This window comes from Giraffa tippelskirchi, chromosome 10, assembly GCF_054371585.1.
Source record: "Giraffa tippelskirchi isolate mGirTip1 chromosome 10, T2T-mGirTip1v1.2.pri, whole genome shotgun sequence".
Classification (NCBI taxonomy): Eukaryota; Metazoa; Chordata; class Mammalia; order Artiodactyla; family Giraffidae; genus Giraffa; species Giraffa tippelskirchi.
In genome coordinates this window covers 21,322,379-21,383,828 of record NC_137284.1, presented here as the reverse complement: position 1 = coordinate 21,383,828, position 61,450 = coordinate 21,322,379, and the positions used below count along the sequence as shown (strand labels likewise).

At 36.8% G+C, this 61,450-nt stretch overlaps 4 protein-coding genes and 3 pseudogenes across 4 annotated transcripts; all 7 read left to right on the top strand.

The window, feature by feature from the left end:
• Positions 1–9,770: 9,770 nt before the first annotated feature.
• Positions 9,771–10,704, top strand: LOC145523090 (olfactory receptor 8G3-like). The gene is given in 2 exon segments (XM_081532881.1): positions 9,771–10,267; positions 10,269–10,704. Coding segments are annotated over 2 exon segments (933 nt in total).
• Positions 10,705–21,653: 10,949 nt separating this feature from the next.
• On the top strand, positions 21,654–22,845 carry LOC145524306 (olfactory receptor 8G3-like; annotated as a pseudogene).
• Positions 22,846–28,069: 5,224 nt separating this feature from the next.
• LOC145523249 (olfactory receptor 8G3-like) lies at positions 28,070–29,032 on the top strand. Its single transcript, XM_081533210.1, has one exon. The coding sequence runs from the start codon at positions 28,097–28,099 to the stop codon at positions 29,030–29,032; it is 936 nt and encodes a 311-aa protein (XP_081389336.1). The 5' UTR covers positions 28,070–28,096.
• Positions 29,033–37,522: 8,490 nt separating this feature from the next.
• Positions 37,523–38,482, top strand: LOC145523087 (olfactory receptor 8G1-like). The gene has a single exon (XM_081532878.1). The coding sequence runs from the start codon at positions 37,541–37,543 to the stop codon at positions 38,480–38,482; it is 942 nt and encodes a 313-aa protein (XP_081389004.1). The 5' UTR covers positions 37,523–37,540.
• Positions 38,483–44,709: 6,227 nt separating this feature from the next.
• Positions 44,710–45,647, top strand: LOC145524857 (olfactory receptor 8G3-like; annotated as a pseudogene).
• A 6,547-nt stretch (positions 45,648–52,194) lies between these two features.
• On the top strand, positions 52,195–53,154 carry LOC145523100 (olfactory receptor 8G1-like). The gene has a single exon (XM_081532889.1). It carries the CDS (start codon positions 52,213–52,215, stop codon positions 53,152–53,154), a length of 942 nt encoding a protein of 313 aa, XP_081389015.1. The 5' UTR covers positions 52,195–52,212.
• A 5,372-nt stretch (positions 53,155–58,526) lies between these two features.
• Positions 58,527–59,497, top strand: LOC145522404 (olfactory receptor 8G1-like; annotated as a pseudogene).
• The last annotated feature ends 1,953 nt before the right edge of the window (positions 59,498–61,450 follow it).

The following is a 61,450-nucleotide window of genomic DNA, read 5'->3' as shown; positions in this document are numbered from 1 at the left end:
GGAGAATCCTAGGGACGGTGGAGCCTGGTGGGCTGCCGTCTATGGGGTCGCACAGAGTCGGACACGACTGAAGCGACTTAGCAGCAGCAGTGTTTGTATATAGTACCCACATATAGTACAAAGATATATAACTTTACTATCCTTTTATTCCATTATCCATTTATTCATTGTTGTCAGACATTCCTTTTCAAAGAGCCTTCTCATTTACTGTTTGACTTAATTTTCATTAGTCCCAGAAAAGAGTGGAAAATGGCTACAATTTTAAGTCTTGTCTTAGGCATGATTCCCAGTTTAGCACTTTGTCCAACAGACACATGTGGACTAACAGAGGATAAACATACAGAGTCCTGGTAGATAGACCCTTGAACTACTGGGATTTGAGTGCCTAAATAAAATATAGATTAAGTGATGAAAAAGTGGCCTTATTAGAGAACAAAAGCCTATGAGGATCCAGAAAAATCAGATCATGTTTCAAGTAATAATCATGCCACAAGGATAGAAAAGTGGAGAGAAGATGGTTCATGAATCATGTATGGATCACTGTAAGACATCACTCTTTTTTAGTGAAGGGAACTACTATATGGTGTTTTTTTTTTTTTTTGATTTCTTAAATTAGTTTATTTTCAATTTTTTAACTTTACAATATTGTATTTGTTTTGCCAAACATTAACATGAATCCACCATGGGTATGCATGTTTTTCCCTTCCAGAACCCCCCTCCCACCTACTTTTAAGCAAGGAAGTGACCCAGTGTTCCATGTTAGTAATATCACACTCAAGTTGTATACAAGATGGATGGAAAAAGGAATGAACCTGAATTCAAGATCACCAGTCAGCATCTACTTTGCTATTCAAGGCAAGATATTGCATGCCAGTGAGAGTAGAGATTTTTCAGACCTGTCTGAGTGAAGTGAGTTGAAGATTCAAGAAAGCTTGAAGATAAATGCAAGTGTCTAGCTTGAAATCCTAAATAAAGGATGGGTGACAGTGGAACTCGCAAGATGAAGTTCAATAACTCTAGGAAAGAAGCTACAGCAGTAAAATCGAGTCCCATCAGTCAGAGTACAGCTCAAATTTTATGTTTCTCTGTCTCATATATACATATATGAGAGACATATACATATACATATTTTTTCTCTCCTGTTAGTACGCATACACTAACAGAATTGAAACAATGGCTTTTGTGAATCTCTAGGAAGCCATTATTTTTATTTGAATACCATTATTTTTCTAAGAAGCCATTATCTTTATTTGAAAGCTGATGTTTTTATTTCAATTTTATTGAAGCAATGGCTTCTATGAGTCTCTAAGAAGCCATTATTTTACAATTTATTATTGTGTAATGATTTATAAAGGCCAGTTTATATTCTTCCCATTTCTGTCTTTAACCAAGTTCCAACACTCAAAATGTTAACTGGAGCCTATTATACAGAGTGAAGTAAGCCAGAAAGAAAAATACCAATACCGTATACTAACACATATATATGGTATTTAGTCAATCGGTAAAGATAATCCTGTATGCGAGACATCAAAAGAGACACAGATAAATAGAACAGTATTATGGACTCTATGGGAGAGGGCGAGGGCGGGATGTTATGGGAGAATGGTATGGAAGCATGTAAATTATCATATGTGAAACGAATCGCCAGGCCAGGTTCAATGCATGATACAGGGTGCTCGGGGCTGGTGCACTGGAATGACCCGGAGGGATAGGATGGGGAGGGAGGTGGGAGGGGGGTTCTGGAAGGGGAAAACATGTACACCCATGGCGGATTCATGTCAATGTATAGCAAAACAAATACAATATTGCAAAGTTAAAAAATATAAAATAAACTAATTTCAAAAATGTTATTTCCAAACAGATAAAATAATTTAATATTTATATAGAACCAAAATAACTTGTATAACACATACATCTCTATATTTTTCCTCCCCATTTCCCATTTAATAGTAGAGGAAAATAAAGTCATCAGTTTCATAGTTAGTCTTTTTAAAAACTTTTCATGGAGTGTCAATATCCAGCTGATGCAGCCCACACATTAAATATTTTGAATATTACTATTAATATGTGTCAAGTATTATGAATACATCCTAATGTCTAAATAGAATTAGCAGAGATCAATGAGAATAAAAAGTTCTAAATCTGACACACAAAGGTTTTCCCTTCTATTTTCCATTTAGTACTCATGGGCAATTACTTTAGAAAATTCCTTTAGTGTATATCTTTAAAATTTCCTGAAGTTTTGAATTTTAAATCAGCTCAACAGGGAAGTCCTTGGAACTCAAACAAAATCTATTGCATCCTTGTTTACAATACATAATCTGACAAAAGCAACGCACTATACCTATTAAACACTGGTGAGCCAATGGGGAAAATAGAAATTCTAATTGTTTCTAAAGAGTTGATACTTCTGGGATAAGATTCTAGTGGGAGATCATTATCATTATTTGTTCATCAGACTCTTAGCATCAATATCAGAGAATATAAAATTTTCATTCAAAAGAACCAAGGTTTACAGAAGGCTACTGACATATTCAGAAATCAGGACCAGTGATTCACATAAGAGACTATTAGACCCTGGGCCTCAACAATAAGGAGTCGTGCAAGGTGAGGACTCAGAACTATCCACCAGAATCATCAGAATAATTTTTTGCTTCAGAAAAATGGGGAAGAAAAATACAAGGTACTGACATTTTGGAGAGCAGCCAGGCTGTGTCTGAATCCCAACCTTTAACCATCAAAATTTAGAGTCCTTTAATTTGGCTCCCTCCCACAGCATTTAGAGATACTCATGGTTATCTATATATCTCTATCTGTCATCATTCTAATATTCACACTCCCTCATGAACAGAGATTTCCTCATTATCTGCTTGTTCCTGGTGATAAAATGATGGCAAAGACTTCCTTGTTTACTCACTTCAATTCAGGGAGGGTAAGCATTTCATTCACTTGTGTTTAGACTGTAACTTATCTATAACTTTCTTTCAATATTTTTATTAAAAACTCATGCTTATTGGTACTTGTTGTAAGTCCAGAACTGTGCCAAACGCTGTATTGAGCTTACAGTTTAGTACAAACAGAAAGCCAATTAAAAAATAAACTCATAGTAAGTGTATACTATTAATGTATAATGCTTAATGTAATCGTAAGAAACACATTCATGGGCACACAGAGTAAGATTTTTGTGACTGTTATACTATTAAAGCCCTAAACTAAGGGGCCTTAACTATGAAATAGATTTCAAAGGATAAGGGGGATAGGATGAGAGAAAAGTTAGAGAAATATGATGAATCATAGATGAAAATCTAATTTTTTTAAATAAAAATAACAAAATGTGATACTTGTTGAAACATAAAAATAAAATATTTTTTGTTGTTATTAGGGGATATACTTCTTCAAATGACAAAGAAAATCATTTAAATTTATTTGAGGACCATGTGAAATATCTATAATTTAGGAAGTTAACATTTAATTAAAATTTTCCAAATCTCTGTTTTACTGTTTCTAACTGTGTACAAAAGAGCAGCAAGAAAGTGTGCTAAAGAAAGGAAAAAATTAAGTGATGCCATAATTAATGAATGAGAACATTGACTAAGTAAAAGACAAAGCATAGAAAACTGAGAATATTGTTTCAGTAAGATAAAACAGAAAATGAAAGGAACAGACATTTTGGAGAGCAGGAGGGGTGTGTCTGAATCCTAACCCTTAGCTATTAAAATTTAGTAGTTAAATTATTTCTGGCTCCCTCCCATGGCACTCAGAGATGCACATATTTATTTATCTATCTCTGTCAGTGATCAGTCTAATATTTACATTCAATGGATACACCAATGTTCATTGTAGCACTATTTACACCTATTTATGCTCACTATTTATTTTCACCCTGCTCATTTAACTTATATGCAGAGTACATCATGAGAAACACTGGACTGGATGAAGCAAAAGCTGGAATCAAGATTGCTATGAGAAATATCAATAACCTCAGATATGCAGATGATACCACCCGTATGGCAGAAAGTGAAGAACTAAAGAGCCTCTTGATGAAAGTGAAACAGGAGAGTGAAAAAGTTGGCTTAAAACTCAACATTTAGAAAACTAAGATCAGGGCATCTGGTCCCATCACTTCATGGGAAATAGATGGGGAAACAGTGGGAACAGTGGCTGACTTTATTTTTCTGGGCTCCAAAAACCTGCAGATGGTGACTGCATCCATGAAATTAATAGACACTTGCTTCTTGGAAGAAAAGTTATGACCAACCCAGACAGCATATTAAAAAGCAGAGACGTTACTTTGCCGACAAAGGTCTGTCTAGTCAAAGCTATGGTTTTTCCAGTAGTCATGTATGGATGTCAGAGCTGGACCATAAAGAAAGCTGAGCACTGAATAATTGATGCTTTTGCACTGTGGTGCTGGAGAAGACTCTTGAGAGTCCTTTGGACTGCAACGAGATCCAACCAGTCCATCCTAAAGGAAATCAGTCTGGATATTCATTGGAAGGACTGATGTTGAAACTGAAACTCCAATACTTTGGCCACCTGATGCAAAAAAACTGACTCATTGAAAAAGACCCTGATGCTGGGAAAGATTGAAGGCAGGAGGAGAAGGGGTGACAGAGGATAAGATGGCTGGAAGGCATCACTGACTCAATGGACATGAGTTTGAGTAAACTCTGGGACAGGAAGGCCTGGCGTGCTGCAGTCCATGGGGTGAAAAATAGTCTGACTTGACTGAATGACTGAGCTGAGCTGAACTGATTTAAAATAGAAAGAACACGGAAGCAACCTAGACGTCCACCAACAGATGAATGGATAAAGAAGCTGTGGTACATTTATGTAATAGAAGACTACTAAGCCATAAAAAGAATATATTTGAGTCAGTTCATATGGGGTGAATGAACCTGGAGCCTATGATACACAGGGAAGTAAGTCAGAAAAAGAAAGACAAATGTATATTAATGCAAATATATGGAATCTAGAAAGATGGAACTGATGAACCTATTTGCAAGGCAGCAAGGAGATGCAGATGTATAGAACAGACTTGTGGACACAGTGGGATAAGGGGAGGGTGGGACAAATTGATAGAGTTGCATGGAAACATACATATTGCCAAATGGAAAATAGGTAGCTAGTGGGAATTTGCTGTTAGGATGCAGGGAGTTCAAATCTGGTGCTCTGTGACTACTTTAACAGGAGGGATAGGGTGGAAGGTGGGAGGGAGGGTTAAGAGGAAGGGGACATATGTATATATATGGCTGATTAATGTTGACGTATGGAAGAAATCAACACAATATTGTAAACCAATTATCCTCCAATTAAACATAAACAAGTTTTTTAAACGCAGGGGGAAAAAATGCCATTGTTTAGTTCTTACCAAGAACCAGGAATTGTGTGAAACAACCAGTTCACTTCAGTTCAATCGCTCAGTCAAGTCCGACTCTTTGTGACCCCATGGATTGCAGCACACCAGGCCTCTCTGTCCATCACCAACTCCTGGAGTTTACTCAAGCTCATGTCCATTGAGTCAGTGATGCCATCAAGCCATCTCATCCTCTGTCGTCCCCTTCTCCTGCCCTCAATCTTTCCCAGCATCAGGGTCTTTTCAAATGAGTTAATTCTTTGCATCAGGTGGCCAAAGTATTGGAGTTTCAGCTTCAGCATCAGTTCTTCCAATGAATATTCAGGACTGATTTCCTTTAGGATGTACTGGTTGGATCTCTTTGCAATCCAAGGTACTCTCAAGAGACTTCTCCAATACCACAGTTCAAAAACATCAATTCTTTAGCACTCAGCTTTCTTTATAGTCCAACTCTCACATACATACATGACTATTGGAAAAACCATAGCTTTGACTAGACAGACCTTTGTTGGCAAAGTAATGTCTCTGCTTTTTAATATGTTCTCTAGGTTGGTCATAGCTTTTCTTCCACGGAGCAAGTGTCTTTCAATTTCATGGCTGCAGTCACCATCTGCAGTGATTTTGGAGACCAAAAAGATAAAGTCAGTCACTGTTTCCCCATCTATTTGCCATGAAGTGATGGTGCCAGATGCCCTAATCTTAGTTTTCTGAATGTTGAGTTTTAAGCCAACTATTTCACTCTCCTGTTTCACTTTCATCAAGAGGCTCTTTAGTTCTTCATCGCTTTCTGCCATAAGGGTGGTATCATCTGCATATTTGAGGTTATTAATATTTCTCCTGGCAATCTTGATTCCAACTTTTGCTTCATCCAGTCTAGTATTTCGCATGATACTATGCATATAAGTTAAATAAGCAGGGTGATAATATACGGCCTTGACGTATGCCTTTCCCAATTTGGAACCAGTCTATTGTTCCATGTCCAGTTCTAACTTTGCTTCTAGACCTGCATACAGATTTCTCAGGAGGCAGGTGAGGTGGTCTGGTATTCCCATCTCTTTAAGAATTTTCCACAGTTTGTTGTGATCCACACAGTCAAAAGCTCTGGCATAGTCAATAAAGCAGGCAAATTTGGCCTTGGAGTACAGAATGAAGCAGGGCAAAGGCTTGTAGAGTTTTGCCAAGACAACGCACTGGTCATAGTAAACACCCTCTTCCAACAACACAAGAGAAGACTCTACATGTGGACATCACCAAGTGGAAAGTACCAAAACCAGATTGATTGTATTCTTTGCAGCCAAAGATAGAGAAGCACTATACAGTCAGAAAAAACAAGACCGGGAATGGACAGTGGCTCAGATTTTGAACTCCTTATTGCCAAATTCTGACTTAAATTAAAGAAAGTAGAGAAAACACTAGACAATTCAGGTATAACCTATATTAAATCCCTTACGATTATACAGTGGATGTGGCAGATAGATCCAAGGGATTAGATCTGACAGAGTGCCTGAAGAACTATGGACGGAGGTTTGTGACATTGTACAAGAGGGAGTGATCAAGACCATCCCCAAGAAAAATAAATGCAAAAAGGCAAAATGGTTGTCTGAGAAGGCCTTACAAATAGCTGAGAAAAGAAGAGAAGCGAAAGGCAAAGGAGAAAAGGAAAGACATACCCATTTGAGTGCAGAGTTCCAAAGAATAGCAAGGAGAGATAAGAAAGCCTTCCTCAGTGATCAGTACAAAGAAATAGAGGAAAACAATAGAATGGGAAAGACTAGAGAGTTCTTCAAGAAAATAAGAGATACCAAGGGAAAATTTCATGCAAAGATGGGCACAATAAAGGACAAAAATGGTATGGACCTAACAGAAGCAGAAGATATTAAGAAGAGGTGGCAAGAATACACAGAAGAACTGTACAAAAAAGATCTTCATGACTCAGATAACCACAATGGTGTGATCACTCACCTAGAGCCAGACAGCCTGTTATATGAAGTCAAGAGGGCCTTAGGAAGCATCACTACGAAGAAAGCTAGTGAAGGTGATGGAATTCCAGTTGAGCTATTTCAAATCCTAAAAGATAATGGTGTGAAAGTGCTGCACTCAATATGCCGGCAAATTTGGAAAACTCACTCTGGCCACCAGACTGGAAATGGTCAGTTTTCATTCCAATCCCAAAGAAACGCAATGCCAAAGAATGCTCAAACTACCACACAATTCCACTCATCTCATGCTAGCAAAGTAATGCTCAAAATTCTCCAAGCCAGGCTTCAACAGAACGTGAACCATGAACTTCCAGATGTTCAAGCTGCATTTAGAACAGGCAGAGGAACCAGAGATCAAATTGCCAACATCTACTGGATCATCAGAAAAAAAGCAACAAGTAAGCAACATTTAATTTAGTTTTCAAACAAAGCAGATATTTAAGTTTTTGTTTTTCAGAGAGTTGAAGAGTAGAAGGGATTATCCCCAGGTCAGATAGGAAGTATGATGTTGAATTAAAGTTTCAATCACTACTGTGTAACTTAGTATCATAACCAATAAGAATTATGAAATCATGAAATTTGGGAAATGGAATAAATGTTAAATGTAATTGAATTCAACCAAGTGCTTGTATCTTTAAACAATATTTGCTATGCAATTGACCATTCAGAATGATCACAAACATTACTATAAGATCATGGTCTGTCTGATGATTGGAATGTTAAACCTTTGTTGTGAAACCAAATATTTCTCCCTACAGTTTCAAGCAGTTAATGTTACTTTAATCTCTTAAGACATACAAAGACATACCTCTAAAATAAGTCAATACATTTAACAATGAGATGACTGTTATGTGCCATGTGCAATTTTGCTCTGCTAAAAAATGTCTTCAGCTATTTCAGTCATTCTAAAATGCATATTTCTATATCATTTTTATGAAGCTGTCTAGTTTTTCTCTATCACATAAAGTATTGTACCTCAAATTGAGCACACTAATCCAACTATTGCTTGAGCATTAAGTAGGAACATGAGTTTCCATTTTCTGTGATCCTACTAATCTTGGCATCACTAACTCAATGGACATGTGTTTGAGTAAGCTCCAGGAATTGGTGATGGGCAGGGAATCCTGGTGTGCTGCAGTCCATGGAATCACAAAGAGTCGGACATGACTGAGTAACTGAACTGAACTAAAACTTCTTCATAAATTTAAACTAAAAACACATTGGTCTTAAAAAAAATACACTAGTTAATATAACTGTTGCTACTTAATGTAACACATTGTCTTTAAAAAAAATACACTAACTAGTTAATGTAACTGTTGACTAATGTTTACTAAAATTTCTACTTGTCTTTTGCATATGTTCTACTAATTCATATCCCCACCGCCTTTGAATTCTATGGAGAACATATGCAAAACACATGATTTTTTTAAAAAGCACATCATAAATGACCCTTAGTGTTTGTCTTCAAAAACCATTATTATATTTTGGAAATACGAATAATTACCTGACTGCCAGTACTTCAGCCATGAAGCTCAAATTGCCTAAACCCTTCTTAGTGCACTGCTCCCGGAGTCAGAGTGGTGGAATATATGACTTAAATATATGCCATACCATTATGTTCCCTTAGAGTATCCAAATTAGAAATAGGACCAGGGTTCCTGGGACTTGGAAAAGCTGTTGAGATATAAATGCGATGCCTGCTAAGCAGCTGCGTTTCTAAGCTCCTGAATCATGGTCCAGGCTGGAAGAAGGTGAGCCCTAAAGCAGCAGATCTCAGGTGGAATGAAGCTGATAGTTGCCCAGTTCTTTTGAAATTATAGGGCTTCCCTGGTAGCTCAGCTGACAATCTGCCTGCAATAAGGAGACCCTGGTTCAATCCTTGGGTCAGGAAGATCCCCTAGAGAAGGGATAGGCTACACACTTCAGTATTCTAGGGCTTCTCTTGTGGTTCAGGTGGTAAAGAATCCCCCAGCAATGCAGGAGACCTGGGCTTGATCCCTGGGTTGAGAAGATTGCCTGGAAAAGGGAGATGCTACCATTCTGAGTGAAATGAAAATACTGGCCATTTGACATGCATTATATTAATATATAGACACATGGGGTATGAAAAGAAAAGAAGAACTCCTCAGAAGTAAGAGTAGTAACATTTGTTCTGACTGACTTTAAAAATCCAGAATTGATGTTTTCTTTTAAAATGTTATTCGATATCTTCATTATAATTTTCTTGAAGTTTATACTTTCTATTCTGGTACAACCAGAATCATTGATTTTCACGAGATCCTCACATTATGAACCTCCTCTGATGAGGGATAAAGTAATGATCTCTCCAGAATTACTCTCCCTCACACATACACATGTACATACATACACACACACAGAGGAACACAAAAGTAGACTCATCTTTTCTTTTTATACTTAGGACCACGGAGAGAATAATGGACCCTGGAAATCACTCCTCAGAGACTGAGTTCATCCTCGCTGGGCTCACAGAACAGCCACGACTCCAGCTGCCACTTTTCCTCCTCTTCCTAGGAATCTATGTGGTCACGGTGGTGGGGAACCTGGGCATGATCACACTGATTGGGCTCAGTTCTCACCTGCACACGCCCATGTACTATTTCCTCAGCAATTTGTCCTTTATTGACTTCTGTCAGTCCACTGTCATTACCCCCAAAATGCTGGTCAACTTTGTGACAAAGCAGAACATCATTTCTTACTCTGAATGCATGACTCAGCTTTACTTCTTCAGCACTTTTGCTATTGCAGAGTGTCACATGTTGGCTGCAATGGCATACGACCGCTATGTTGCCATCTGCAACCCTTTGCTTTACAGTGTCATCATGTCTTATCACATCTGCTTCTGCCTCACAGTAGGAGTTTATATTTTGGCCATCATTGGATCCACAATCCATACAGGATTTATGTTGAGACTCTTTCTGTAAGAACAAGGTGATTAACCATTATTTCTGTGATCTCTTTCCACTCTTGGAACTATCCTGTTCCAGCATCTTCATCAATGAATTATTGATTCTAGTCTTGAGTGCATTTAACATCCTGACTCCTGCCTTAACCATCCTTACATCCTACATCTTCATTCTCAGCAGCATCCTCCAAATCCACTCCACTGAGGGCAGGTCCAAAGCCTTCAGTACCTGCAGCTCTCACATCTCAGCTGTTGCTGTTTTCTTTGGATCTGCAGCATTCATGTACCTGCAGCCATCATCTGTGAGCTCCATGGATCAAGGAAAAGTGTCCTCTGTGTTTTATACCTGCATTGTTCCCATGCTAAATCCTCTAATTTACAGTCTGCGGAATAAGGATGTCAGATTTGTCCTGAAGAAAATTCTGGAGAGAGGAAAATATATATGATTAGAATCAATAGCATGATGTCATAGAACTCATTTGGTTTGCTGAGATATGCAGAGTGTTAGATTTATTGTTCAAATTTTTGGAAATTTATTGATACTTCTCTATATAATTCACCTCCAAAATTCTCCTCCTGGCAACTTCTTTGAACATACATTACAATGATTATATAAGGAGAAACACAATAATAGAATTTTTAAAATCTTGAATATTAAAGGAGCTTAGTTTTATTTTTAGTAATACTATATCTAGGAAGAACAACAATGCTTATGATGATTATGGTGAAAATCACAGCAATGCATGTTATCAAGATTTATGAAATGAAAAGCACTATGTCCAGTAGTTAAAATGGATAGCTTTATTTATTATATTCCTTCAGGACAAATTCTAGTATTATTTCCTTTTGAAAAGAAGAAATTGGAGGCTATTTCATTTGTTTATATGCCACAGTCCAGAATATAATAAATGATAGAGCAAAATAAGTGTACTTTTGCACAAGAAGATTGTGAGTAGGTCCAATGCCTCCCTGAGAATTCCCTTTTATATATCAAGCATCACCACTTTTCTATAAGACTGTGTTTCTTTCCTCTAGATATATTCTATGCTATTTTCACTTTTATTTCTTTTAATATAATGAAAATAATCAAAATCTTTCAAACTGTACTGGTCAAAGCAAAAAAAAAAAGAAAAAAATGGAGATTTATTGCGGAGATTCACAGTACAGAGTCATTAAAGAGATTCAAATTATAACTGATATGAACAAATTTATAAAAGCAGCACAAACAACATTATCTTATATTTATACAAATAATGCTATAGATATTTATGAAACAACTGTTCATGAAAGCCAAAAATCCTGCTGAGTTATACCACTTTCATATTGCTAATGCTCTTTTGTCCCATAATTTATACAGTTGCCATTTCATGTTCAGTTCAGTCACTCAGTCGTGTCTGACTCTTTGCGGCCCCATGGACTGCAGCACGCTGGCCTCCCTGTCCATTGCCAACTCCCAGAGTTTACTCAAACTCATGTCCATGGAATCAGTGATGCCATCTGACAATCTCATCCTCTGTCATCTCTTTCTCCTTCAAAATTCTGCCTTCAATCTTTCCCAGCATCAGGGTCTTTTCAAATGGGTCAGTTCTTTGGAACAGGTGGCCAAGGTATTGGAGTTTCAGCTTCAGCATCAGTCCTTCCAATGAATATTCAGGACTGATTTCCTTTAGGATTGACTGGTTAGATCTTCTTGCTGTCCAAGGGACTCTCAAGAGTCTTTTCCAACACCACAGTTCAAAAGCATCAATTCTTCAGCACCCAGCTTTTTTTTCTTTCTTATTTATTTATTTATTTATTTTAATTGTAGCCTAATTACTTTACAGTATTGTAGTGGTTTTTGCCATACATTGACATGAATCAGCTATGGGTGTACATGTATTCCCTATCCTGACCCCCCCTGCCTCCCCATCCTTATAATCCAACTCTCACATCCATACATGACTACTGGAAAAACCAAAGCTTTGACTAGATGGACCTTTGTCAGAGTAATGTCTCTGCTTTTTAATATGCTGTCTAGGTTGGCCATAGCACTGCTTCCAAGGAGCAAGGGTCTTTTAACTCCATGGTGGCTGTCACCATCTGCAGTGATTTTGTAGCCCAAGAAAATAAAGTCTGTCTGTTTCCATTGTTTCCCTATCTATTTGCCATGAAGGGATGGGACCTGATGCCACAGTCTTAGTTTCTTGAATGCTGAGTTTTAAGCCAGTTTTTTCACTCTCCTCTTTCACTTCCATCAAGAGGCTCTTTAGTTCCTCTTCACTTTCTGCCATAAGGGCGGTGTCATCTGAGTTTCTGAGGTTAGTGATATTTCTCCTGGCAATCTTGGTTTCTGCTTGTGCTTCATCCAGCCCTGCCTTTCACAGGTTGTAGTCTGCATATAAGTTAAATAAGCAAGCTGACGATATACAGCCTTGATGTATGTTAATGCTCTTTTGTCCCATCATTCATAGAGTTGCCATTTCATGTTATGTTCTCTTTAAAACATCTCTTCTTTTCCCTCATACTATTGCTTTTTTATTGTGGGTCTTTAACATCTTTTAGTTATAAATTCTCATGTTATTCTAAATACTCAGTTGTCTTCTGTCATTTCCTAATTCAAACCATCCTATTCACTATTGCCATATCAATGTCCTTCAGATAGTGTGCTGTCTATTCACCTGATAAAACAAGTTGCAGTGTTTGCTTATAGTATCCAAATATTGGACAAAATATATAATACAGCTTTGCTGGTGTTTAGCCACTAAGTTCTATCCAACTCTTTGCAACCCCATGGACGGTAGCCTGCAAGGCTTCTCTGCCCATGGGATTTCCCAGGCAGGAATACGGGAGTGGGTTACTATTTCCTTCTCCAGAGGATCTTCCCAATGTATTGGAAGACGCACGTCTTCTGCTTTGGCACGTGGATTCTTTACTGCTGAGCCAGCAGGGAAGCCCATAAATAAAACTTTACCTCCTTGTAGTTTATTAAACATTCATTCAATATCAGATAGTCATTTTCAAAGAACACTCATATTTATCATTTGACTTAATTTTCATCAGTCCTATGGCCTCTGTTGCTCAGTTGTGTCTGACTCTTTGCAGCCCTTTGGACTGTAACCCACCAGGCTCCTCTGCCGATGGAATTTTCCAGGCAAGAATAGTGCGGTGGGGTGCCATTTCCTACTTCAGGAGATCTTCCCAAACCTGCATCTCCATCTCCTGCATTGGCAGGGGGATGCTTTATCCCTAGAGCCACCTGGGAAACCAGTTGTATAAAATAGGGGAGATGGCGACAATCATAACTCCTGTCATAGGCATGATTCCTACTCCAGTGCTTTTCCCAACAAACACAAATGGATTAATGGAGGACAAATACTAAGAGTCCTGGTGGAAAGATCCTTGAACTACTGGGGCTTAGGCTCCTAGATAAAACATAGACCAAGTGACAGGAAATGGTCTCACTAGAGAAGAAAAGCCTATACAGTTTCAGAAAAAACAGGTCACATTTCACATGATATGACCATTCTACCAGGCTAGAAAAGTAGATAGCAGACCGTTCATGAATCACTTGTGGATCGCTGTAAGATGTCACCATTTTAATTAATTATTTATTTTTTGTGAAAGGAGCTGCTAAATGTTTCTTGTTTATTTGTTTGTTTGCTTGTTTTAAATAAGGAAGTGATGCAGTTTTGAATGTTAATAATATCATACCTAGGTTGTGTAGAGGACAATGGATGGAAATGATAGCTTATAGTGAACAATGTCAGATTCATGATCTCCAAAGATGAAGATTTAGCTTCAGGACCAAGGACCACACTTGATTACTCAAGAGCTTTTGTACAGCAGAGTTTTATTAAAGTAAGAAAAGGGACAGAGAAAGCTTCTGACATAGACATCAAAAGGGGAATGCCATGATGATCACAATGGTGTGATCACTCACCTAGAGCCAGATATCCTGGAATGTGAAGTCAAGTGGGCCTTAGGAAGTACCACTACGAACAAAGCTAGTGGAGGTGATGGAATTCCACTTGAGCTATTTCAAATCCTAAAAGATGATGCTGTGAAAGTGCTGCACTCAATATGCCAGCAAATTTGGAAAACTCAGCAGTGGCCACAGGACTAGAAAAGATCAGTTTTCATTTCAATCCCAAAGAAAGGCAATGCCAGAGAATGCTCAAACTACCACACAATTGCACTCATCTCACATGCTAGCCAAGTAATGCTCAAAATTCTCCAAGCCAGGCTTCAGCAATACGTGAACAGTGAACTTTCAGATGGTCCAGCTGGTTTTAGAAAAGGCAGAGAAACCAGAGATCAAATTGCCAACATTCAGTGGATCATTGAAAAAACAAGAGAGTTCCAGAAAAACATCTATTTCGCTTTATTGACTGTGCCAAAGCCTTTGACTGTGTGGATCACAATAAACTGTGGAAAATTCTGAAAGAGATGGGAATACCAGACCATCTGACCTGTCTCTTGAGAAACCTGTATGCAGGTCAGGAAGCAACAGTTAGAACTGGACATGGAACAACAGACTGGTCCAAAAGGAGTACGTCAAGGCTGTATATTGTCACCCTGCTTATTTAACTTATATGCAGAGTACATCATGAGAAATGCTGGGCTGGAGGAAGCACAAGCTGGAAACAAGATTGCCGGGAGAAATATCAATAACCTCAGATATGCGGATGACACCACCCTTATGGCAGAAAGCTAAGAAGAACTAAAGAGCCTCTTGATGAAAGTGAAAGAGGAGAGTGAAAAAGTTGGCCTAAAGCTCAACATTCAGAAAACTAAGATCATGGCATCCGGTCCCACTACTTCATGGCAAATAGATGGGAAAACAGTGGATGCAGTGGCTGACTTTGTTTTTTAGGGGCTCCAAAATTACTGCAGATGGTGATTGCAGCCATGAGATTAAAAAATGCTTGCTCCTTGGAAAGGAAGTTGTGACCAACCTAGACAGCATATTAAAAAGCAGAGACATTACTTTGTCAACAAAGGTCTGTCTAGTCAAGACTATGGTTTTTCCAGTGGTCATGTATGGATGTGAGAGTTGGACTGTGAAGAAATCTGAGCACCGAAGAATTGATGCTTTTGAACTGTTGTGTTGGAGAAGACTCTTGAGAGTCCCTTGGACTGCAAGGAGATCCAACCAGTCCATCCTAAAGGAGATTGGTCCTGGGTGTTCATTGGAAGGACTGATGTTGAAGCTGAAACTCCAATATTTTGGCCACCTGTTCCAAAGAACTGACTCATTGGAAAAGACCCTGATATTGGGAAAGATTGAAGGCAGGAGGAGAAGGGGACAACAGAGAATGAGATGTTTAGATAGCATCACCTACTCAATGGACGTGAGTTTAGATAAACGCCGGGAGTTAGTGATGGACAGGAAGGCCTGGTGTGTTGTGGTTCATGGGGTCGCAAAGAGTCAGACATGACTGAGAGACTGAACTGAACTAAACCCAGGAGAAATCTCCACAGTACAGTAGTCGTAACTTCTCAGGGGACTGTCCTGAGGATGTTTGTTTCACTGATGTGGTAGAAACACACACCGAATTCTTAGAATTGGAGATGCTGACCTGTGATGTAGACCAGCTTCAGAAATGGCTCTGAGACCAAGGTTGTGCCTGCCCTCCCAGCACAAAAGACAGCAGAATGCTGGGTTCGTATTCCTCCCAACATAAACATTAATGCTATTTTCCTCTGAGAGCATGTTGCCAAAGAAAAGAAAAATTGGTTTTCCAGGAAGAAAAAAGGTAAGCATGTTGATTTCATACTTGTGTTACGAGACTATTAAGCCTGGAAATAATCATCTTGAGAATTCAGGGAAATGTCTCATGATATCTTCATTCATTCATATTATTATTCATTTCTTCATAAAATATTTTAAACTTGCTATGACGTGCCAGATGTGTGCTATTTACTTGGATGTAGAGGACAGTTTAGTCTGATTTGGCCCATCCTCTGGCTTACAGGTGGCTCTATTGGTAAAGAACCCTCCTGCCAGTGCAGGAGACAAGAGAGACATGGGTTCCATCCCTGAGTTGGGAAGATCCCCTGGAGGAAAGCATGACAACCCACTCCAGTAATCTTGCCTGGAGAATCCCATGGAGAGAAAGCCTGGAGGGTTACTGTCCATAGAGTCGCAAAAAGTTGGACACAACTGAGGCAACTTAGCATGCATGCACTGACTTATAGTGCAGCTCAAAGATAAAACTGTTGCTCAGAAATGACAGTTTTCTGAGCATGCAGTAAGAAGGTCTAATCGCTTAAAAGGAATTGGAGGTTCCCATGATGACACCAATTATAAATGAAATTGAAAAAGAAAAAAAAAATTTACCAGAAAACAGAGATAAATGAGGTTGGTAAGACTATTATTTCATGTGAAAAAATGAGCATATAAAATACAGATCAGTTCAGTTCAGTTCAGTCGCTCAGTCGTGTCCGACTCCTTGTGACCCCATGAATTGCAGCACGCCAGGCCTCTCTGTCCATCACCAACTCCCGGAGTCTACTCAAACCCATGTCCATCGAGTCGGTGATGCCATCCAACCATCTCATCCTCTGTCGTCCCCTTCTCCTCCCGCCCCCAATCCTACCCAGCATTAGGGTCTTTTCCAATGAGTCAACTCTTCGCATGAGGTGGCCAAAGTATTGGAGTTTCAGCTTCAACATCAGTCCTTCCAATGAACACCCAGAATTGATCTCCTTTAGGATGGACTGGTTGAATCTCCTTGCAGTCCAAGGGACTCTCAAGAGTCTTCTCCAACACCACAGTTCAAAAATACAGATAGTTTGAAAGAATAACCCATCTCAGAAAATGAAAATTTTCTGAAGTGGAAAGTAAAGTTTCTAAACATAAACAGAACCAAATGTGAGCTGAGTCTGGTAAGAAGTAGAGTACACATTCACATGTTATCTTAAATTCAGTAGAGGAAATCTTTTCTCCACTGTCTCTGACAGTGGATCATCATCTGAATTATGGTTGAGTGTATTCAGTCATTAAGAATAATTGCCTCATTTCATTTCTAAGAATTCAAATTGTAATGATATTTTCCTTTTATTTCACAGAGGGTATATTTTTAGATTTTTCTAACACTGTATGTAAATTATACTTTCTTCTCTTTAGATTCTCTTGATATATATGATGATACCTGCTAATTATCCCATTACCTTCAAATATTTTCCAAGTTCAATAGTTTTCATTTGCCTTCCATTTTGTCATTGTTCCTCCTTAAAAAGATACCCCTTCGTAGTCACTCTGTTGCGTCTGACTCTTTTGTGACCCCATGGACTGTAGCCCAGCAGGCTCCTCTGTCAGTGGGATTTCCCAGGCAAGAATGTTGGAGTGGGTTGCCATTTCCTTTTCCAGGGGATTTCCCCAACCCAGGGATTGAACCTGGGTCTCCTTCACTGCATGCAGTTTCTTTACTGTCTGAGCAACCAGTGAAAGTCACTCAGTCATGTCCGACTCCTTGCAACCCCATGGACTATACAGTCCATGAAATCCTCTAGGCCAGAATACTGGAGTGGGTAGAATTTCCCTTCTCCAGGGGATCTTCCCAACCCAGGGATCAGAACCAGGGAAGCCCTAAAATATTTTCCAAGTTCAGTAGTTTTTATCTGCTTTCCATTTAGTCAATGTTCCTCCTTAAAAAGAATATCTATAACAAAACCCAGAAATACAGATGTAATTTAAGTATAGCACCGTGCTTCCTAATGTTACAGCACTCTCAGAATATGGTCATATTTGTATGAGATAACAGGTTAAGTGGATAAGACTGTATGTGGACAGTGGTGACCACCTAGTAGTCTATGGGTGTGACAGACTCAACCTGACTCCCTCAATGATTAAAACAAAGACCTCAGCACTCTTTTAAGCTTTTATGGCATTTTAGTTCCATGGAAGGTGAAAAAGAATAAAATAAAAACCACCTGACAATTTTCAAAATGGTAAATGGCTTGAAATTTCAGTTAAGAACAAAAAGGAAAGAAAAAAAATCTGAAAAACTGACATTTATTCAACAATGTCAACCTGTTATTCAAAACCTGACCATAAAGGACACCATAGGTCTAGACTGTGTCACTGGGAACATGTCCAAACATTTAAGGTACTTTTTATACTCCAACAATAGAAAGAGAGCACAAATTTTCTAAATCTCTTATGAGGCCAGGAGGTTTTAAAAACAACTCTAACAAGAATATTACAAATGAGAAAAAATAGAGATCTATTTTTCTTATGATTTTGGAAATTTAATATTAGCAATTTGAATTGCTAGTCACAATTCTAGTCACACACACATGTACACATACATACAGATCACGCTGCACACAGAGAAAGTGAATTTATTTTAGACATATGCCCAATATTTTATGTTCTAAAATGAAATATTTTCTTATAAAAATCCACTCCCAAACATTCAGTTTAGTGTCTAGAATTTGTATTTAATTAGTTTATCAATTTCTAAGACATCTCTATCACTTTGATTTTTCTACCTACTCAGTCATATCACCTATGCATGAGAGATTTATTTCTTCCTTTCCAATCCTTACTTTAGTCTTCTGATTGTCTTACTGAATTTGTCAGTATGGTCAGTAAAATAATGAATAGGAATGGAGACAGTAAGTATCTTCGTCACTCTCACAGTACCAGAGGACATTTGTCATGTTTCACTATTGAGTTTGCTGTTTGCTATGCCTGTTCTTTAAACAGATTTAAGAACTTATTATCTATTCTGCATTTTCTACAAGGTTATTATTACTACTGGATGTTGCTTCTTTTTCTATATTTTAGAAGGAAATCTATAAGATTACTGTCATTACTTTCTTAAATTGAAGACCAGTGAAGACATTTGAAATGGTATTATAGCTTGAAAAATGAACCTGCATACAAATAATTTTGTAAACTGCATACAAATAATTTTTAAAGGTTCTATGCGCCCTTAAGAAGAATACTTTTCATTTAACTACTGCATGCAATGGAATTATGCATGCGTTAAAATTTATGAATCTTGTTGAGATTCTCTTTAATCCTTGCCAATTTTTTTTAGATTTTCTATTTTAAAATTAATATTATTAATTTATTTTAAAATGTATTTTGGTATATTAATATTTTTTCATGCTCATATCAAGATACAACTTTATCAAGATTACTTAAAGAATTACGTACTCATTCTAGGAATAAATTTCACTTACAGGAGTTTTGATAGTTGTATACTCTCTGCACTGGTGAAAGCAACATCTCATTAATGACATGAAATGTTTATATCACCCCAAAATCTTTTCTCATGACCTTTGCCAGTTATTCTCCCATGCCCCATGCTGTCAGTTACTGATCTCATTTTTATCTCTTTATAGATTAGTCTCCTTTTCTAGAAGTTTATATAAATGGAAATGTACATCTTCTCTTCTATGCATATTGACTCTTTTTACTTAAGATAATATTTTCAAGATTAATGTGAATATATCTATGATTTGTTGCATTTATTGGTGAGTGGTATTCCACTTGTGTGTATACATACAACAGTTCATTTATCTTTTAGTTGGTTGAATATTTGGGTTATTTCGTGTTTTTGGTTGTTAGTAACAAATACTCTATGTCTATTTTTGTACAAGTCATTGTGTAGGCATATGCCTATTTTTATCTTGGGTAAAACACCAAGGATTAGAGTTATTAAATTATAAGTGTTATCTAGACTCTCTAAAACTTGTTAGTTATTCAAATTCATTGGAAAAATTTATGCCTTTTTTAACTATCTGTACTTGAGACCTCTGATTGCCTCACATCATCTCAAAATTTTGGGTTGTAAGTTTTCATTTTTATATTTCCTTTCTTTTCATTTTTTTTTGTAGATGTGTAGTGTTTTTCATTAACGTTTTAGTTTAGTTTTAATTTCCCTGATGAATAGTAGTTTCAGTATCTTTTCATATGCTTATTAATTATTCTATCTTCTGTGATAATATCTGTTCAAATAGTTTTCTTATTTTTTAATTTGTTTGATTGTCTTAATATTATTGTTTTCAATATTAATTTATATGTTCAATAACAGTCTGTAGTCAGTGGCTTGCTTTTAGTGCATTCTAAAAATGCACTTTGAAGAACAATGTTTAATTTAGATTTAGCATATCAATATTGTATAATATTGTATACTTATCATGTGTCCTATTAATCTGTTGGCTCAAAAATTAATAGAACACATACTAACTATACAATTTTGTAGTTTAGTATTTAAACTATAATTTAAACTATACTTTAGTGTTTTTTCCAGAAGTTTAATAGTTTAGTCTTTTACTTAGAATTAAGATTCATTTCAATTATATTTTTATTTAGCTGTGAGGTAGAATATTTTAGATTTTGTTTCTTCTTTTTCATTTTTATTCAAGTGTAATTTATTTTTAATTTGCTTTGATCCATATGGAAAGATAAAAATAATCTATTACTTAATAGAATATGGAACTACATCTATTATTCTATATTCTCTAATTTTGTGACAGCTTTTATACCATTAGTTAAAGAAAGATAAAAAAGGTTTAAACATTACAATTGCTTTTTTTGAAGTGTATAATTATTTTAAAGTGTATAATTATCTTTTATTTTCAATTGATAAAATGTTGTAACAACAATAACAACAACTATTATTATTATGATTCTCAGAGTGCTAAATGTTGCTAATTAAATAATAAGTTTATTTTACTTGTCCAGGTTTATCAACTGTAAATGACAGGTCAGTAGAAGAACATATACACTTGGACTTTAAGGCATATTCACCTAAGCACTGTTACATATCCTCTCAAGCAAAGCAGAGGCATTTGAACCACAAGCAAGCTAACAGTGAGACAATTCAGGTATCACATCTGCACAATGAATGTTGTTTGTGTTATTTTAATTCAAGAACAATATTAAAAATCTGATAATTTTATGTATAAACCCAAATTTTTGATTCTCAGAAAAATAATTTTCAAATCTAGTAATAATTTGTCTCTTTTCACTTCTGGCAGAAATCAGTTGTTATTGAATAAAAGATTCTGAACTTACATGGAATTTGCTTTCTCTAGGTTGATGCTCAGTCAGCTTCTGTCATTTTTAATAGGTCTTCTAAGTTTTCAAGTCTGCAAACCTCTCTTTAGAAAAAATGTTTAAAGATAAGTGAAATGTTCAAACTAGGGAGTAACCTAGTTTTTAAACTGGCAATCAGCCAGAGGCTGAAATACTTTTAAATTAGATAATTTAATACCTTTAATATAAAGGTGTAAAAGCATTTACTTAAGAAATTATTACTTAGGTAAACTTATCCAGAGTTAAAATTATTCACAGAAACCAAGAGAATATTCAAATGATTAATTTTCTATATGATATACCATTAATAAATGGGGCAAAGCAAAGCCATGAGTCCAAAAACTGTCTCTTACTCTCTCCCCTTCAGAAACTACCCAGAGAGAAATGGCTGCAGGAAATCACTCCTCAGTGACTGAGTTCATCCTCTCTAGGCTCAAAGAGCAGCCACAACTCTGGCTGCCACTTATCCTTCTCTTCCTAGGAATCTATGTGGTCACGGTGTTGGGGAACATGGGCATGATCACACTGATAGGGCTCAGTTCTCACCTGCACACCCCCATGTACTATTTCCTCACCAATTTATCCTATATTGACCTCTGTCATTCCACCGCTGTCACCCTCAAGATGCTTGTGAACTTTGTGATAAAGCAGAACATCGTCTCCTATCCTGAATGCATGACTCAGTTGTATCTCTTCATTGTTTTTATTATTGCAGAGTGTCACATGTCGGCTGCAATGGCATATGACCACTATGCTGCCATCTGTAACCCCTTGCTTTACAAGGTCATCATGTCTTATTGCATCCGCTTCCTCCTCACGGTGGGAGTTTATATTTTGGCCATCATTGGATCCACAATCCATACAAGATTTACGTTGAGATTCTTTTTCTGCAAGAACAATGTGGTTAACCACTATTTCTGTGATCTATTCTCACTCTTGGAGCTATCCTGTTACAGCATCTATGTCAATGAATTATGGTTATATTCTTGAGTGCATTTAACCTCCTGACTCCTGCCTTAACTATTCTTGCCTTCTATGTTTTTATCCACTCCAGCATCCTTCAAATCTGCTCCAACAAGTGCAGGTCTAAAGCCTTCAGCACTTGCAGTTTCCACATCTTAGGTGTTGCTATTTTCCACAGATCTGCAGCATCATGTACCTGCAGCCATCATTTGTGAGCTCCATGGACCAAAGGAAAGTGTCCTCTGTGTTTTATACCATCGTTGTGCCCATGCTGAATCCCCTGATCTATCAGTTCAGTTCAGTTGTTCAGCCGTGTCCGACTCTTTGCAACCCCATGGGCTGTAGCATGCCAGGCCTCCCTATCCATCACCAACTCCTGAAGTTTACTCAAACTCATGACCATTGAGTCGGTGATGCCATCCAACAATCTCAGCCTCTGTCATCCCCTTCTCCTCCCACCTTCATTCTTTCCCAGCATCAGGGTATTTTCAAATGAGTCAGTTCTTTGCATCAGGTGACCTATAGTCTGCAGAATAAAGATGTCAAATTTGCTCTGAGGAAAATTCTGGACAGTAGAAAACATTCATGAATAGAATCTGTATCATGATGTCATAGTGATCAATTGCAGTGAGTTAGATGTATTATTCAGATGTTTACAGTTTTAGTGACACTTCCTCATGTAACATCTCCAACATTCTCTTCCTGGACACTTCTTCAAAAGTATATTACAATGATTATGTATGGAGAAATGGTGGAATAAAACAAAATGTTCTTGAGGATTAACAGAGCGTTTGTTTTATTTTTAATAAACTACAATAAAACAAGAACTACAGCAATGATGATGGTGAAGAAACTTATATTTTACTAAGCTTTTATTTGTAGAGATGTGGATGGACCTAGAGTCTGTCATATAGAGTAAAGTAAAATATCATTTGTTGTAAAGGAAAAACTAACACAACATAGTAAAGCAATTATACTCCAATAAATATAATAAATAATAAAAGATTTTATGAAATGTAAACACTATGCCCTATTTTCAAATGGGTAACTGTTTACTATATTTACTCTAGGTAAGCTCTAGTATAACTGAAGCTTATCTCAGTTGAGTAAATTGATTGAGTTTTTCCAGTTTCAGTGTGGAAAATTCATTGAGAAGCACTGTGTTGCCCAACTGTCAATTCTTTAAAAATAATTGAACCTAATTCATTTAATCATATTTTATAAGTGCTCCCTGATGTGAGTTTCCAATTTATATTACATCATGCTGCAATCTAAGACTACTTAATCTAAGTTATTCCAGCTTTGGAAAAAAAGTAAAAGTATATAAAAAAGAAGGATTATGAAACATAATTGCCTGATAATAAACTATTTCATTAAATACACAATTTTACAAGTAAAATTATTATTAGTGACCACTTCAAAAAATTACATCAATATTCTGAATTCTTGTCCCATAACTCTAAAATTCAGTTATATATAGATTTCATTTTTGGGGAACAAGATGGGGAACACATGTACACCCATGGCTGGTTCATGTCAATGTATGGCAAAACCACTACAATATTGTAAAGTAATTATTCTCCAATTAAAATAAATAAATTAAAAAAAAAATAAATAAAATGACTAAAAATAAAAAAGATTTCATTTTTGAATCAATTATTTACATTACCTATTTTTATAAAAATAAATATATTTACTACATGAAAAATGACAATTCATTATTAAAAATTTCTGCCTTTATTAACAGTAGGATAAATTTTCAGAATATGTCCTGATCCTGTAAATCTATGATTCACAATCTAGATGGTGAATCCACAGCATTGGTAGGCGCTTGTAATAAATGCAGAATTTCAGATTCAACTTAGACTGGCCTGATCAGGATCTGCATTTTAACAAAATCCTTAGCAGAGCCTATGGACAAATCTTTGTTGCTAGTTGATAAGTTTACGATTGATAAATACTACGTTTTGAAAGAAAATGTTTGACAACTGGGGACACGTCACCTGCGATTGCTTCTTTTCTCAAGAGCCAGTCTCTTGAGAAATGAGAATCCTTGGAGAGTATTTGAATCCATGTTATTTATTGCCTGACATAACTAAATCCAGGACACACCTTCATAGCACAGTGATCACAATCGCTCAGGGGAGAACTGAGAAAGGTGCAGATGTTTGCTACCTTGAAGCTGAAAAACACACACTGAAGACTTAGGATTGGAGATGCTGACCTGTGATGCAGACCAGCTTCAAAAGTGACTCCAGACCAGTCACCAGTCACCAGTCACCAATGCCCTCCCCGCACTAAAGACAGCAGAATGCTGGGTATCTATCACTCCCCACACTAATACTAGTGCTATTCTCTGAGAACACATTGTGAAACAGATTCGGTGTTGAAATTTCCAGGAAGAAAAAAAGGTGAGTGCGTCAATTTTATACTTGATATTTGAGACTTCGATTATGAAAGTAATAACCATTGGCATTCAGACAAACATGCGACAACATCTTCATTCATAAAATTATCAGTTTACTCATAAACTATGCTTTTAAACTTGCTGTGATGTGCCAGATGTGCGATATGTTCTTGGATACACAGGAGACTAAGTCAGATTTGTTCATCATTTGATTTATAGCGTACCTGGAGTCTGAAAATGTGCTGTTCAGAAATGGAAGTTTATTGAGCTTGTAGTAAGAAAGTCTAATCAATTGGAAGGAATTTGAAGTTTTCGTGATTATATTCTGCTTTCTTGGTGGCTCAGGTGGTAAAGAATCCGCTTGCAATGTGGGAGACCTGGGTTTGGATATCTGGGTTGGGAAGATCCCCTGGAGAAGGAAATGGCAACCCACTCCAGTATTCTTGCCTGGAGAATCCCATGGACAGAGGAGCCTGGTGGGCTACAGTCCATGGGGTCGCAAAGATTCAGACATGACTGAGCAGCTAACACTACTACTACTATGATGACATTAATTGTAAATGAGATTAGTACAGAAAAACTATTTAGCAGGTAATAGAGATGAATGGGGTTGGTGAGACTATTATTTTATATGAGTAAGTAAAAATCAAGATATGTTGAGAGAATTTGACTTATTCCAGAAAATGAACATTTTCTGAATTTGAATGTAAGTTTGTGAAACTGGAAGGAATCAGATGTGAACTGAGTCTGATTGAGTGTATTCAGTGATTAAGAACAGACATTTCTAAGAACTCAAAGTTTTAGAATATTTTTCCTTGTATTCTTAGATCTTTCAAATACCATACATAAAAATGTCTTTTGTCTCTTTAGAGTCCCTTGAGATATATAACAACATCTGTTAATTATACCAACACCCTCAAATATTTTTCAAGTTTTACATGGTCTTTATTTGCCTTTTATCTTGTCAATATCTCTCCTTAAAAAGAATATCCATAACTAAACTCCATATTCATTTATAATTTAAGTGTAGCATAGTGTTTCCTAACCTAATCACACACATAGAAAATGGTAATATTTGTGTGAAGTGACAGGTTAAGTGAATCAGGCTGCATGTGGCCAGTGGTGACCAGCTTAACACATGAGGAAGTATTGGTTCTATCACACTTTCTCATATCTGTGGCTTTGTAGTTCCATGGAACTTGTATTAGAAAATCATGTTATTGGAATTACTACTGATCATACTCTAGACATTGTGTTTCTACAAGTGCAATCTGAAACTAATTTCCTTATTAACCAGCCACTTATTTTTTGAATTTTATTGAGTTAATAAAAAATTGACCCCTTATTCTTTTCAAGTGAGTGGCACACAAAGCTATATACAGTATTCAAAAGATTAGGAATTTTTTTAAGCTAAATCTTAAACATAAATACTCTTTACTTCACTAAATTTCAATTTGTTTGTTTTAACTGTTTTCAGTGTCTCTATTCATTTTTCCAGTTGCTGTCACCCTCAGGGTCTAAGTTGTACAAACATGGAAGGTTTTGTTGACCACAGAGTATGCACTAATAAGGGGGCATTGGCAATTTTCAAGCCCAAGCTTCACTGAGAAAAGAAAAATTTCAGCAGAGAGTTTGAGTACCAATTGCTCTTTTCTAATTGTATCCTTACCGATCCCCATTAAAAGTCAAATAAGCCAAGGCCAGTAAATAGTAACTTTGTCATTTTTAATGTTCAGTGATTCCATCTTATATTCTGATAAACGTCTCAAACCCCACATAAACAGGGTTTATGTCATTGCTATATATACCTAATTCTTATATTAGGTGTATAAGATGGACACTGGATCAGGACTAATAAATATCAGAAGACATTTTGAAACAAAAATTACAAAATATTCAGTTCCCTAGCTCTGAATCCATTAGGAGAGCTGTTCAAATTTGCATGCCCCTCTGAGTTTTCACTCCAATTTTATTTTCATATGATGCTTCTTTATAATGAATATTAGGCCTTCTTACTGTAACATTTTGAATTTCATGAGGTAAGTAACCATGTTTTTGTAATTTTTATACTCTAAACTTCACTTTGAAGTGAAGTGCTGTTTCAGCAATTTTTGCTAAATTATTGAAGAATGAAGGAAGGAAGGAGGTAGGGGAAGAAGGATGAAAAACAGGAAAGGGAAGAAAGGGGGAAAGAAATAAGACAATAAAAGGAAAAGAATGGCAAAAATAATTTTCTCAAGTTCTCCACCTAAACCATGCTGCTACATGAATTTTGTGTCTTCTAATCCAGTAGTTCCCAAACCTTGCTGATCATCAGAATTACATTGGCAGTTTTGTTGGCTTATTTGTTTTATATTATTTTGATTATAAACGTTGCTATAGAGGTTAAGATCTTTAAAATCTTCCAAGATTCTAAACACATTTGAAAACATTTTTAAAGATAAAGAGCAAAAAGGAAAAACCTTTTTTAAAAATACAAGTATCAAATATTAGACCAAAAAGGAGGCAGTGGTAGTGATTTAACTAAAGTAATAGCATATATAATAAAAGAGAAATTTGATAAAATGTTCATGCTTGGTAATTCTGGAAGTACCCAGATTTGTGAATTATTTAGAGTTGTAGAGGCAATCATTCGAAGAGACAGAAACAAAAATCATTTATCAGATCTATTCTACAGAGATTAATCTATCCCTGGAGTAAAGAATATTAAGGAAGATGATTCAGGACTTTCATCTTTAATTATATGTTTACATTTTACACTCATTATTTTTATAAATCTTGTGATCTCTCTAGGTGACTCTGATGATCATCATATTGGGGAATCCCTGAATTAACTGACCATCTTTGGGTACAGATATGTTCTTTTACATCTGACTGTAAAGTTACCAGCCCACAGAACTCCATCTTACCCACGAGCATATCATGAGAGCCAGTGCCATGTGAATATGTGAAGTGATGATAAGTTATTATATCACATTCGTGTTCATAAACAAAAATCTTGGCCTTGATGTAAAAATCTTCTGACTTGAAATAGGTTGGAATCCAGAAATTTGGAGGAAAGAAGAGTGCTCAAACAATAGTAGGAATGTTCATTTTGACTGCCTTTAAAAGTCCAGAAATCAGTGATTCTCTTAAACTTTATGAAATATCTCAATTATAAGATTCTTGAAGTTTATAATTTATATTCTAGTTCAGCCAGAATCATAGTTTGTCCTAGAATGACAATAGATGCTAAAGAAATCCCCACATTATGTATGTCCTCTGATGACCACTAAAGAATGATCTCAGCAGGATTACTCTCTGCCTCACACACATGCACATGCATATGTTCATAAATCTCTCTCCCTCTCTCTCTCTCTCACACACAAACACACCCCAACACAAAAGTACACTCATTTCCTTATTTTTAAGCTTAGAACCTGCTGAGAAGAAAATGGACCCTGGAAATCACTCCTCAGTGACTGAGTTCATCCTCGCTGGGCTCACAGAGAAACCAGAGCTCCAGATTCCCCTTCTGGTCTTCTTCCTAGGAATCTACTTAGTCACGGTGGTGGGGAACCTGGGCATGATCACACTGATAGGGCTCAGTTCTCACTTGCACACCCCCATGTACTATTTCCTCATCAATTTGTCCTTTATTGATCTCTGTCATTCTACTGTCGTTACCCCCAAAATGCTGCTGAACTTTGTGACAGAGAAGAATATCATCTCCTACCCTGAATGCATGACTCAGCTCTATTTCTTTATTGTTCTTATTCTTGCAGAATGTTATATGTTGGCTGTAATGTCATATGACCGCTATGTTGCCATCTGTAACCCCTTGCTTTACAATGTCATCATGTCTTATTATAGGTGCTTCCAGCTCACAGTGACAGTTTATAATTTGTGCATCATTGAATCTGCAATCCACACAGGCTTTTTGCTGAGACTCTATTTCTGCAAGGCCAATGTAATTAACCATTATTTTTGTGATCTCTTCCCACTCTTGGAGCTATCCTGTTCTAGCATCTCCATGAATGAATTATTGGCTCTAGTCTTTAGTGCTTTTAATGTCCTGATTCCTGTTTTAACCATCCTTGCTTCCTACATTTTCATCCTCTCTAGCATCCTTCAAATCCACTCCACTGAAGGCAGAACCAAAGCCTTCAGCACATGCAGCTCCCATATCTCAGCTGTTGCTGTTTTCTATGGATCTGTAGCATTTATGTACCTGCAGCCGTCATCAGTCAGCTCGATGGACCAAGGGAAAGTATCTTCTGTGTTTTATACCTGCATTGTACCCATGTTAAACCCTCTGATCTATAGTCTGCGGAATAGGGATGTCAAATTTGCTCTGAAGAAAGTTCTATACAGAGGAAAATGTAGATGAATAGACTCAGTGTCATATCAGAAATATGCCTTTGGTTTGCTGAGATAGGCAATGCTTAGGTTTATTGTTCAAATTTTTGGAAATTCAGAATCATTTTCTCATATAATACCTTTCCCAAATTCTCTGGGCCACTTCCATTGAACCTGTGTTACAGTGACTGTGTATGGAGAAATAACAAGAATAAAGTCAGAGATTCTTAAGAATTAAAGAAGTTCCAGTTTGATTTTAAAAAATACAAATAACAACAACTATGACAATCATCATAAAATAATAACATACATGACTGAAATAGTATAAAATATCAAGCACAAAGCCCAACACTTTAAACTTCATTTAATATTTACAGTTTTCTCTCAGGGCAAGCCCTAGTACTATTTTATTTTGAAAGCTGAATAAACTGATACTCATTTAGTTTCAGTAAATGTCCAAGTTCCCAAACATAATAAATGACAAGAGTCTAGAATGTCTGGCTCCAGGACCCATGAATTTACTCCAGGTGATATATTGGCCCCAAGTAATCATGGGTAAGTCTAAGGCCCTCCCAGTAATTTTCTTCTGTACATTAATCTACAGTTCCTTATAAGACTGTGTTGTTTTCTTTTCTCTCTCCAATCTTAGTATTACTTTTGTTTCACTTGATATAATGAAAATAATCAAAATATTTCAAACCTGTCCTAATCAAAGGAAAAAGAAATCAGTTGGAGAGTTACTGCAGAATCTTCTGATAGAAACTCACTGAAGAGATTCAAATTTTCATGCTCAACACCAACAATTTTTATAAAAGCGGCTGAACACATTTTTATCTTTATATGAGTAATGCTGTATTATTTATGGACAAACTACTCATAGTAGCCAGAAAAGCCATAATTTACAATTAATTGCCATTCCACATCAGTTTTATCTCGGAAACATTTCTTCTTTCCCCTAATATGATTCCTTATTTGCTTCTGGGCATTTTACCACCTGGTTACTATAAATCCGGGTCTTCCCTGGTGCCTCATTGGCACAGAATCTGCCTGCGAATGCAGGACAAGTGAGTCCGATCCCTGGGTCAGGGAGATCCCTTGGAGAAAGAAATAGCAAGCCACTCCAATATTCTAACCCGGGAAATTCCATGGACAGAGGAACCTGGTGGGCTATAGTCTATGGGTGTCAAAAAAGAGTCGGCCATGACTCAGACACTAAGCAACAACTATAAATTCTCATGAAATTCTAAATACTCAGCTGTGTTCTGCCTCTTCTCAGTTCAAAGCATTTACTCATTAATAACAGGTCAATGTTCTTTGGAAAGTGTTTAACCATATTCACCTGTAGTGTCTAATTATGTAACAAAACACATATAATATTATTTACCACCCTTGTATCCTATTATCCATTAATTCATTGATGTCAGGCATTCATTTTCCAAGTGCTCTCATATTATTTGACTTAATTTTAATCAGTATTTTAAAAGAAGATAAATGGCTGTGATTAAAACTCCTATCCTTCCAATTAAAATTAATTTAAAAAATGATTAAAAATAAACCTCCTATCTCAGGCATGATTCCTACTCTGCTATTTATATATTGCAGAATATATATGTATGTACATACATATATAAGTACTTTCAGCTTGTGCAATCTTGATTCCATAACCTGGAAGCACAAACATAAGAATTGATGCTTTTGAAATGCTGTGTTGGAGAAGACTCTTAAGAGTCCTCTGCACTGCAAGGAAATCAACCTCGAATATTCCTTGGGAGGGCTGATGCTGAAACTGAAGCTCCCGTACTTTGGCCACCATATGCAAAGAGCTGACCTATTAGAAAAGACCCTGAAGCTGGTAAAGAATGAAGCCAGGAGGAGAAGGGGACTACAGAGGATGAGATGGTTGGATGGCATCACCGATTCAATGCACATGAGTTTGAGCAAGCTCTGAGAGATGGGAAAGGACAGGGAAGCCTGGTGTGCTGCAGTCCATGGGGTCACAAAGAGTCGGACACGACTGAGTACCTGAACAACAACAACATATATATTTATCTAAATCAGAACATATACCCTATTAGAACTGAAAGAATGGCATCTATAAGTATCTTAACACTTTTCAGGATGTACAGTCATACGAAAAATATCTGTGTTTTTTTTTGTTTACATGTTTTCTGTATCTGACCTTTTGTTGTTGTTGTTGTTCACTCAGTCGTGTCCGACTCTTTGTGACCTCAGGAACTGGAGCACGCCAGGCTTCCCTGCCCTTCACCATCTCCTGGGGCTTGGTCAAACTCATGTCCCCTGAGTCAGTGATGCCGTCCAACCATTTCACCTTCTGTGGTCCCCTCCTTTTTCTCCTATGTTCAATCTTTCCCAGCATCAGGGTCTTTTCCAATGAGTCAGCTCTTCACATCAGGTGGCCAAAGCATTGGAGCTTCAGCTTCAGCATCAATCCTTCTAATGATGATTCAGGATTTATTCCCTTTAGGATTAAGTGGTTCGATCTCCTTGCAGTCCAAAGGACTCTCAAGAGTCTTCTCCAACAACACAGTTCAAAAGTATCAATTCTTCGGTGCTTAGCATTTATGATCCAACTCTCACATCCATACATGACTACTGGAAAAACCAAAGCTTTGACTAGACAGACCTTTGTCAGCAAAGTAATGTCTCTGCTTTTTAATATACTATCTAGGTTGGTCACAGCTTTTCTTCCAGGGAGTAAGCGTCTTTTATATCTGTGGCTGCAGCATCATCTGCAGTGATTTTGGAGTCTACTCTTTCTGTTTCTTCCCATCTATTTGCCATGAAGTGATGGGACCGGATGCCATGATCTTAGTTGTTTGAACGTTGAGTTTTAAGTCTGCTTTTTCACTCTCCTCTTTCACCTTCTTCAAAAGGCTCTTTAGTTCCTCTTCTCTTTCTGCCATAAGGGTGGTGTCATCTGCATATCTGAGATTATTGATATTTCTCCCAGCAACCTTGGCTCCACCTTGGGCTTCATCCAGCCAGGCATTTTTCATGATGTATTCTGCATACAAGTTAAATAAGCCGGGTGATAATATACAGCCTTGACCTTTACCAACTCCAAGACCTCTTTCTCATCTTTTTTATTCAGCACACTGAAGTAACTGTAAATCATTTTCTGCTCACCTATTAGGTGGGATTCCCAACACACATATTTCCCCTCAAACATCCCAGAATCCTGCAGCCACAGCAAATCCAATGCTAAAGAGACCTTTTAATTGGGGGGCATCTTGCTTGAATCTGAAAGAACTCTAGGCAAAGTATTCAAAATAAGAGGTCTACCCTTCATTTTTCCAAGTGGACCATAGATGAGCAGTGACAAAATCTGAGAGATTTTCTTTAAAATGCATAATATCAAGCCATTTATGAGACTTACTATCACAAACTGCTTTTGATAAAGATCCTTAGGTTATTCCTGTGCACATTAAAGGTTTAGAAGTTTTAAAAAAATACTGATATCTTATGTTATACTCTTAAAATTTTGACTTTGAAATAATAATAAAATAAACTCCCTTGTTAACTTGAAATGAGTATCCAAAATTGAGAAACGCTAATGCATGCAAGCGTAAACTGCTAATAATAATTGAACTGATATATTTAACTATATTTTATAGTACTTCTCCTCACTTGAGTGCCCAATTTACTTTGATTCAGTTAAACCTTATATTATTTCCCATTTTCTGATTTTGGAACAAAAAATGAAAATATACAAGAAAATGCAAAAATAGAAGGAATATGAAAATAGAAGGAATAAGAAACAAAGGTGCCTAATAAAATGTTTCTTTATATATGCAAATAGCAACTAGAATTTTTAATAGCGAGGACCTCAAAAAACCAAATATAACATAAATATTCTGAATTCTTACCCAAAAACTTTAAATCCAATTATACATAGTTTTGACTTTTGAATCAATATTTATATTTCCTATCTACAATTAAATGAATTAAATGCATTTTTTTACAAGCGTAATTAATTTACTTCATTATTTTAAAATCTATTGTCCTATTAACATTAAGATAACTTGTCAGGAGGTTTTCCAGGTGGTGCTAGTGGTAAAGAACCAGCCTGCCAATACAGGAGACATATGAGATGCAGGTTCAATCCCTGGGTCAGGAAGATCTCCTGGAGGAGGGCATGGCAACCCACTCCAGTATTCTTGTCTGGAGAATCCCAGGGACAGAGAAGCCTGGCAGGCTACAGTCCATGGACTCTAAAAGAGTCAGACACGACTGAAGTGACTTAGCATGCATGAATGCAACTTGTCAAGATGAGCCATGATCCTCTAAAACCTTTTATTCACAGAGTGGACTGGGAACCAGTAGCATTGGCAAGGAGCTTGTAAGAGATGCAGAATCTCAAAATCTCAAATACTCCTCAGAACCACTGGATGAGGATCTGGATTTAAAAAAGTCCCCAGGTGATCCTGTGAAGAAATCTTTATCACTAACTGATGAGTTCAGGATTGACAAACAATCCCTCTTGAAGGAAAAAATTAGACAACTGGGGACATGTCAACTGCAATTGTTTCTTTTCTCAAGAGCTTGTCTCTTGAGAAATGGAAATCCTTGGAGAGTATTTGACTCCATGTTATTTATTGCCTAGCATAGCTAAATCCAGCACACACCTTCATAGCTCGGTGATCACAATCACTCAGGGGAGAACTGAGAAAGGTGTAGATGTTTGCTACCTTGAAGCTGAAAAAGCACACACTGAAGACTTAGGATTGGAGATGCTGACCTGTGATGCAGACCAGCTTCAAAAGTGGCTCTGAGATCAAGTTTGTCCCTGCCCTCTCAGCACTAAAGACAGCAGAATGCTGGATACCTATCACTCCCAACACTCACACTAGTACTATTTTTGCCTAAGAGCGCATTTCCAATGAGATTTGGCATTGTGGTTTCCAGAAGAAAAAAGGTGTGTTGATTTTACATTTTATTTTTGAGACTTTAATTACGAAAGTAATAACCACTGGCATTTAGGCAAATATTCCACAATACAGTCATTTGTATAATTATCAGTTTATTCATAGCATATTTTTACTTGCTATGATGTGCCAGATGTGGGCTGTTTACTGACTAGAGGAGAACAAGTCTGATTTGTTCATCATCTGAGTTATAGAGCAACTGCAGTCTGAAAACATGCTATTTAGAAATGGAAGATTCTTGAGCACGTAGTAAGAAAGTCTAACCAATTTCAAGGAATTGGTGGTTTTATGATGACATTAATTGTAAATGAGATTAGCAAAGAAAAAAAGTGTTTATCAGACAATAGAGATAACGCGGTTGGTAAGACTATGTTTTTTTTCATGTGAAATAAAGAAAACATGAGTAAATAAAATTCTACATAAGTTGAGAGAATTTGACTTATTCTAGAAAAAGAAAACTTTTTGAATTTGAATGTAAGTTTCTGAAACTGAAAGGAGCCAGATACAAATTGAATCTGGGAAGTGGCAAGAGGTGGTGTAGATATTCATACTTTGTCTTAAAAGCCATGAAGAAAATCCTTTCCCTAACGTCCCTGAGTGGTTCATCATCTGATTTATGATTGAGTGTATTCAATGATCAAGAATTTAAATACAATTTCCAAAATATTCAGTTCCCTAGCTCTGAATCCATTAGGAGATCTATGCAAATTTGCATGTCCCTCTGAGTTTTCACTCCAATTTTTGCATATTATGCTACTTTATGATGAGTGTTAGGCCACCTTAATAGCATCTTTAATTTTATGATATTAGTAACTATGTCTTTGTAGTTTTCATACTCTAGAATAGACCTTGCTCTGTGGTAAAATACTGTCTCACGAACTTTTGCTAAATTATTGAGAAGAGAAAGAAGGAAGAAGCAAGCAGAAGAAGGATAAAAGGGAGGAAAGGGAAGAAAGGAGGAAAAGAAATGAGAAGACAAAAGAAAAAAATAGGAGAGAAAAAACAGAATGTTTCAAATTCTCCACCTAAAACATGCCACTACACTGACTTCGTGTCTTCTAATTCAGTAGTTCCCAAACCTAGCTAATCATCAGAATTACATTGCCAGTTTTATTGGCTTGCTTGTTTTAAACTACTTTATTAAAAGTTCAGATCTTTTAAAATCCTCAAAGATTCTGAATCCCTAATTCTGATGTTAGGTTGGGAAATGTGTAATAAAAATTTCTCCAGATGAGTTGAGAGAATTTGGAGAGCTGATGAATACAAACTTTTGAGAACATTTTTAAAGATAAAGAAGAAACTAAGAAAAGATTTTTTTAATATAAGTATCAAATATTAGAGTAAAACGTAGGCAGTGGTACTGCATATGCAATAAAATGGAATTTCAATAAAATGTTGAAGGTTGTTAACTCTGGAAGTACCAAGAGTTCGTGAATTATTTTGAGCTATAAAGGTAATCTTTGGGAGAAGAAATAGAAGCAAAAATTGTTTATCAGTGATCTTCTGCAAATATTAACATCCCAGAGCAAAAAAGTATAAGGACAATCATTCAGGAAATTTTATTCTTAATTATAATCATGTTTACATTTTTGCAGTCATTATTTTTGCAGATACTTTAAGCTCTCTAGGTGACTCTGATGATCAAACCATATCGGGGAATCCTTGAATTAACAGACACGCTGTGTTCAGATATGTTCTTCTATACTGACTGAAAAGTGACCAGCCCACAGAACTCCATCTTATCCTCAATAACATCATGAGAGCCAGTGACACTTGGCTGTGTGAAATGAAGGTAAGTTGAGTCTCTATCATGTTCACATTGAGAAACTAAAATGTTGTCCTCACTGTAAAATTCCTCTGACTTGAGATAGATTGGAATCTAGAAAGAGAGTCATTTTCTGAGGGTATATGTATATTTTAAATGAACCCAGATACAAGGAGGAAGGGATATAGGCACGAAGGCCAGACATTAACATGTAGATGTGCAGTTGTTTCTCATTATGGTTTAGTTTAGTTTTCATTTCTCTGGTGAATAAGGATTTCAGTATCTTTTTTATGTTCTTGTTAATTATTCTTTTTTCATCTGTGCTATATCTGTTCACACAGTTTTCTTATTTTTAACTTGTTTGACTGTCTTCATGTTATTGTCTTTTCAATATTTTTTTCATACCGTCAATGACAGTCCATAGTGCTTTTAATATTCTATTAATGTATTTTGAGGAATAGTTTTTAATTTGAATAAAAAGAATTTATCAATATGTTTGCTTAGTGTGTGTGTGTGTTCTTTCTAACAAATTCTTAGACTAGTCCAATATATTATATATTCTTTAGTGTTTTCTCACGAAGTTTAACAGTTTAGTCTTTATGCCTAGATTTAAGATTCACTTCAATTTTATTTTTATTTAGCTGTGAGGTAGAACAGTTTAGATTTTTTTCCTTTTAATTTGTATTCAAGTAGAAATTTTGCAATTTTATTTTGACCCATAAATGATGGTAATCTGTTTACTGCTTAGCAGAATAGGGGACTGCGTTTCTGATTCTATATCCCCTAATTTTATGACTAGTTTTAATACCCTTTTAGTTAATGAAAGATGAAAAAGAAAAGTTTAACTATTATAAGTGCTCTTTCTGTATTTGGAAGTGTGCAATTATCTTTTATTTTCCAAATAATAGCATTGTACAACAACAATAAAAACAGCTATTGTTATTATTACCATTTACAGACTGCTGCTGCTGCTGCTAAGTCGCTTCAGTCGTGTCTGACTCTGTGCGACCCCGTAGACGGGATTTTCCAGGCAAGAGTACTGGAGTGGGTTGCCATTGCCTTCTACTTAAAGACTGCTAATCTTTTCTAATTAGACTATGAGATTATTTTACTATTCAAAGATTATCAAGTAGTAATTGATGAGTCAGTAAATGAACGCAGATACTTGCACTTTAACTCACAAGCGCGATTCACATATCTTTTCTTTAAGCATTTAGTCCACAAACATGCCAACAGTGGACTAACTCACAGTGAATGTTATTTGTGCTGTTTTATTTCAAAAATAATATTAAAAACTGAAGATTTTTACATAGAAACCCATGTTTTATAATTATCAGAAAAAATCATTCCAAAATCTGTTTTGATGTGTCTCTTTTCTCCTCTGACGGAAATTAAATTCTAGTTAATAAAAGGTTCTGCACTTACATGAGATTTGCTCACTCCAGGTTGATGCTCAACCAGTTTCTGTCATTTTTAACAGGTCCTCTAAGATTTCAAATTTGCAAACTTCAAATGGGAAAAAAAAGCGCTTAAAATAAGTGAATGTTTGAACTAAGGAACAGCCATTCAAATAGGTAAAATGATCACTATTATGGCTGAAAAATGTGTCAGTGAAATAGTTTAATATATTTTCTCTCAAGCTGTAAAAACATTTTATTAAGAAAATGTTATTTAGAAAACTTATCTGGAGTTTTAACTTTTCATAGAAACCAAGGAAATATTCAAACAGTTAACCTTCTATGTGAGGTAACTTTAATAAACAAGGCATAAAAAAAGACATGTCTTCAAAGCTGTCTCTTTCTCTCTCTCTCCTTCAGAAACTTCCCAGATGGAAATGGCAAAAGGAAATCACTCCTCAGTGACTGAGTTTATCCTCGCTGGACTAACAGAACAGTCACAACTTCAGATGCCCCTTTTCCTCCTCTTCCTAGGAATCTATGTGGTCACGGTGGTTGGGAACCTAGGCATGATCACACTGATTAGGGTCAGTTCTCATCTGCACACCCCCATGTACTATTTCCTCAGTAGCTTGTCCTTCATTGACCTCTGTCATTCCACTGTCATTACCCCAAAAATGCTGGTGAACTTTGTGACAGAGAAGAACATCATCTCCTACCCTGAATGCATAACTCAGCTTTACTTCTTCCTCCTTTTTGCTACCTCTGAGTGTTACATGTTGGCTGCAATGGCATATGACCGCTATGTTGCCATCTGTAGCCCATTGCTCTATAATGTAATCATGTCCCATCAGGCTTGTTTCTCCCTCATTTGGGGAGTGTACATGATGGGACTGATATGTGCGTTCTCTCACACAGGCTGCATGCTTAGGGTTCATTTCTGCAAATTAGATGTGATCAATCATTATTTCTGTGATCTTCTGCCCCTCCTAAAGCTCTCCTGCTCTAGCACCTATGTCAACGAATTACTGGTCCTATGTTTTGGTGCACTTAACATCTTTGCTCCCATCCTGACCATCCTCAGCTCCTATATCTTCATCATTTCCAGCATCCTCCACGTTCGTTCCACGGAGGGCAGGTCCAAAGCCTTCAGCACATGCAGCTCCCACATCTCAGCTGTTGCTGTTTTCTATGGATCTGCAGCATTCGTGTACCTGCAGCCATCCTCTGTGAGCTCCATGGACCAAGGGAAAGTGTCCTCTGTGTTTTATACTATTATTGTGCCCATGCTGAATCCCCTGATCTACAGCCTCAGGAATAAAGATGTGAGTGTTGCCCTGAAGAAAATGCTTGAGAGAAGAATATTTTTGTGACCAGACATAACATGAGCATGATACTTTATATCTGGTCATTGCTTGTTACACTCTATGAATGTATGGTTCTCTTATGTCAAAATCCTTACCAGAGCTTAAAATCTGAGCTAAGAATCCCTTCATGCTTTGTAACATTGATCAAACCTGTATGCCTCCTACAATGCCATTTACTGTTTTAGATGTGTACTTGCCTGCTTATTGTCCAAAATGCACTGTACTGTCATGTTCAGGAAGGTTATCCGCATGCATGTATTTCACTGCTGTTTTTGCAGGACCTAAGATAGTTCCTGGCATTAGAAAGACCTTGATAATTTTCTTATTTCCTTTTTAAAAATATTTATGGGAAGCCATATATATCTCATAATATCATTATCCATTACTTTCTCTAATAGCTACATATGACTTTTAAAAGTTAAAATCAATTAATTTATGTTTGAAGAGTTCTTCAAAGATCTGCAATAAAACTGATGACATCCTAAATTATTTCTATACAAAAATTCAGAAGCATGAACTTGAGTAACTTCAGTATCAAACTCCAATACAGGTAAGATAACTTGTGAACACCTGATTTTTTAAGTCATTAAATAAAGTCAACAACCCAAAATCCTTGAACCAAAACTCTTGGTTTTCAAGCATGCAGGATACACGTGTTAAAAAATAATATGTATATTTGTTATCAGATTGGTCAACATAGCAAATCTGGAGATACAGTGGTACCTGGAACTCGATTACTCCAGCCTAGATTACCAGGGTTTCTCATACCCAGACTAAAATAGAACTTCACCTATATTGACAATGAGAAAATTCTTAGTATATAGAATTTTACCACATGCAAATTATAGTTCAAAAAATTTAGTTTCCAGATAAAGAGAAAATATGATAACCTCTATTGTTTCAGTCAGAGTTGTGGATCTTCCTAGATTGCCACCTTGAACCAGAACATGATTTCTTTATTACTCTACACATTAAGCAAACAACATCTAGTAAATTTTTTCACATTAAGTGACAGATCTCTATGTTATTCCTCAATATTTCTTTTATTTATAGAGTTAGATAAAGTCATTAACTTATTGTACCTATTAGGAAATTTTCATGGGGCTATGACAATAACCAGTTGAAAGCTTCCTGCAGCCTACATGTTAAAATATTTCAAGTACTACTGTTTTATAAATACATCATGGCCTCTAAATACAGTTAATATAGGTCAATGAGAAAAAAAAATTGATCAAATATTGCACACAAAGAATTTTTTTCTGATTTTTTATTTATCTCTTGTGTGGAATCACTTTAGAGTGTTCCTTTAATGCAGGTCTTAAAATTTCCTAAAATTTTGAATTCTTATATAACTTGACATGAAATTCACCAGAGTTCTAATAAGATCTATCCCAGCCTTGCTTCCAACCTATAATCTAACAAAAACGATAAATTACAATGATATGACACTATTAAACACTTGAGAGTCAATGGGAGAAAAGGGAATTGCTAATTGTAACTTTTCCCAAGAGTTGATACTTGTGGGATATGATCCTAATGGGGGATCATTAGCATTATCTGTTCCTCATCTGACTCTTAGCATCAATACTCAGAGTATAAATCACCATTCACATCAACCAACATTTGCAGGCAGCCATCGACTTCAACAGAAGTCAGGACCAGTGACTCAAAATTATTACAACAGAGTTTTCTAGATTATGACCCTACAACAACAAGAAGTCCTACAGGGTTAGAACTCAGAACTATCTACCAGCATCATCAGAACCATTTTTCCCTTCAGAGAAATAGAGAGAATAATACAAGCACTGGCATTTTGGGGAGCAAGACGGATGTATCTAAATCCCAGTCCTAGACTTTAAAAAGTTAGATCTTCTGTTCTAGCTTCCTTCAGTTCAGTTCAGTGGCTCAGTCGTGTCCAACTCTGCAACTCCATGAACGGCAGCATGCCAGGCCTCCCTGTCCAACACCAACCCCAGGAGTTTACCCAATCTCATGTCCATTGAGTCGCTGATGCCATCCAACCATCTCCCTTACAGTGCATTAGTAGATGTGGGTAGCTATTTTTCTGTCTCTATCTGTCCTCACTCTAATATTCACACTCCCTGAGGAACAGAGTTTCCCTTATCATCTCTCTGTCCCTGCTGGAGAAACTTATGGCCAGTATTTCTTTGTTTACTCACCTCCACTCAGGCAATGTGAGAGCTTCACTCACTTGTGTTGGAGTCTGTGTTAACTTATCACTACACTCCTTTCAATAATTTTATTAAAAAATCATATTTATTGATACTTGTATATAAGGCATTGTGCCAAACACTGTATTGAGTTTACAGTCTGGTACAGAAGAAAAGCCAATAAGCAACTCATAATAATTGATACATAATTAAGCATGTGCTAAATGTAGACATAAGAAGTGTATTCCTCAGCATATAGAAAATGGTCTTATTAACTGATGTTTTCATTATTAAAGCCCTTAACTTAAGGACTCTAACTATTGAATAAATTTCATCAGATACACTGGGAATGTGTAAGAGAAGATAAAGAAATATAATGAGTCAAAAAAAGAGATTCTACCAAATGCTGTTTTGTGTAATTGTTAAATCATGTGATACCTGGTGGGACATAAAAATAAAAGATTTTGTTGTTGGGTGATATAAATCATTGAATGACAGAAATTTATTCAAACTTTATTTGGAGACCTTGGAAAATATTAATACTTAGGAAGTTAATATTCAGTAAAAACTTCAAATTTCAGTATCATTGTATGTATTTAGGTAGAAAGAAGGGACAAGAAAATGTCTTAAGGAAAAAAATAAAAAAATCCCAGCCATCATAGCAGGAATGAAAATGCTGCTGAAACAGAAGATACAATGGAAAGAAACTCAATAGATTAAAACTAAAATAACATTGACAAAAATTCAGTTCTTACCAAGGGTATGAGACTGTGCTAAGCATCTCATAGGAATCATTTATCTGAATATACACAGAAGGTAGATTTTAGTATTTTCGTTTTTCAGAGAGTTGGAAAGTAGACATATTATCTCAAGACCACACAGCAAGAATGGGGTTGAACTGAGGATTCAATTCTCTAACGTCTACCATAATCAGCATCCATTAGAATGAAGATAATAGAAGTATATTTAATCCAACTACCCATTAGGTGTGTTCTTAAAGAATATCTGCTATGTACGTGGTTATTCAGTCTGTGCTCCAATGTTTATGACTGTCAGCTCAGGATGTATCTGATGATACGGATATTTGTCTTTGCTGTGAAACCAAATATTTCTTCCCATAGTTTGAGGCCGTTAATTTAACCCAGTCTCTTGAATGTATACAATAAGTTCAGTACCTCTCACTGCCATATGATGAACATTGAAATAACTGTCCTGGGCCATATGAATTTTTGTTTTGCCAGAAAAAAATATTCTCAGTTGCTTTAATCATCTTAAAATAACTGATTTCTAGATCATATTTAGGAAACTGTGTAGCTTTTCCTATATCACACACAGTATTTTACTTCAAACTGAACACAATAGCCAAATATCACTTGAGTGTTAAGAATATGAATTTCTATTTTCTAGAACCTACTAATTTCCTTTGCCATTATAAAGTAAAGATACATTGGTCTTTAAAAAATACATCACACTGTTGACTGGTATTGAATTGACACTAAAATTACTTATTTTATTGTGCATGTACTCTACTCATCCACATTTCCACCGTCTTTGAATTCTATTGAGAGCATGTGCAAAATACATGATTATATTTTTTAAAGGTTGGCATACCAAACACCTGGTGTTTGTGTTCAAAAGAACTTTATGTTTTGGAGAACATAATCATTTTCTCACCTCCACCATTTAAATCATAAAGTGCAAACTGTGTAGATCAATCTTGGTACATTGATGTCCTGGTCACACTGTTGGAGTACATGACTTGTATTTAGGCCTTTATACTCTTCACGACCCAGATAATCACGATGGTGTGATCACTCACCTAGAGCCAGACATCCTGGAATGTGAAGTCAAGTGGGCCTTAGAAAGCATCACTATGAACAAAGCTAGTGGAGGTGATGGATTTCCAGTTGAGCTATTTCAAATCCTCAAAGGTGATGCTGTGAAAATGCTGCACTCGATATGCCAGCAAATTTGGAAAACTCAACAGTGGCCATAGGACTGGAAGAGGTCAGTTTTCATTCCAATCCCAAAGAAAGGCAATGCCAAAGAATGCTCAAACTACAGCACAATTGCACTCATCTCACATGCTAGTAAAGTAATGCTCAAAATTCTCCAAGCCAGGCTTCAGCAGTACGTGAACCGTGAACTTCCAGATGTTCAAGTTGGTTTTAGAAAAGGCAGAGGAACCAGAGATCAAATTGCCAATATCTGCTGGATCACTGAAAAAGCAAGAGAGTTCCAGAAAAACATCTATTTCTGCTTTATTGACTATGCCAAAGCCTTTGACTGTGTGGATCACAATAAACTGTGGAAAATTCTGAAAGAGATGGGAATACCAGACCATCTGACCTGTCTCTTGAGAAACCTGTATGCAGGTCAGGAAGCAACAGTTAGAACTGGACATGGAACAACAGACTGGTTCCAAATAGGAAAAGAAGTATGTCAAGGCTGTATATTGTCACCCTGCTTATTTAACTTCTATGCAGAGTACATCATGAGAAACACTGAGCTGGAAGAAACACAAGCTGGAATCAAGGTTGCCAGAAGAAATATCAATAACCTCAGATATGCGGATGACACCACTCTTATGGCAGAAAGTGAAGAAGAACTAAAGAGCCTCTTGATGAAAGTGAAAGAGGAGAGTGAAAAAGTTGGCTTAAAGCTCAATGTTCAGAAAACTAAGATCATGGCATCTGGTCCCATCACTTCATGGGAAATAGATGGGGAAACAGTGGAAACAGTGTCAGACTTTACTTTGGGGGGCTCTAAAATCACTACTGGTGGTGATTGCAGCCATGAAATTAAAAGATGCTTACTCCTTGGAAGGAAGGTTATGGCCAACCTAGATAGCATATTTAAAAGCAGAGACATTACTTTGCCAACGAAAGTCCGTCTAGTCAAGGCTATGGTTTTTCCAGTGGTCATGTATGGATGTGAGAGTTGGACGGTGAATAAAGCTGAGTGCCACAGAATTGATGCTTTTGAACTGTGGTGTTGGAGAAGACTCTTGAGAGGCCCTTGGACTGCAAGGAGATCCAATCAATCCATCCTAAAGGAGATCAATCCTGGGTGTTCATTGGAAGGACTGATGTTGAAGCTGAAACTCCAATACTTTGGCCACCTCGTGCAAAGAGTTGATTCATTGGAAAAGACCCTGATGCTGGGAAGGATTGGGGGCAGGAGGAGAAGGGGACGACAAAGTATGAGATGGTTGGATGGCATCATTGACTCGATGGACATGGGTTTGGGTAAACTCCGGGAGTTGGTGATGGACAGAGAGGCCTGGCTTGTTGCAATTCAGGGGTTGCCAAGATTCGGACCTGACTGAGCGACTGAACTGAACTGAACTCTCACTCCTAAGATTATCCAAATTAGAAAAAGAAGAATGGTTCCTGGTGTGGAAAAACCTATTGAGGTATAAGCATGATGTCTGCCAAGCAGTTGCATTTCTGCCCTCTGGAGTCAAAGTCCAGGGAGAAGGAAGCTGAGACATTAGAGCATCAGATCTCCGGTGAAATGATACTGGTCATCTCATTTCAGATATTTTCACTTGAGATGTTATTAAAGACAGCCCCCACTAACAGAACTACTTTCCACAGACTTGTGAATCCTCCTGCATTAATTAAAGAAAGCATACACTACTATTGTTTATTATAAATGGAAGGAAAATATTATGTCATTTGACATGCATGATATTAATATATCAACAGAGAAACTTGGAGGAAAGAAGAGTATTCAGAAATAATACTAGAAATGTTCATGTTGACTGACTTTAAAAATCCCTAAATTGGTGTTTCTCTTAAAATTACGAAATTTCTTAATTATAAAGTTCTTGATGTTTATAATTTCTATTCTAGCTCAACCAGAATGTTTGTCCTTGAGTAGTAGGAGGTACTGGAGAATTCCCTGCATTATGTATGTCCTCTGATGAAGGATAAAGAATGATCTCTGCAGAATTACTCTCTGCCTCTCTCTCTCTCTCTCTCTCACACACACACACACACACACACACAGAAATACATTCATTTTCTGTTTTTTTAATTAGAATCTGCTGAGAAGAAAATGGACCCTGGAAATCAGTCCTCAGTGACTGAGTTCATCCTCGCTGCCTCAAAGAACAGCCACAACTCCAAGTTCTCCTTTTCCTCCTCTTCCTAGGAATCTATGTGGTCATGGTGATGGGGAACCTGGGCATGATCACACTGATTGGGGTCAGTTGTCACCTGCACACCCCAAAGTACTATTTTCTTGACAATTTGTCCTTTATTGATCTCTGTCAGTCCACTGTCATTACCCCCAAAATTCTAGTGAACTTTGTGACAGAGAAAAATGTCATCTCCTACCCTGAATGCTTGACTCAGCTCTATTTCTTTCTTCTTTTTATTATTGCAGAGAGTTATATGTTGGCTGAAATGGCATATGACCACTCTGTTGCCATCTGTAACCCCTTGCTTTATAATGCCATCATGTCTTATTATAGGTGCTTCCAGCTCACAGCAGCAGTTTATGTCTTGTGAATCATTCAATCGATCTTCCATACTTGTCTTACCTTGAGACCCTATTTCTGCAAGGCCAGTATGGTTAACCATTATTTCTGTGATGTTTTCCACTCATGGAGCTATCCTGTTCTAGCACCTATTTCAACAAATCATTGACTCTAGTCGGCAGTTCTTTCAACGTCCCGATTCCTGCCATAACTATTCTTATCTCCTGCATCTTCATTCTCTACATAAACTTTCACATCCACTCCACGGAGGGCAGGTCCAAAGCCTTCAGCACCTGCAGTTCCAACATTTCAGCTGTTGCTGTTCTCTATGGATCTGCAACATTCACGTGCCTGCAGTCATCATCTGTGAGTCCCATGGACCAAGGGGCTCATATAAAGAGAAGGCTTTTATACCTGCACTGTGCCCATGCTGAACCCTCTGATCTATACTCTGCAGAATAAGGATGTCAAATTAGCCCTGAAGAAAATTCTGGACAGTGGAAAATGTAGATGAATAGACTCAGTGTTGGTATCATATCAAAAATAAACCCTTGCTTTGCTGAGATATGTAATGTTTCAGTTTTATCGTTCAAATTTTTGGAAATTCAGGATCATTTTCCCATACAATACATTTCCCAAATTCCCTTCAGGCTAATTCCTTTGAATTTGTGTTATGTGACTATGTATGGAGAAATATCAACAATAAAGTCAGAGACTCTTGAGAATTAAAGTTTCAGTGTAATATTAAAAAAATAAAAACAAGAATAACTATGATGATCATCATAAAATAATGACATATTATTATTGAGATAGTATAAAATATCAACCACTGTATCCATCACTTTATATTAGACAACTTTCTTTAATATTTATGAAATTCTCTCAAGGCAAGCCCTAGTATTGTTTCCACTTGAGAGATGAATAAATTGAAGCTTGTTTACTTTGAGTAAATGTCCCCATAGTCCCAAACATGATAAAGACAGAGGCTAGAATGTCTAGCTCCAAGAACTGTGATTTTACTCAAAGTAATCTATTGCCCCCAGGTAATTGTGGGTAAGTGTAAGGCCTTCCCAGTAATTTCTTTTTACACATTAAGCATCTACCTTTTCTGTCAGGTTGCACTGCTTTTTTTTAGATCTCTTCAATGTGATTTTAATTTTTATTTCATTTGATTTAATGAAAACAATCAAAATATTTCAAACTTGTGTTGATCAAGCAAAAAGACCAAGTGCAGAGTGACTGCAGAATCTTATGATAAGACTTTATCAAAGAGATTCAAATTATCATGTTCAATACCAACAATTTCTACACAAGTAGCCCAACACATTTTTATCTTTAAACCATTAGTGCTCTACTATTTATGTACAGGTGCTGCCCTGGTGGCTCAGCGGTAAAGAATACAGTTGCCAGTGCAGAAGACGTGGGTTCAGTCCTCGGGTGGGGAAGATCCCCTGGAGAAGGAACTGGCAACTCACTCCAGTATTCTTGCCTGGGAAATCCCATGGAGAGAGGAGCCTTGCAGGCTACAGTCCACAGGGTCGCAAAGCGTCCATCCAACACAACTTTGCTACTAAACTACAACAATAAATGTATGTTAACAACTACTCATAATAACCCCAAATTCTGTAAGTCGTATTACTTTCATGAGGTTCATGCCTTTTGCCATGTAAGTTATAAACAACTGCCATTTCTTGTCAGCTTTATCTTGGAAACATCTCTTCTCTCCCCTCATATTGCTCCTTTTTAGCTTCTGGGCATTAACATCTGGTAACTATAAATTCACATGAAACTCTGAATACCCAGTTATCTTCTGCCTCTTCTCATTTCAAACCGTCTTACTCATTACTGACAGACCGATATTCTTTGGGCAGTGTGCTGTCTTATTCACCTAGAGTGTCCAAATATACGACTAAGACTATATATCAGCTCAGTTCAGTGCAGTCGCTCAGTCGTGTCCGACTCTTTGCGACCCCATGAATCGCAGCACGCCAGGCCTCCCTGTCCATAACCAACTACCGGAGTTTACCCAAACCCACGTCCATCGAGTCGGTGATGCCATCCAACCATCTCATCTTCTGTCATCCCCTTCTCCTCCTGCCCCCACTCCTTCCCAGCATTAGGGTCTTTTCTAATGAGTCAACTCTTCGCATGAGGTGGCCAAAGTATTGGAGTTTCAGCTTCAACATCAGTCCTTCCAATGAACACCCAGGACTGATCTTCTTTAGGATGGACTGGTTGGATCTTCTTGCAGTCCAAGGGACTCTCAAGAGTCTTCCCCAACACCACAGTTCAAAAGCATCAATTCTGTGGCACTCAGCTTTCTTCACCGTCCAACTCTCACATCCATACATGACCACTGGAAAAACCACATATGACTATATATATATAAACATAATTTTACTTACCACCCATGTATTTCATTATCCATTCATTCATCAATGTCAAACATTCATCTTCAACTATTTCATATTATTTGACTTAATTTTCACATTATTTGTCTTATTATTTTCATATTATTTATCCTAATATTCATCAACACTACAAAATAAGGTAGAATGGCTAAAATTACAGGTTTATCTTAGGCATGATTCCTAGTCTGTTATATATAGTCCAGAATATATAAAAATATATATAAATCAACTAAATCAGAACATATAACCTGTCAGAAATGAAAGAATGGCTTATATGGATCTCTTCATATTTTTAATTTCTGAGTAAGTGTAGGAATAATCTGTTTACTCCTTGTTTACATTCTTTTTTTCTTTTTTTATTTTAAATTAGTTTATTTATCTATTTTTTTTAACTTTACAATATTGTATTTGTTTTGCCATACATTGACATGAATCCACCATGGGTGTACATATTTTCTCCTTCCAGAACCCCCCTCCCACCTTCCTCCCCATCCCATCCCTCCAGGTCATCCTGGTGCACCAGCCCTGAGCCCCCTGTATCATGCGTGGAACCTGGACTGGGGGATTCGTTTCACATATGATAATTTACATGTTTCAATGCCGTTCTCCCATATCATCCCACCCTCGCCATCTCCCATAGAGTTCATAATACTGTTCTATTTATCTGTGTCTCTTTTGATGTCTCACATACAGAGGTATCTTTACCGATTAATTAAATACCATATATATGAGTTAGTATACTGTATCGGTGTTTTCTTTCTGGCTTACCTCACTCTGTATAATGCTGGGTATACACACTGAGGAAACCAGAATTGAAAGAGACACGTGTACCCCAATGTTCATCGCAGCACTGTTTATAATAGCCAGGATGTGGAAGCAGCCTAGATGTCCATCGGCAGACGAATGGATAAGAAAGCTGTGGTACATATACATTCTTTCTATATCTGACCTTTACCAAACTCCAACTCTCTTTCTCACTTCTTTTATTTGGCACACTGAAGCAACTTCAATCATAGTCTGTTCACTTATGAGGTGACATTCCAGACACACAGTATTCTTATCCAAACATATCAGAATCCTGCAGCCATAGCAAACCCAAAGCTAAAAGATTTCTGATGAAGGAGTATGGTGGATTTTCCTTGAATCTGAAAGAACTCCAGTGGAAGTTATTCAAAACAAGAGATCTCTAGCACCTTGTTTTTCAGAGTGGTCAATAGATGAGAAATAGTGGCAAAATCTGAAAGATTTTATTTAAAAGTATAATCTCAAACCACACATGAGACTTACTATCAGAATCTGCTTTTGATCAAGATCCTTAGGTTATTCCCGTGCACATTAAAATTTGAGAAGCTTTTGAAAAATATTGATATCTGACCTCACATCCTAAAATTTTGATTTAATTGACATAGGGTTCAACCTTGGTTTGAAATTAAAAGAAAAAAACTTCCATGATAATTTTTTAATATGTTTAAATGAATAGCTAAAATTGAGAAGCATTAGCTTCCCTTGTGGCTCAGCTTGTAAAGAATCCACCTGCAAAGCAGAAGACCTGGGTTCCATCCCTGGGTTGGGAAGATCCCAGGGAGAAGGGAAAGGCTAACCACTCCAGTATTCTGGCCTGGAGAATTCCGTGGACTCATAGTCCATGGGGTCACAAAGAATCAGAAACAACTGAGTGACTTTTACTTTCAATGTAACACAAGTATAGACTGGTAAAAATAAAACTGAATCTTCTTATTTAACTATAAGATTTCTGCTGACTTGAGTGTGCAATTTACATTGATTCAATCATTTCTAAATATGTTTCCAATTTTCCTGTTTTAGAACAAAAAGTGAAAATACAATATATAAGAAGAGAGGAAACATGAAACATAAGTGCCTAATAAAATATTTTATACATGCAGCTTAGCACTAGAATCATTAATAGTGAGCACCTAAAAAATAAAAAATTAAGTCAATATTCTGAATTCTTACCCCATAACTTTAAATCCAATAACATATAGATTTGACTTTGAATTAATATGTGTATTTTGTATTTACATGTAAAATGGATACATTTTTTACAAGGATAAATTATTTACTTCATCATATTAAAAATTGTTACCATTTTAACGTTAAGATAACTTGTCAGAATGTTGCCCAATCCTCTAAAACCTTTTATTCACAGAGTGGACTGGGAACAACTAGAACTGGCCAGGAGCTTGTATGAGAAGCAGAATCTCAAAATCTCAAATGCTCCTCAGAAGGATCTGATGCTGGTTGAGGATTTTATTTTGAAAAAATCTCCAGGTAAGAGGGTGTGGAGAAAAGGGAACCCTCTTACACTGTTGGTGGGAATTCAAACTAGTACAGCCACTATGGAGAACAGTGTGGAGATTCTTAAAAAAGTGGGAATAGAACTGCCATATGACCCAGCAATCTCACTGCTGGGCATACACACCGAGGAAACCAGAATTGAAAGAGACATGTGTACCCCAATGTTCATCGCAGCAGAAGCAACCTAGATGTCCATCATCAGATGAATGGATAAGGAAGCTGCGGTACATATACACAATGGAATATTGCTCAGCCATTAAAAAGAATACATTTGACTCAGTTCTACTGAGATGGATGAAACTGGAGCCCATTATACAGAGTGAAGTAAGCCAGAAAGAAAAACACCAATACAGTATACTAATGCATATATATGGAATTTGAAAGATGGTAATGATAACCCTATATGCGAGACAGAAAAAGAGACACAGATTCATAGAACAGTCTTATGGACTCCGTGGAAGAAAGTAAGGGTGGGATGATCTGAGAGAATAGCATTGAAACATGTATATTATCATATGTGAAACAGAACTCCATTCCAGGTTTGACGCATGAGACAAATGCTCAGGGCTGGGGCAATGGGATGACCCAGAGGGTGGGATGGGGGGGAGGTGGGAGAGGGGTTCAGGATGGGGAACACATGTAAACCCATGGCTGATTCATGTCAATGTATGGCAAAAACCACTACAATATTGTAAAGTAATTAGCCCCCAACTAAAATAAATTAATTAATTAAAAAAAAAAATCTCCAGGTGATCCTGTGAAGAAAGCTTGGTCACTAATTGTTGAGTTCAGGATTGGCAGAGAATCCCTCTTGAAGGAAAAAGTTAAACAACTGGGTACATGTCAACTGCAACTGCTTTTTTCTCAAGAGCTTGTTTTCTGAGAAAAGGAAATCCTTGGAGAGTATTTGACTCCATGTTATTTATCACCTGGCTTATATGAAATCCATTACACACCTTCATAACACAGTGATCACAACTGCTCAGGGGAGAACTGAGAAAGGTGCAGATGTTTGTTGCCTTGAAGCTGAAGAAACACACACTGAAGACTTAGAATTAGAGATGCTGATCTGTAATGCAGACCAGCTTCAAAAGGGGCTGTGCCAGCCCTCTCAACACTAAAGACAGCAGAAAGCTGGGTACCTATCATTCCTGACACCAATACAGAGCTACCTTCTGAGTCAAAGGAAGCATGTTGCCAACAAAATTTGATGTTGTGATTTCCAGCAAGAAGAAAGGTGAGTGTATTCATCTGTGGCTTGAGACTATTAAGTCTGGAAATAATACCATGAAAATTCAGGCAAATATTCCTTATACATTCATGTATGGAATTACTTATAAAATCCCGTTTGTATACTCCTATGTCCTAAACACTATGCAATTTACTTGTTATACAGAGGAGAATAAGTCTGATGAGGTGCATCAACTGACTTGCAATATATCTCAAGTCTAAAAATGTGCTGTTTAGAAATGACTGATTTCTGAATGTAAAGTGGGAAAATTAAATCAATTACAAGGTGTTGGAGAATGTTTTCATGATGATTTCTAACTTACGTAAGATTGAAAAGAAAAGAGAACATATTTACCACACAACAGAGACAAAGAGAGTTGGTAGGATTATTTCATGTGAAAAAAACAAGTAAAAAGACAGACAGCTGCTGTCTGCTTCTCCTTTAGACTTCAGTCTTTCCCAGCATCAGGGTCTTTTCCAATGAGTCAGCTCTTCACATCAGGTGGCAAAAGTATTGGAGCTTCAGATTCAGCAGCAATCCTGTCCAGTGAATATTCGGGGTTGATTTTTATGGCACAAATAGAAAATGGTAATACTGATATGGCATCATAGGGTAGATGGATGAGACAGTTTGTAGCTGATGATGATGAATTAAAAGACTCTGAATGTCACACTTTAAATCCCATCTGTAGATACCATCTCTATATGTTGCTGTATATGTTTATATATGCACATACATATATGTATATATGTGGATATGCATATGATTATGTATGTACATACTATACTATGACTCACTCATCTATTCATCAGTTGACAGACATAAATTTGAATTATTTCTAATTTGCATTGCTATGCATAAAGCTGCCATGCATGTTTTTATGATTATAAACATGGCTAAATGTTTTAATAGAAAATATATTTATTATATTTGAAAATAAATATTGAATTTAGATGTACTTTCCTTCCATAAATAGACCCAGAGTTAAGAGATTATATAGGTGGAAAAGATGCCAAAACTGTGAATCATTTATATGGAGCACTCTACTCCAAATGAAAAAGAACATAATGAATTCCCTCCAATGATGGTGTTTTACTCTATCCGCTCCAGAGACTACGCAGATGGAAATGGCAGCAGAAAATCACTCTTCAGTGACTGAGTTCATCCTCGCTGGGCTCACAGAACAGCCACAATTCCAGCTGCTCCTTTTCCTCCTCTTCCTAGGAATCTATGTGGTCACGGTGGTGGGGAACCTGGGCATGATCACACTGATTGGGCTCAGTTCTCACCTGCACACACCCATGTACTATTTCCTCAGTAGCTTGTCCTTCATTGACCTCTGTCAGTCCACTGTCATTACCCCCAGGATGCTGGTGAACTTTGTGACAGAGAAGAACATCATCTCCTACCCTGAATGCATGACTCAGCTCTTTTGCTTTCTTGTTTTTATAATTGCAGAGTGTTACCTGTTGGCTGCAATGGCATATGACCGCTATGTTGCCATCTGTAGCCCATTGCTCTATAATGTAATCATGACACATCAGGCCTGTTTCTCCCTCATTTGGGGAGTGTACATGATGGGACTGATATGTGCGTTCTCTCACACAGGCTGCATGCTTAGGGTTCATTTCTGCAAATTAGATGTGATCAACCATTATTTCTGTGATCTTCTGCCCCTCCTAAAGCTCTCCTGCTCTAGCACCTATGTCAACGAATTACTGGTCCTATGTTTTGGTGCACTTAACATCTTTGCTCCCATCCTGACCATCCTCAGCTCCTACATCTTCATCATTTCCAGCATCCTCCACATTCGTTCCACGAAGGGCAGGTCCAAAGCCTTCAGCACATGCAGCTCCCACATCTCAGCTGTTGCTATTTTCTATGGATCTGCAGCATTCATGTACCTGCAGCCATCCTCTGTGAGCTCCATGGACCAAGGGAAAGTGTCCTCTGTGTTTTATACTATTATTGTGCCCATGCTGAATCCCCTGATCTACAGCCTCAGGAATAAAGATGTGAGTGTTGCCCTGAAGAAAATGCTTGAGAGAAGAATATTTTTGTGACCAGACATAACATGAGCATGATATTTTAGATCTAGTCATTGCTTATTACATTGAATGCATGTATGATTCTCTTACTTCAAAATCCTTACCAGATCTTAAAATCTGAGTTAAGAACAAAGTTTCATGTTGTGTTGCATTGCTCAAACCAGTATGCTTCCTACAATGCCATTTATTGTTTTCAGTGTGTACTTGCATGCTTACTGTCCAAAATGTACTATCTGTGGTAATGTTCATAAAGGTTACCCCCGTGCTTGTGTTTTACTGCCATATCTGCAGGACCTAAGATAGTTCCTGACACTAGAAAGACCTTGATAACTTTCTTATTTCCTTTTTAAAAACATTTATGAGAAGCCATATATATCTCATACTGTCTTTGTTCATTACTTTCTCTATCTACATATGACTTTTAAAAGCTAAAATCAATTAAATTTATATTTGACAAGTTCTTCAAAGATCTGCAATAAAACTGATGACATCATAAATGCTATCATAAATTGCTATCAAAAATTTAGAAGTATGAACGTATGTAGCTTCTGTATCAAACCCCAGTGCAGGGAATATAACTTGTGAACAGCCGATTTCTTAAGTCATTAAATAAAGTTAAAAAGCCAATATCCTTGAAAAGAAACTCTTGGTTTTCAAGCATGCAGCCTACATGTGTTAAAAAATAATATGTATGGTTGGTATCTGATGGGTCAACGTAACAAATCTGGAGATACATTGGTATCTCAAATACCAATGAACTCATATACTCCAGTCTAGATTACCATGGTTTCCTATACCCAGAGCAGAAGGACTTCACCTATATTCATATTGAGAAAATTCTTAGTATGTAGAATTTTACCACATGTAAATTATAGTTCAATAAATTTGGTTTCAAGATAAAGAGAAAATATGATGACCTATATTGCCACAGTCAGAGTTGTGGATCTTTCTAGATTGCTTCCTTGAACCAGAACATGATTTTTAATTACTCTATACATTAAGCAAACAACATCAGTAAACTTTTTCACATTAAGTGACAGATCTCTGTATTATTCCTCAATATTTCTTTTTTTATAGAGTTAGATAAAGTCATTAACTTATTCTACTTGTTAGGAACTTTTCATGGGGTTATGACAATAACCAGTTGAAACCTTCCTGCAGCCTACATGTTAAAATATAACAAGTACTACTGCCTTATAAATACATCATGGCATCTAAATACAGTTAATATATATCAAGGAGAAAAAAATTGTTCAAATATTGCACACAAATATTATTTTCTGTTTTTTTTTTCTTTATCTCTTGTGTGAAATCACTTTAGAATGTTCCTTTAGTACAGGTCTAAAACTTTCCTAAAATTCGGAATTCTTATATAGCTTGACATGAAATTCACCAGAGTTCTAATAAGATCTATCCCAGCCTTGCTTTCAACCTATAATCTAACAAAAATGATAAATTACAACTATATGACACTATTAAACACTAGAGAGTCAATGGGAGAAAAGGGAATTGCTAATTGTAACTTTTCCCAAGAGTTGATACTTGTGGGATATGAACCTAACTGGAGATCATTATCATTACTTGTTCCTCATCTGACACTTAGCATCGATACTCAAATTATAAATCACCATTCACATCAGCCAACATTTGCAGAGGGCCATCGACTTCAACAGAGGTCAGGACAAGTGACTCAAAATTATTACAAAAGACTCTTCTAGGTTATGACCCTACAACAACAAGAAGTCCTGCAAGGTCTCAGAACTATCCACCTGCATCACCAGAACCATTTTCCCTACAGAGAAATAGAATAGAAGAATACGCAGCACTGGTGTTTGGGGGACAAAGAGGGATGTATCTGAATCCCAGTCCAGGACTTTAGAAAGTTGAATCTTCTGTTTTAGCTCCCTCAGGTGAAAAGATGTGAGTAGCTATTTTTCTGTCTCTATCTGTCCTCACTCTAATATCCACACTCCCTGTGGAGCAGAGGTTCCCTTATCATCTCTCTGTCCCCGCTGGATAAAAGTATGGCCAGTATTTCTTTGTTTACTCATTTCAACTCAGGTAGTGTGAGAGCTTTGTTCACTTCTATTGGAGTCTATGTTAACTTATCACTACACTCCTTTCAATAATTTTATTAAAAAATCATATTTATTGATACTTGTATATAAGGCATTGTGCCAAACACTGTATTGAGTTTACAGTCTAGTACAGAAGAAAAGCTGATAAGTAACTCATAATAATTGACACAGAATTAAGCACATGCTAAATGTAAACAATAGGAAGGTATCAGCACATAGAAAATGGTCTTATTAACTGGGGTTTCCATTATTAAAGCCCTTGACTTAAGGACCCCAACCATTGACTAGATTTCATCAGATACACTGGAAAGTATGAGAGACAGTTAAAGAAATATAATGAGTTATAAAAGAGATTTTTATCAAATGCTCTTTTGTATAATAGTTAAACCATGTGACACCTGGTGGGACATAAAAATAAAAGATTTTGTTGTTGGGTGATATAAATCACTGAATGACAGAAATTTATTCAAACTTTATTTGGAGACCTTGGAAAACACTAATATTTAGGAAGTTTATATTTAGTAAAAACTTCAAATTTCAGGATCATTTTATGTATTTAGATAGAAAGGAGGAACAATAAAATGTCTTACAGAAAAAAAAAAAATTCCAGGCATCATCAGTTCAGTCGCTCAGTTGTATCCAACTATTTGTGACCCCATGGACTGCAGCACACAAGGCCTCCCTGTCCATCACCAACTCCCAGAGTTTACTCAAACTCATGTCCATTGAATCGTCGATGCCATCCAACCATCTCACCCTCCGTCATCCCCTTCTCCTCCTGCTGTCAATCCTTCCCAGCATCAGGGTCTTTTCAAATGAGTCAGTTCTTCACATCAGGAGGCCAACTATTGGAGTTTCAGCTTCAACATTAGTCCTTCCAATGAATAATCAGGACTGATTTCCATTAGGACGGACTTGTTGGATTTCCTTGCAGTCCAAGGGACTCTCAAGACTCTTTTCCAACATCATAGTTCAAAAGCATCAATTCTTCAGCGCTCAGCTTTCTTTATAGTCCAACTCTCACATCCGTACATGACCACTGGAAAAACCATAGCTTTGACTAGATGGACCTTTGTTGGCAAAGTAATGTCTCTGCTTTTTACTCTGCTGTCTAGGTTGGTCGTACCTTTTCTTCCAAGGAGCAAGCGTCTCTTAATTTCATAACTGCAGTCACCATCTGCAGTGATTTTGGAGCCCAAGAAAATAGAATCTGTCACTCTTTCCACTGTTTCCCCATTTATTTGCCATGAAGTGATGGGACCAGATGCAATGACCTTAGTTTTCTGAATGTTGAGTTTTAAGCTAGATTTTTCACTCTCCTTTTTCACTTTTATCAAGAGGCTCTTTAGTTCTTCTTCACTTTCTGCCATAAGGGTGGTGTCATCTGCATATCTGAGGTTATTGATATTTCTCCCGGCAATCTTGATTCCAGCTTGTGCTTCATCCATCCCAGAGATTCTCATGATGTACTATGCATATAAGTTAAATAAGCAGGGTGACAATATGCAGCCTTGACGTACTCCAGCCATCATAGCAGTAATGAAAATGCCACTGAACCAAAAGCTATAATGGAAAGAAACTCAATAGATCAAAATTAAAATAACATTGACAGTATTAAGGTCTTTCCAAGGGTATGGATCATGCTAAGCATCTTATAGGAATCATTTATCTGAATTTACAGAAATGGTAGATTTTAGTGTTTCTGTTTTTCAGAGAGTTGGAGAGTAAACATGTTATCTCAAGACCACACAGTAAGAATGGGGTTTAGCTGAAGATTCAATCTCCTACTGTCTAACATATTCAGGATCCATTAGAATGAAGATAATAGAAGTACATTAAATTCAATTACCCATTAGGTGCGTCCTTAAAGAATATCTGATATGTACATGGTTACTCAGTCTGTGCTCAAATTTTTATCAGCTCGGGGTGTGTCTGATAATAGGGATATTTGTCTTTGCTGTAAAACCAAATATTTCTTTCCATAATTTAAAGCAGTTAATTTTACTCAATCTCTTGCACATATAAAATAAGTTCAGTACCTCTCACTGCCATATAATGAACATTGAGATAACTGCCCTGTGTCACAAGAATTTTTGTTTTGCTGGAAAAAAATATCCTCGGTTGTTTAAGCCATCTTAAAATACCATATTTCTAGATCATATTTATGAAACTGTGCAGCTTTTCCTTTATCACACACAGTGTTTTACTTCAAACTGAACACAATAGTCCAAATATTGTTTGAGTGTTAAGAATATGAATTTCTATTTTCCAGTATTTATCCATTTCCTTTGCAAATCTAAACCAAAAGTACACTGGTCTTTAAAAAAAACATATCACTGTTGACTAGTATTTAATTGACACTAAAATTACTTATTTTATTTTGCGTGTACTTTACTTATCCACATCTCTACCATCTTTGTATTCTTTTGAGAGTATGTGCAAAATACATGATTATATTTAAAAAATGTTGGCATACCTAACACTTAGTGCTTTGCATAGATCAATCTTAGTACACTGATGCCCTGGTCACAGTGGTGGAGTACATGGCTTGTATTTAGGCCATTATACTCTCACTCCTAAGATTATCCTAATTAGAATAAGAAGAATGGTTCCTGGGGTGGGAAAACCTATTGAGGCATAAACATGATGTCTGCCAAGCAGTTGCATTCCTGCCCTCTGGAGTCAAAGTCCAAGGAGAAGAAAGCTGAGACATTAAAGCATTAGATCTTAGGTGAAATGATACAGGTCATCAGATATTTTCAGTTGAGCTGTTACTAAAGAAGACAGCCCCCCCCAAAAAAAAAGAAAAAAAGAAGACAGCCCCAACTAATATAACTACTTTTCACAGACTTGTGAATCCTCTCTTCATTAATTATAGAAAGCATACACTAATATTACTTACTATAAATGAAAGGAAAGTTCTATGCCATTCGACATGCATGATATTAATATATAAACATAGAAATGTGGAGGAAAGATGAGTACTCAGAAATAATACTAGAAACATTTCTTTTGACAGACTTTAAAAATTCATAAATTGTTGTTTCTCTTAAACTTTATGAAATATCTTAATTATAAAGTTGTTGATGTTTATAATTTCTATTCTAGTTCGACCAGAATGATTGTTTATCCTACAGTAACAGGATATACTGGAGAATTCCCTTCGTTATGTATGTCTTCTGACGATGGATAAAGAATGATCTCTGCAGAATTATTTTCTGCCTCTCACACCCACAAACACAAACTCACCTACATATATGCATAAACCTCTCTCTCTCTCTCTCATACACACACACACGTACACTCATTTTCTGTTTCTTAAACTTAGAACCTGCCGAGAAGAAAATGGACCCTCGAAATCACTCCCAGTGACTGAGTTCATCCTCGCTGGGCTCACAGAACAGCCACGACTCCAGCTGCCCCTTTTCCTCCTCTTCCTAGGAATCTATGTGGTCACAGTGGTGGGGAACCTGGGCATGATCACACTGATTGGGCTCAGTTCTCACCTGCACACACCCATGTACTATTTCCTAAGCAGCTTGTCCTTCATTGACCTCTGTCAGTCCACTGTCATTACCCCCAGAATGCTGGTGAACTTCGTGACAGAGAAGAGCATCATCTCCTACCCTGAATGCATAACTCAGCTTTACTTCTTCCTCCTTTTTGCTATCTCTGAGTGTTACATGTTGGCTGCAATGGCATATGACCGCTATGTTGCCATCTGTACCCCCTTGCTGTATAATATTATCATGTCCCATCAGGCCTGTTTCTCCCTCATTTGGGGAGTGTATATGATGGGACTGATATGTGCATTCTCTCACACAGGCTGCACGCTTAGAGTTCATTTCTGCAAATTAGATGTGATCAACCATTATTTCTGTGATCTTCTGTCCCTCCTAAAGCTTTCCTGCTCTAGCACCTATGTCAATGAATTACTGATTCTGTGTTTTAGTGCACTTAACATCTTTGCCCCCAGCCTGATCATTGTCAGCTCCTACGTCTTCATTATTTCCAGCGTCCTCCACATTCCTTCCACGGAGGGCAGGTCCAAAGCCTTCAGCACATGCAGCTCCCACATCTCAGCTGTTGCTATTTTCTACGGATCTGCAGCATTCATGTATCTGCAGCCATCATCGATCAGTTCCATGGACGAAGGGAAAGTGTCCTCTGTGTTTTACACTATTGTGGTACCCATGCTGAATCCCTTGATTTATAGTCTACGGAACAGGGATGTCAATGTTGCCCTGAAGAAAATTCTAGAGAGAAGAATATTTTTCTGATTAGAAATAATATGAGAATGAGTTTTTAGTCTATGTAACTGGCTATTTTATTGTGCAAGTTGATATTTAATTTTAGCCCACATGTCAGTATATATTTATTAACATACATCCATACGTTCAGTGGTATTCTATTGATATTATTTTGTATTTGTATGGCCTGTGATGCCATTTGTCTCTGAGATTTTCTCTCATAAACATCACTGAGACACAGATTAAAAGAAATAGGATGATCTGGATACATGGGCCCACTAAAGCCACCAACACCGTCCCTCCCTCTGTTCTTCTTTACAATTGATAAAAACCTTCTGTCAATGAAATATCTTCTAGTAGTTATCACTAATGTTCTTTCTTCTGTCCGATAAAAAACAGCAAAACTGCTATCAGTATAATGACTGTAATCTCTAACTTTAGCACATTTAATCTGGAAAAGTATCTTTCCCAAATCCTAACTTGTGAATATCCGATTTCTCAAGTCATTAAGTTGTGTTGACAACCAACCTGGGGCTTGGAAAAAATTTTTAGATATGATCCCAAAAGTATAACTCATAGGAAATTGATAGTGTGAATTTCATCAAAATTAAAATATTTTGTTTTTCAAAGACAGTGTTAAGAGAATAAAGGATGGTTTTAGATAAGTGTATACACATTTATTTTTGCATCTAATATATATATGTAGATAGATGGATAAATAGTAATTTCCGGGTTTCATATTTTTCTTTCTTAAGTGGCACTTTTTTATGATAAATGAAAATCACCTGACCTACTATAATTCATTATCCAGTTTAGCATATCATGCATTCTCTTTAAGTATTTTTACAATATATTTTTTGCTAATGTTAGATGATACTTTAAGAATTCTAGAGTTTGCCTTGTTTTAGATGTGTGACTAGATTCTAGAAAACAAGTGTGAATCTATTGCATACTTCTGACACTATACTAGAAGCCACATCAGCCACAATACCTAGAGTGAACGCTAGATCTTCCTTTCCAAACTCAGATATTTCTCCCATATGTATAACTTTTCATATTTACGAATCATACGAAAAAAGTATTCTTCCCTTCTGAGTCAAATTCAATTCAACATCTTTGAGGTATCAGGTTTCAAAGAACCGTGCTTGACTTTTTCCTCTTTGGTTTTCTTGATCAATTTCTACCACCCACCCATGCACTTATAAAATAAATAATATGTGAATACTTACTTTATATACTGGGCATGTCAGGCTTACTATTACCAAGTCAATGGGTTGCTAATCCAGGTAACTCAGGGTTACAATTGAAGCTACTGTCACTGGATGTGTGTGTGTGTGTGTGTGTGTGTATGTGTGCACTCAGTTGCTCAGTTGTGTCCAACTCTTTGAGGCCCCGTGGACTGTAGCCTACCAAGCTCCTGTGCCCATGGAATTTTTCAGGTGAGAATACTGAAGTGGGGTGCCATTCCTTACTTCAGGGCATCTTCCAGATCTAGAGATCCAGCCCACATCTCCTGTAGCTCCTGCATTGATGAGACCCAAAAAGAGGAGCTTCAAATTTATCATTCTATTTGACTTAATAATAGCTTCAATTGTTTTTTCACAAGCAGTTATTTATTTTGATGAGAGAGAACTGAATTACAAGTGGATTTTGAAGATCATTTTAATACATGAAGGAAATTAATTAGTATAAATTATTTGTGAAAATTTATTTCCTGATGCTGGATTTAGGGTATTTAAATGCTCATATTCATAATTTATAAATCATCATGGATTCAATCAAGTCTGTTTGAATGCGAGAATCAGACACACTCATTTCTGTACTTTCTTTGTTACCTGTATCCAAAACCACTGGAAAGTGGCTTCAAAGATTTAATCAGAACCAGATGAAAGTTAATATTCTGACACATTTGGACTGAAATGTATTTATGAACAAAAGTCTTCTTCCTTCAGCTTTCTCATATTCTAAGAAGGGTTTATTAGG

What these genes read in the sequence shown, in the direction of transcription:
- LOC145523100 (XM_081532889.1), top strand. Translation starts at nt 52,213, where the DNA reads ATGGAAATGGCAGCAGAAAATCACTCTTCAGTGACTGAGTTCATCCTC.
- LOC145523249 (XM_081533210.1), top strand. Translation starts at nt 28,097, where the DNA reads ATGGACCCTGGAAATCACTCCTCAGTGACTGAGTTCATCCTCGCTGGG.
- LOC145523087 (XM_081532878.1), top strand. Translation starts at nt 37,541, where the DNA reads ATGGAAATGGCAAAAGGAAATCACTCCTCAGTGACTGAGTTTATCCTC.